The 72089-nt window shown below is 39.1% G+C and overlaps 2 protein-coding genes across 3 annotated transcripts in view; one reads left to right on the top strand and one right to left on the bottom strand.

Annotated features, from left to right (window-relative positions):
* Window positions 1-2958, top strand: part of LOC121441932 (protein-lysine 6-oxidase) — a 14093-nt gene extending 11135 nt beyond the window's left edge. Inside the window, exon 7 of the mRNA XM_041643332.1 lies at window positions 1-2958. This exon is cut by the window's left edge and continues 239 nt beyond it. The gene's annotated coding sequence lies outside the window, so the exon portion shown is untranslated.
* Window positions 2959-27763: 24805 nt separating this feature from the next.
* On the bottom strand, window positions 27764-51658 carry LOC121441950 (serum response factor-binding protein 1-like). 2 transcript variants are annotated; one of them, XM_041643372.1, is made up of 9 exons: window positions 51580-51640; window positions 50593-50679; window positions 43800-43888; window positions 42902-42974; window positions 34806-34877; window positions 31100-31181; window positions 29737-30460; window positions 28590-28627; window positions 27764-28053 (listed from the first exon to the last, which is right to left on the bottom strand). In XM_041643372.1, exons 4-9 carry the CDS (start codon window positions 42905-42907, stop codon window positions 27869-27871), a joined length of 1107 nt encoding a protein of 368 aa, XP_041499306.1. In that variant the 5' UTR covers window positions 42908-42974; window positions 43800-43888; window positions 50593-50679; window positions 51580-51640; the 3' UTR covers window positions 27764-27868. The 2 variants fall into 2 exon arrangements, with proteins under 2 accessions (XP_041499306.1, XP_041499305.1); XM_041643371.1 differs by lacking the exon at window positions 50593-50679 and having other exon boundaries at window positions 51580-51658.
* Window positions 51659-72089: the final 20431 nt, after the last annotated feature.

The raw sequence follows: 72089 nt of genomic DNA, 5'->3' as shown, positions 1-72089 counted from the left end.
ATCTTTTTAGGTGCCTATGTGGCTCTTTCAAAGAACCCCAGATTTCATATTATAATGCAAAGGGAAAATGGCATTTTAATAAATGAGCCATAATTTGAAGTGACCAGTGAAGCGAAAATGATGGGGTTATATTTGACTCAATGTAGATTGATTTAAAGATGATATTCCTACTGTGTAAGCAGGAATGGATACATTTGGTGCTGAAGAAAGGTCAAATACATAATGGTCGTCATGAGAAATTAGTCTTTAGCAGAGAGATGGCAATATATGTGTATTCAGTTACATCCCTATATAAATTTATGTTTACATTTTCAGATTTACTAGATAATTTCCCTTCTGTTAAGTGCTTAATTTTACTCCGACTTGAGTCAGCTTCTGTTTTGGAATGAAGTAGATAATTCCAAATTCCTGGCTGGTATTTGCTAATATTCCCCTCTACCCTTAATCTTTCTGTGGGCGGAAATGTCTAATGTGGCCACCTTCATATGACCATTGTGGGGGTTAGCGACATAGGGAAATCATTTCGATGACGTGGGATCAATATAGAGCTGATATACCCTGCAGCATATCTTACTGTTGGCAAAATTAAGTCACTGCTGACATAGAGATTACACAGTGAGTCTCTAACACCACAACCGCCTTTAAAATTCTGTAAAAAAAATACTGGAAAACCTTTTTTGGATGTTTTTTAAACTCTAGTATTCTTCTAAAATGTTCAGTTATTAAGGGGAAGGCTAAAAAATGAAATCGTTTCTAATAGATGACCTAGTGTGTGAAACACAGGACTATAATCCTAGGTTCTTTAGGCATTGGCCGTACATGTTTCTGTGTATTTACAAAAGACACTCCGAATTAGCGAAGCACATAGCATTGCATACTTGAGAGGCTGGCGGAAAGAAAGAAACAGGTACTCTCTGCGAACCACGGACTGTGTGTCACCATGAGACTGCTATGACCTTACTTCAAACTGTGAAACTGTGCAGCAGTTGAATTTGGAAACTTTTTCATTCAGAAGGTGCAGAAGAAAATCAAGTTAGACTTTGAAGTTCCTGGTGCTTAAGCTGAAGTTTTCCTTCATTAACCAGCATTAAAATCTCAAGTAAGGTAGCTCCTATGCCAGAATGTGTCAGGCAGACCTTTCTCAGCGAGCTGGAATCCTGTCTTATATGTCACAGAGTTGTAAGGGTAACCATTACTAATCACCATACTGTACTCACCGCTGCAGGAGCAGGTGAGAGGGGCCAGAGAGGGGCAGTTGCCAAGAGCAGATAACACGGTACACATGATTCTTACCTGCCTGAGTACACACTTACCCATAAGTATATAAAGACAGAACTTGGATTGAGCTGGTATCTGATCAATGGGATTGCTTCTTTGATGTACCTCTTTGCCTTAGATTGCCTTTCAGTTTTAATACTGTAGAAAGATCCTTTCAAATTATAATCATCTGATAGAGATATTTTAATATGCGTGCTTTTAAAAACAAAACAAAAACTACTGTCAGTATCAATACTGAACCAGGCTGGCATGCAGAGATTTAAGATCTCGTCTCACCAAGGTTCTTAACTCTATAAGAAAGTAGACTAATAATATGACTTTTAGATGTTTAGGACAATAATTTCCAGGAGAACTTTTCTCTTAGTCATCGTCAGGGGAGGGACAGGATAAGCCAAGCACTTACTTAATAGACATTGGAAAACAAAGACTGTCCCTAACCTTACTAAGTATGAAAATTAGGCTCAACTTATTTCATTTTTAACTGTTAAAAATATGTCTATAGAATTTAAAATTTAAACACTGCTATTTGTCATGGCCATACTTTATTTTTCAAAACATAAGTTAAAAATTACTAATTGTATACATGTATGTATTTCTAATAATTAAAATATGTTTAAACCCATGAAATGTCTGCCTTTTAAATGTAATTTGGAATTTTTGGTTGATTTTCTTTCAATTAAGAGGCTGTTTATTCCTACACATTTCTGTCCTTTCCTCAATTTTAAAATGCACCAGAATGCTTTGGAAGTACCAACACAACCCTTCATATATTTAACCCTTGGGTGTCTGTTCTCTAAATGACCACCAAGTTCAGAATTAGTTTGCTAAGAATAATGATAAAAACTACAAGCTAGTCTACTAAACTCTAAATTTACAAAGAGAAGAAATGAGAATGACAGAAGGAACACCAAGGACTGAAAAGAAACGTGTTTTTACATTAAAGAAAAATAAGAAACAACATAGTTAAGTCAACTCTTTGCCATCTAAGTAATATCATGATATTGAGATCACAGATCCCATCTCCAGTGGGGCCGTGGCATATGTTGCCTAGTTCCAGAAAATCTTTATGTTCAGAATTTAGAGGGTATGTAGTTCACTAAAAGTTTTCCACTTCTGATCATTAATCTTCACCAGATTGTATAAAAATACTACAGTCTTAGTCAGGAAATATTTTAGAAATCATTTTACTCATAGTACATTAAGTAATATAATGACCCCCTTTATGCATGCTTCCTATTTGAATTTACATACACAATTTTAAAAAATCAACCATTTATATTTCATTCTCAGATTTCCAAAGGTATAGGCCATTTTGAAAAGCTGAAATGGTGCTGAAGTATCTTAACTTGAATGTAAAATGCATTTAGTCTTAGACCATGGGATACAGACATTTAATATATAACTGCTTGCTGCACAGTAGGTCACATGTCATTTGGTTTTAGAATGTCGATAATGAAGGTTTAATTTCTCCCATTTTTTTTCCTGGAACTTTTGTTTGTAAAAACATTTGTAACTTGTCTGAGGAGCTTTTATTTTAAATGCCTAGATACAGGCTTTATACTGCATTCTCACCCCCTTTTTATTATGTGCTGTAATTGCATGATTACATAAAAATGCCTTGAGAAATGATTTCAATTGTCTAAAGTGGTCATTTGCTGTTACCTACAAATAAATATCTGAATTTAATTTTTGGTTAAAACATTAAAGCCATGTATATGGTTGATATGCTTGTTTGAGTGCCTTTGCTATTTTTGAAACTACAATGTCATTACATCATTTCCCCTTTCCACCCTCCAATCCCTTACCTCGCCCTCTCTCAAATCCATGGCCTCTTTTTCTTTAATTATTTTTAGTGCTACACACACACACACACACACACACACACACACACACACACGTGCACGCAGATTCCTAAATATATAAATACAATCCTCTCACTCCATATAATGTTACCTATATGTATATAATCTCAGAGCTGACCACCTGATATAGATAACAAGTTGGGGCTTTTCCCAGTGGAAGGTCATTTCTCCTACTCTCAGCAGTCCCCAGCTGTGCATAGTTCTTTTTCTAGAATTTGGACCCTGCAAGCTTCCCTCTTTCCATGCTAGCATGTCCATTGGTGTCGTCGTTGTTCTGGTCTTGTTTAGGTAGCCATGGTGATGAAACTTCACGGGTGTAGCATCTCTGAAATTTCTAGGAAATACAATCTTACAGAAAACTCCCTGTTTCTCTGGCTCTTACAGTCTTACCATCCCCTCTTCCACGATGATCCCTGAGACTTAGCTGCAGGAGCTGTGTTGTTGTTTTATCAATTGCAAATGAACACCACAGGATCTCTTGTTCTCTGCATTTTGGTCAGTTGTGTTTTTTTATTTTTATTTTTTGTAATGGTCTGCATCTAATGTAAAGAGAAGTTTCCTTGATGAGGGGTAAGACCTACACATAATTGTGGATAAAGGGATAAATATTCAGAATGTATCTAAGAATTGTGATGGTATCAGGGATGGTTTCTTTCTTGTGGTGGACTTAAGTTCAGTTAGGGAGCTAGTGGTTACTGCCAAGATATGCATGGCACTGTTGCATGATAGGGTTATTGTGCTATTCGGGTTGCTGAGGTTTATAGTAATCATATCTGGGCAACACTTACCTCCCTTGGAAGCTTGCATGGTGTCTTCTGGTTCCATAAACGCTAGTTTGCAGAGGGGGACCTTCAGGCCAAGTCCAAGTCTCAAAGAACTGAGGAAGCCACAGAAGGAAAGTTTGTAACTTCTAAGAGGTTGGTTTATGAGGCTTAAGAGTAGACAATCTCTCTATATCACTAAGAACAAGTCCAAGCAGAAGGTAATCCCGTGTAAGCTTCAGTAGCTTGAGTATACCACAAAGCTAACTGATTTAAGTGGCTACAGTAGCAACAGATTTTCCATACACACACACACACACACACACACACACACACACACACACAAATACAGAAAGATGCCATCAAGGACTTGAAGAGGCAGAGATGGGAGAAACTAAATGCTTGGCTTAGAAACTTCAGAACAGATAATACTTTTGTTATGGGGGTAATGGAGCTGCTGACTTAAGATTTTGAAACATTTTTCTGTGTTCATTTGCCATTCTGAAAATCCTAGAGCCCTATGGACCAACAGAATCTAGGTAACGCACATCTGTTTAAAATATGACTTCTTAATACTGTAAACACCCCATAGAGCAATTCCTGAGAAATAAAAAAACAATCACACAAAAACATCATTCCTCACTGGCAACACACCTGGTCCCTCAAGAGCTGTGATGATCATACACACTGAGATATACTGAGAGTGTTCCGTGCTTGTGAGCACATTACCCGTTTTGCAGTTCATGGATCAAGGAGGAATTTTAACTTTTAAGTCTCATTGTTTCAGCAACATTTCTAAATCTGTCACTGCGATAAACATGGAGTCATGAGATGGCCCTGTACAAAACAAAAATCTTCTGGAGAAATTCCACTATCCTATCCTGGATGTCAGTAAGGGCGTTTGTGAGAAGGATGTCAAAGTAACCCCAACTTAAGGATATGGGAGGTCAAAATAACCTCAGCGGGATTGTGGAAGGAGTTTATTGCACTCTTCACAGATGATTCCCAGAAGCTCCAGGCTTCAATGAAAGGACAATTGCAGATGTAGAAATATTGAGAAGCAGAATTAGAAGAGGAGCTTGTAGATGTGGCTGTATTGCCGCAATTATATTATGGGGCATTAACAGACGAGGAGGATGGATGATCAAGGATGGTAGGCTTGTTCTTGGGGTAATATTTACTGCTAGTTGAAGATGTCGTGAACATGGTTGAAATGGTCACAAAGAATAAACCAGTTGACAAAGTGCAGGAACTACATATAATTCCAGTTTTGTGAATGGTCCCAGAGCGGCTGAGATGCTATGAACCAGCATTGCCTGTTACAGAGAAATCACTCATGAACCAGAGTAAAGCAATATGGAAAATGTCACTGTTGTCTTATTTGAAGAAATTTCTACAATCAGTTTCATCTTCAACAATCTCCACCATGATCAATTAGCAACTATCAGTAAGGACCTCCCACTAGGACAATTATTTCCAACCCACTAACGGTTAAAATAATTGTTAGAATTTTCTGCAATAAAGTATTTTACAGTTATGTGTACTTTAGATATAATGCATATTTCATAGACTACGGTTTATATAAGATAGCTCTTACATGCATGGGGAAGCTAAGGGACGTGACTCACTTTATTGCGGGATATTCTATTGTAGTGGTCTGGAACAAAGCACATCTCCGCTCAGGCATGCCCCCTAGCACATAATACAGTGCGAATGCTGTGTCAATAGCAGCTACCAGGCACTAGTTAGAGAATCACGACGAGAAAACTAAGTCATCCAGATTCAGTACAGACTCTTATTTTCCAAATATTTTCCATCTGAATTTGGTTGAGTGGGGGAATGTAGAACATGTAAGTAAGGGAATTCCAGTTTCACAAGATACCAAAATGAAAAAGAATTTCTTAACAAACCAAGTCTGGCAAATGTTATCTCTCCAGTGGAGGTTTCAGCATGTATTTCTGTCTGGGAAATTCTGCAAAGCTCTGCAGTAAGACACCACCATCTCATTCCTTCCATCTTTTCTCAGATTTGATTTTTTTTTATGTTTTGTATTTTGTGGCACTTACCCCACCAGACTGTTTTTGTTTAGAAGATGGTGGGAAGTGTTCGGGTTAAATAATTGTAATTGCACATATAAAATCTTTTCGAAACAAATGTATGGGGTGTCAGCATCTGAGCTGTGGGTATGGGTTTCTGAAGCTTATCAATTTGCAATTTGTTTTGTATTCTTAAATTGTATAGATAAAGTAGGGCCCCTTGAATGGGAAGGACTACAAAGCTTGCTTTCTTCTTAAGAAATATGAATTAGGACAGGCGGTGGTGGCTCATGCCCTTAATCCCAGCACTCGGGAGGCAGAGGTAGGCAGATGTCTGGGAGTTCGAGGCCAGCCTGGTCTACAAGAGCTAGTTCCAGGACAGGCACCAAAACTACAGAGAAACCCTGTCTCGAAAAACCAAAAAAAAAAAAAAAGAAATATGAATTATACCTATTTATCAGATGATTTGACTACTTTGGTACCCCTCATTAAATGTTTTCCTCTTCAGATCTTAGCTGTGGGTAGCATACATAGGGAACCAATCATTTTCTTCATGGTCCTTTCATTTTGTATACATTCACTATTTTACACTGTGCCCAATTGTGCAATTTTAAGTGAACTTCAACTAAATGTTAGTAATCATTACAGGAGGCAGGGAAAAGGAAGGTTCGAGTGAATAACTGGGAAGGAAGGGTGTGTATTATATCCACAACTTTACTTTCTGTGGCTTCAGTTACTTGTGGTCATTCATAGTCCAAAAATATTAAATGGGAAATTCCATAGATAAACAATTCGTATGTTTTAAATTATACACCATTCTAAGTAGCATGGTGAAATGTCACGCATTCCTGCTTCTTCCTGCCCAAGACACGAATCATGAGTTTTTTTTCCAGCACACTCACACTGTATGCTATTTGCTCCTTCATTGCTTGAAAAGAGTCTTGGTTGCAGTGTCTATGTTCAAGGAACACTTATTTTAATGCTGGAAGGTGTTATGAAAGCTTCCCATGGAGAGAAGCCAACAAGTTCTACCCAACTGTGAGCCCATGAACCACAATGACTAGCATGGCAAGATATCCCCAAAGGTACAAGAGTGCCACTCATATCTTGGTGGTACCCAACAGCTATCCAATTGGACTTGAGGCTCACTCAATAGGAGGCATTTCATGCCTGGTACTAGAAACAGCCAACCACGCAAGACGAGTGCGGTCATGGGTTGTAGAAGAGAATCTACAACTGTCAAGTTACTAAGCATACTCAGACATGAGAGTAGTTCTTATCTCTTATCAAAGAAATTTTTCTTTGCAACAGGAGACCCTTATAGAAAACCACATCCAATCAAGATGGAGAGAATAAGTGATCGTGTGTTATCAAGCCCTTGCTGGAAGCTTCATTTATGATACTTCAATAATATGGCTGCTTACACATGATCTGGACAAATATAATATCATTAGACATGCTAACATGGAAAAGGGAGCAATCTCATGGAGTTCTGATCCTAGTCAAAGAGCTATCTGCAACCAATGAATGCTGAGAATGGGAGAAATAGTCTTCCTCAGGAGTAAATTCCCTGATTGGTTATCTAATACCAATTAGTCAGCCATAAAATCATATTCATACAAGTAACACTAAATAAACTAAACACATTGCATTTGTGTATATATATAAACATATATATATAACAATTTTTTTAAAAAGAAAAAATAGAGCCACATAATCTTGGTGCCTGAAGGACTTGGTCTTCACCACCCGATTTGTGAGCCAGAAAGAAAATCCAACCATTTGTGGCTTCAGCTCAAAAAGTCCAGGGAAGGCAGTTAGTAGATTTGGTCTGTTTCGTGGAAACTGCTGACACAATGTTTTTTGAGTTTGTGACTGGCCTGTAAGGAGTCAAGTAATTGAGCTTTTGTAACCACCAAAGCAAATGAGGTGGGGTGCAGTAGCAGAGTGATGATTTTCCCCCCAAATTGCATCTCACATGACTGTAAGAGAAAGTTGGGGAGAAGGCAACGACCACCCAGAAGGGGGTAAATAAGAAGATTATTGGATGACAGCAAACCACGTTTAGTGAAAAGATCAATATAACCCACAGTTTAGAACCCACCTCCAAATGTTCTCTAATCTGCTCAATTAGATGGGACTTTATTAAGAGATAACTCATGTTCTCTGATCTGTATCTATATACTTCTTTTCCTCTTCTCTCTTAAGTTCTCTTGCTGGCAGGTCTAAATAGTGGGATATTCCCATCTCATCCTTCATGATTCCCTGAAGCTCACTAGAGCATCTTGGGAAGGAAGCCCATCTCACACATTAGAGAGCATCTCAGTTCCTTCTCAGGCAACCACTCACACTAGAGCTCCAAAAATGAGGGTCAATCTAAAGAGAAAAGAAAGAATACAGAGGAAAAAGAGATTCTTTTACGCTCTTTTGTTCTTCTGATAGTTCACTATCCCCACTGACCCTCGCTATCACCTCTTTCTCATGGTTTCTCTAAAGGGATGCGTTCATCTATGCCTTACTGCTACTAATTACAATGGGCTCAACCTAGTCCTAGATCCTGTGGAGGGGCTGTAGTCCAATTGTACCATAAGGAAGGAAAAGTATACTTGGAGACAACCAAAGAAAGATGGCAAAGTTTTGATGAAACTACAGGGTAACAGTAAGCTTGAGAGAAGCAGGCAATCAGCTATATCTGCTGGACCCCCCCACTCCTCCACTGACATTGCTCCCTGTGGTATTCTTACCACCTTTTAATTCTAGGTGCAGGGAAGCTCACTCATGGCTGATTTTGAGGTGAGGCAAGCAGTACACAAGGTTTGCCCATGCGCCCTGAGTGCTTCTGAAACTGAGGCTAAGAGCATTAGTATCTGCATTAAGCATGCCTTGCAGTCCACAGTTTGGTGGTGGTGGGGGATGGAGGCCATAAGGATAAAATGCATGGTACATACAGTGTGACTTCTTAGCCAGTTTATGCAGTTTGCTGTCCAAAGGAATACAAATGAGCTAAGGTGTATCAAGGGCCCAACCTAGCCAGAGATGCCCTTTAGTCCACAGGGAGTTACTGTTACTCTTTTGGATTTTGAGAAGTCTTACCAGTAGCTAGACCCACACACCCTTATTCCCTCCAACTCCTTCATGATTTTCTCAGAGGAATACTTCTAAGGGAGGCATGGAAAAAGTACAAATTCTCTTTTTCTCTCTCCTCATACGGAGTTGCACAACACAGCTCCAGGAAATCCCGTGGGACCTTCTTTCTCAATGTTCTGGCAGCTACTGTCCAGTGAGAGTTCTTTAACCTCAAGCACTCCTGTCATTTGAATTCACTTTTAAAAAATATCCAAGGCTTAGATTTGTCCCATGAGAATATTCTGTATCTTCACTCAAAATCAATACTTTCACCTTTGCTCTACTGAAATCACTTTAGATGGCTATGGTCATCAGGTAATTCTTGCTGCACTAGGGTAGCTGTTCTGCTGAAGAGCCTCATGATCTCCTCACTGAATTTGGGATTGTGCTTTGGGATTGCGGTGATATTTTGTTTGCGATCTAACAAATAAAACTTGCTTGAGGATCAGAGCACAGAGCTAGCCACAGAGGCTGGGCAGTGGTATCACACACCTTTAATCTCAGCACTCAGGAGACAGAGGCAGAAGAATCTTTGCTCATTCAAGGCCACCCTACACTACGGGAATTTGTTCTGTTCTAAAAGAGAAACAGAGCTCACCCAAAGGTGATCCCAGTACTTGGGATTACATGCCTTTAATCCCAGCACTAGAGAGGTAAAGTCAGGAGTGATATGGCTGGGCAGAGAGAGGAATGTAAGGTGGGAAGAGACAGGAGCTCAGTGTGACTGAAGCAGTCTGAGAACATGATCGGCCCTCTAGTCTGAGCATTGGTAGAGGCAAGAACTCTAGTCGTTGGCTGCTCTTCTGCTCTTCTCTGATCCTTCAGTTTTCACCCCCTTATAGCTAACTCTGAATTTTTATTATTAATACCATTTAGACTCTACATGAGGTAATTCCAAAAATACTTCTAATATAAGAAGCCTGCTTTTGTCAAATGAAATCATACATAAGATAACAAAGCCAGTATGTTGAATAGCTAGTTAAAGGGAAGTGTAGTACCACCATGATGGATCAGATGTACACTAAATATTAACTATCTAACTGTCTTTACCATGGTCTATATAGAGATTTACTCACCATATTACTGTCTTCTTACAACTATGCAGAAGAAATTAATCAGGAAATTCCTAATTACTGAAAAGTTCCAAGAGGTTAAGTCATTACTCAGCTTCAAAGACAACACAGATAAATATGTTAACAGTTAATATACATCTAATGGGTTAACTAGACACAAGATACAATTTATAAACCTGTTGGGAATCATAACTAGTCTTTGCAGAAGATCATAAAAGATCATATATATATATATATATATATGTGTGTGTGTGTGTGTGTGTACATGTATATATATCTAAATAAATCTTCATTTGAAGAAATCTTAAATTATTTGCTGAATAAATAAGCATACTAGTTCATTTATATTAAGACTGAGCACGACACATAGCTATTTCAATAACATTACCTTTTAATGTAACCAAGGAAGTGAGAGTACCATGATAAAACATTTCAAGAAACTTAAATGCTCTTGTGCATTAATTAATTAAAGTTGAGTGACAGGGGTCTCTGTGACCACCAAAGCCAGCAAATATTGACCTGTGAGAGAAAGAATGCAATTCTGTTCAGCACAATTCAGCAGCCAGTGCTGGTTCAAACTCTAAGAGTCTGATATTGGGCTGTTTATTTTAGACATATTTAAACACAGAAAATTTTAGAAAAAAGAAAAAATCTTTCTGGTGATAATTAGCTCAATCCATGTGCACATCAAAACTCTTAAGTACAATTGACATCTTCCATAAAGATAGGCTCTCTAAATTAACTCTGCAAACAGAGTCAAGATAACCAAGCTCATGATAAGGCTCTGGAGGAGGATGACTCTATAGATTGACCGAGACAAACAAGTTCAAGATAAGGATCTGGGAGAGCTGGGTGGCCTGGCTGCATATGTAGTGCAAAGGTCACCAGGCTATTAGCCACATCCCTTCCCAGGCATCTGGGTGGAAAATAGCATATACATCTCTCCCTCTGAAGAGACAATCCAGTGTGCTTAACATTCCTGGTTCCCCTAATGCCAATCTGTGAGCACAAGAACCTGTGTGTCTTCTGCACTTGAGGAGTGCATATAATAATCAAATTTAAAAGCAAATATACATATGAAGTGTTGGCAGAGAAATTTAACCATTAGAGTTGTGTATATAAGTGTTAATGTCTATTGTTACTATAACACAAATGATGGGGCTTCCTCTATAGATTGGACTTTAAATCTGATCTACTCAGAACACGAGCCTTGATGATTTAAAGAGAACCAAACCCTAAAGGTTCATACCTTGAGAATGCTGGATGATTCATTGAATGAGACTCCACTACAATGCAATAAATGTTCAGTAGTGCTTTACTCTGATTTATTGGAAAAATAGAAGTTGTGTTTTCCTCTTTAAAGCTTTCTCCCATATTCTAGGTTGACCCCAGCAATAGCTCGCACCACTTTCTGAGTATTTCAAACGTAAAAGAAACTAGAAGGAGCAATGTGATAAGTCTCAATTAGCACCCAAGTCACCATTAGCAGTGATTGGGTCAGTCACGAAGTTCCTAAGATTCCTTATTTCTCAAATCTCTTGCTCACTCTATTATTTTAAAATAAATATAGGATACTGCACGATTTTTATCAAATTCTTCAGTGCATTGTTTTTCATGGTTAGGAGGCTTTAAAAACACCACATTATCATTTTACCTAAAAAAAATTAATACCTTGAGTTAGAGGCTAGCCTGGTCTACATAGTGCATTCTAGAACAACCAGGACTGTTGTACAGAGAAACCCTATCTCGAAAAAACAAAATAAAACAAAAACCCACTTAATACTATCACTTTCTTGTTACTTAATTAACACTTACCCAATACTATCAAATAGTATTATATATATTTATATACCTATACATACTAGATATTTGATAGTATGTATATATATTTCCTTCCATTATCTTTTAAAACTATTACTTTAACACATAAAGTCATTTTGCTTGAATCAGAATTAAACAATGTTCAGACATCAAAATTGTTTATTACATGTTTTATGTAGATTTTCCATTTATTATTTTCATGCTGATGGTACCTGGGGGAAATGGATAATTTTGTCCTATAGAATTCTCTGCCATGTATTTTGCTAATCACAACTTGTGGTGCTCTTGAACACAGCCTTTCATTCTTTATAGTTGCTATGAAAGAGCATATCTAGAGGTTTCACCAGATGAAAAGTTTAAACTAAGAGCAGGAAGTCCTGGTTAGAGACACCCTTCTCTTCAGAACTGTACCATGCACAGATGCCCGATGTATCTGGGGTTAGGACTATTGGGCCCACTGAAGTAGTCTGATATTTCCATTATAAAATTCCACATCAGATTTTCACCTACTCATTTTGTTAGTTATTAATGACCACTGTTATATTTGTTGTCATAATTAGTGTTGCTTTAAAGTGCTAAAAGTATTTCATAGCAGCATCTTTGCTTTTCTAATGTGAATGGAAGTATTCTTTGATTGGTGTAATTTATTAAGTTAACTAAATTTAAAATGTAACCCTGATGATAGACTATGTCCTCCTTTCAGTAACTTGAGAGCATTCTGGAAGCTCATGAAAGACCTTCAAGGTGCTGTGTTCCTTCCTAAGAAAAGCAAAAACATTGTTTTTGGAGCCGTTTTTGTCCTGTGTGAGTGTGTATTTTTCCCCCATGATAGTCAAGTGTAATTTTAACCTTCCACAAATGATCTGCTGATTTGAAATATCATGGGAAAAATTTGACCTAGAACATCTTAAGAAACGTTGGTTACTGGAAAGACAGGCTAAGGACACTTGGCAAGATGGCTCTTATATTCTTTCCTCTTCCTCAAGTCTTTTATTTTTAATTTGGTTCTGTTTCTTGTGAACTAATTTTCAGGCACCTTGAATACCATCCAAGGTCTTTCTTCTAGCTACACCGGCCCACTTCACAGGCTTTTACTCATGAGCTCCATCAGCCAAAGCACACAGGTGATTACTTCCCTTGGACCTGCTACCTCCCCGGGAGTAAATACCTGCCTCTTGGAGGAGCTCCCCGCCATTTTCCCTCTCTCTCTCTGCTTGTTTCTTTTATACACAACTCCATTACATAACTTTTCTTAAACTTACTTACTTATCTAATACCTTATCTATTTAGTTTTAAAAATAAATGTCCTTTGAGAAATATATAAATACATCCCCACATAGAATTTAAAATATTTATTTTACTAAATATTTTCAGCACTATATTTTGACCCTACTCTAACCTCTCATTTCTAAGAATACAGATTCAGAGGCTGGAGAGATGGCTCAGGGTGTGCCTGCTCTTCCACAGAGTTCTACTCCTGGCACCCTTATCAGGTGGCTCACAACTGCCAGTACTTCAGTTCAAGGAGTTGTGATCTCTCTTATGGCTCCATAGGCATCCACACATGTGTCATATTGTCATATATATAATGCATGTGACATATAGTACACATAAATCTAACCAAAATCAAAGTAAATTTAAAAAACACTAAATAAAAGAAGAAGATCAGAAAACAAGTCCTTATTCATATGTGGCCACACAAGTTCTTGAAATCATACTTAAGGCCTTTTCTTTTTCCCTTATTACCTTCAAAAGGACAAATAGAATTAGTTCTTGGAGAAAGGCAAGAGAGAAACAATGGAGAACATGAGAAGAGAGAAAGAAGAAAAAACAAGAGAAAGAGGTAGGTAGGAAGAGGAAGGGAGGGAAAGAGGGAAGGAAAGGGAGAGAGAGAGAGAGGGAGAGAGAGAGAGAGAGAGAGAGAGAGAGAGAGAGAGAGAGACTAGAAGCAGAGCTGAAGTTTCTCCCATCTTCATCTGTGGGGAGCCTGTCAATCAACGGGCTGAGGTGGGTTAAAGGAACAAGGGCAGCTTCTGTGATGACAAGGACATAAATCAAAACCTTAACTAAAGTAGAACAAAACCAGTGCAAATCCCACAACCAGTAAGAAGTGGACTGTGGTAGATTATATATTAATTTTATTTCCTTCCGTTTAGCTTTCTATAACTACCGTATTTCTTCTATCTAACAGCACTGGCTTGAACTTTCTGGATGCTAAAGTAAAGCGAAAATGGTAACGATGGCTAGCCTAGGTTTATATAAATCTTCCCCCCCTCAGCTTACTTTAAGTAATAGTGTTTCATCATAGCAATAGTAACCTTACCTAAGACACCAATGTACTGGTACTTGGATTGATCAATATCAAGACAAAAAGGAGAATAGTGCCAATTGACATTGGTTGGGATTGAAGAGGAAGAAAAACTATATTAATTTCATCATTATTAGCAAAGGCATTAAGGAAGCAAAGGCACTAGGGAAAACCTTGAAAAACACGAGTTAAAGAAAAAACCAGGCCCTCCCCTGCTTCTGTCCAGGTTCTGGGAACTCAGCACACTCACACCTCTGCATTCTGTCTCCAGCCACACTGGTGCTGAGATGCAGTAATGAGGAGCTGCCGCAGAGGCCTTCTGTCGTGAAATGGCCAGAACGCTTACAGTCTCATCTCTCACTGAACGTCTGATGATCTTTCTTCTAAAGCAATTGAGTATTATTAGATATGTAAAAATCACAATTATAAGTGGCAAAATTAATATTATGAGAGAATCACTTACAGATGCAAAAGCTCCTCACAGAAAGAAAGACAACGTGGTTGGTTCAATATTTCTCTACGGAAAGACAGAAAATCAGGAAAAAAGGCATTTTCCTAGTGATCGATAATAGTATTGTGTTTAAGCAGCACTAAAATAGAGGCGATTCTCTGAGAGGTCAAAATGAAAGGATTTAACACTGTTTGTCATTGCTTAAAGTCATAAAGCAATGATGCTGAAGCCTAATTTGCAACTAAAAGTTTATAAATATGAACACATGCACGCGGAAGAAAATGTAGTGGAGAGATTCCTGAGGCAAATGCATTGATTGGTTGGCATGTAGAGTTATTCAGTTGAATTTGGATTTTAAAACAAAACATTTTAAAACTTAAAGACTGATTTCCTAAAGCAATTTTGATGTAGAGGCAAGGGAAGATAGAAAGACATTTAAAAAATAATTATAAAAAGGGCATGAAATGAAAGAACTACTAGCTTAGAAATCATGATGACCCACAACTTCCGAGGGGTTAAAAGGGTCTACAAAGACAAGAAGTAGTATCCCACTTAAGAAAACTAATGAATAATTAATCTAGGAAAAAATGTAAGGAATAAATATGAAAAACAATGTTTGAGTACACTGCTAAAGTGGCCAAGACCTTGAGACAAGATGGGCCATTGGCATAGAGGAAAAGAGATTATTAATTTTACTAAATATTAATATTATTAAGTTTGCTAAAGGGAAACAGCGAGAAAGTGGTCCCTAATGACACACTGTGTACCCATAGATCAGAGCGTCACTAAGCCCTCACCTGAGAAGTTATTTCTTACAGTAAATGAAAAATGTCCAATGACTAATTACTGAAAAATGTCCAAAGATCAAGAGACCTTGGGTCACTTAGCCCTAAGTTGGATGTTTTCATCATATCCCTCTCTTCAAATCTCTTCTACTCGGACGAGAAGGCTGAGAAATGGTAAGAGCCAGAGATGATGGATGACTTACAGGAAACAGCATCTTCCAGACACAACATTGCAATGCACATATGAATACACTGAGATTGCTGACAGCATGCACAAGACCTACACAGGCTCAAGTCAAACGGAATCCCAGCACTGAGAAGGGGAGGTGCACGTGAAGCTGCGCCCCTAGCCAAGAAGCTATCTGAAATTCATATTTGCTGGGAAAGGGAAATCAGTTTTCTCCAATGGACTGTCACTGAGTATATCAATGGCACTGCAGAGCCGGCCGCAGGTCTGAGAGTAGTTGGCCTCTGTAAAGTGAACTCTGTGTATTTTGTGTGTCTTTTATTTGGGTGTTTTTTGTTTTGTTCTGTTGCTTATCTGTTGGTTTATTTTGAGGTTTTTTTTTTTTTTGAGAGAGAAAGAACATGCAGTTGAGCAGGTAGGAAAATGGGGAGGGACTCAGGGAGTTGAGATAGGGAAAAGATTATGATGAAAATATATTCTATGAAAAATATTTTTAAAGCCAACCAGTACAAAAAATTGTGTTTGAAAACAAATAAGTTAAAAATTGCATACATAACTTAAAAGTTTCATTGCTTACATTTAGATAAGTAAATAAAATACACACAATTGATGAAGTGGTTATATCTTAAAAAATTGATTTTATATAAAAATCTAAACATAATAGAGAAAAATATAAAAAGTGGTCTACATGTAAAGAAAATTAGATATTTCTTTCGTCTTTCTACAAAATCTTTTGTTTTTTTTCGTGAGTCAGGGTTTCTCTGCAGCTTTGGAGCCTGTCCTGGAACTAGCTCTTGTAGCCCAGGTTGGTCTCGAACTCACAAAGATCTGCCTGTCTCTGCCTCCCGAGTGCTGGGATTAAAGGCATGTGCCACCACTGCCTGGCTTTCTACAAAATCTTAAAATTTATGTATTTATAATTATATATTTAACAAAACTTGGATCAGGCAATGGAAAGAAATTTTAACATTAGAAAGAATCTTGTAAGATCATTAATATTTTAGATAACATAATTCTTAATTTTAAAAAATAACAGTAATAGCTGAGTAAGTAAAAAATCTGAGTGTTGTGTAAGGTGGGTGAGAAAACCATCCATCTACAGAAGTTCATAGCTTTTATGTACATCAACAACAACCAGTTCAAAACTAAAAAATAAATTCATTTACAACATAAAAAAATCATTTTTTAAAAGAAACCCAAACAAACCAAGAGAATTAATACTGATTCATGGCAAACAAAAGGTTAATTCTTTCATCATAAAAACTCCTATGGACTAACAACAGAAAAAATCAAGAACACGAAGTAAATAACTAAAGCCACACAGCTTACAGAAACGCAAATAAATGATCATCTTGACATCTTTCATCTTATCAATAGCAAACTACAAATGGGTTCTGAATACGGGTCAGTCACCATGCTACCTTCTCTTCTTTTTGTTATTCTGCTGAGTGCTCCCTACAGGACTAACTTTCCCCTGTAATCCTCCATGCCATCACTTTCTCTCTTATTTTTATTTCCCACTGTTGTTATCTATAGATCTAGATCCAACCCACTTTCTCTCTCAGTAGGTTATTTTAATAGCTTCTAATTCATAGTTACTGCTATTCGATCCCATCTGATAGGATGAAAACACACACGTGTGTGTCTGAGTACCTATCACATACTGTACTGTGTTCAAAGGTGGGAGATAGCAAAAAGAAAACATGTTCCTGTTCTCACAAAGTTTCTGCTGTGGAGGAAGGTGTTGGAAATCTCATCAAATTACACAAGGGTGGTAACTGGCACAGGAATAATCAATTAACCATTGAACAGAAGCCTGCAAGACTGAGGGGACCATAGCTGTCAAATGCAGAACGTAACTCCACCACTGAAGAAATTAAATTCTAGGCATACTGATCATGAGGTGTCACTGCTTAGGATTTTAAAAGTTAACAGATTTGTGCTAGCTAGTTTTTTTTTTTTTTTTTTTTTTTTTGTCATTTTGACAGCAACTAGAGTCTTTTGGGAAAGGGAACCTCAAATGAGAAAATAACCCCACCAGACTGGCCTGAGGGCAAGCCTGTAGTGTGTTTTCCTGATTGGCGATTGATGTTGGGAGCCCAGCTCACCCCTGAACAGGTGGTCCAGGAAGCTATGAAAAAGTTAGGGGGTACAAGCCATCAAACAGCATTCCTCAAAGGCCTCTGCTTCATTTCCTGGTTCCAGGTTCTTGCTTTGAATTCCTTCCCTGACTTTTCTGGATGATGACCTGCAGGCTTTAAGATGAAAAACATCACACCCCAACTTATTTGTGTTCATGGTATTATATCAAAACAATAGAAACCCCAAGACCTTTCCTTTATTATAGATGGCACCTATGGCAAAATAAAGACACAAGAAAAAACTCACTGTTACCTGCTTTACCTCACACTTTGGAGATGACCTAAGCTGGTTGCTTGCTAGCATGTGTGAGGACTGTGAACTTCCGTCCATGACAGAGGGAGCTAAATTCACTCTGAAATATTCATACCATGTTTGGTTTAAAAATAAACACTAATAACCCGCATCCCTTCATTGACCCTCTAAGTCTTGGCTGTCTTCACTGAAAAACATCCTTTTAATTTAATTCTGAAAACAACATGGAGAACGACTTTCTTTCAAAACAAGTTTACTCATGAAGAGAAACACATGTTCCAAGGACAAAACAACATTCCAGTGTCCAGTTTAAGGCTACTTGATTTCTGCAGGATGACATCATACTTCAGCTACTGAACGTGTCTTCACATATATTATTTGTTCTTCAACTCCATAGTTTTTCAAAGGCTTAGTTTTTATGCAATTAATTAGAGAACATGCTTGAGGGCAGTTCCTCCCCCACATTATTAATAATATGTAAGAATAACTAAGAGTTATATACTAGCATAATTTTTTTTTAAATTTTTTTTTATTTTTTATTTTTTTTAAATTTATTTATTTATTAAGGATTTCTGCCTCGTCCCCACAACCGCTTCCCATTTCCCTCCCCCTCCCCCGACCAAGTCCCCCCCCCTCATCTGCTCGAAGAGCAATCAGGGTTCCCTGACCTGTGGGAAGCCCAAGGACTAGCATAATTTTTTAAATAAAACTTGAGAAGTAGATTTTAAAAATTTACTCATAAAAGGTATACAACTAGTAAGAAATGTGTAAAAATATTTATGGGTATGGTTGTTCAATTTCCATTGCAAACTTGAAAGGATTTAGAACCCCTATGAGAACACACATGGGTGTGTACAGGGGGTTATTTCTACAGTGGTGTAAATGAGGAGGGGAGACCCACCCTGGATATGGGCAACTCTGCCCACGGCTGCAACTGTTGATGAAATAAAGAGAAGAGCCAAGGGAGAGCTGTGGGCCACTCTCTTCCATCTGCAGACTGCCAAGCCATCAGCACCTCACACTCCCGTTTCCATGGTTCCCCCTCCATGACGGATTGTACATTCAGCCCATGTGCCACAATAAACACTTCACCCTTTAAAGTGGCCTTGGCAGACACTGCATAGCATTGATGAGTAATTAATAAGAGTTAAGTCTGGATACTGGCTTTCAGAGTAAAACATAAAACTGTGATGACCTCAGTGTAATTTCATGGGATAAAGAGATAAGGGTATGTGTGTGTGCATGCACACACAGACACACACACAGACACACACACACACACACACACACACACAGAGGGACAGACAGACAGAGCGATTCAGACACAGAGACCAACTAGGATTATATTGCTACATATATGATGATACTTCAAATTAGTAATGAAAGAATGACCCAGTTACCCAACAATAACATTAAAATAACAATCACATTTGAAAAAACACAAAATGAACATGTGTTAGATCATAACTACAGTGACTTACCAGATATTTCCAATGACTTACCAGGCACTTCTTGCTTGCTTGCTTATGTGACTGAAGTTCAACAGGCAGCTGGATATGGCTGGATACGGTCTTGAGTACCTTTTCCATTTCACCATTGAGAGACCTTGGCAAACAGAACTTCACTGCCTTTAAACACTGTCTCTCAAAGCTGCCCAAGACAGTAATATCTAATGGCTACAGGGAAGAGTTTCTCTAATGTTCTGTGAGACAGGCAAAAGTGACATAACCATTTTTACCCATATTCCATTGGAATTCCGTGTTCTTTCCAGGAAGCTGGGAGGGAAATGCAATTCAAGCAGGTGCCAAAATGGGGCGAAAAGATTCAATGAACATTTAATCAATGGAATTTATTTTCTACCATATTATCATTTGTTATTAAATATCCTACCACACTTAGAATATAATGAATCCTTCCTTCCTCATGGGAGCCAATTCAAAATCCCACACTGTTACGGCATTGGCTCTGCATGGGAGATCTGTGAGTCTTGAGTCTTCCTATCAGCTCTGGAGATGGTTCCTTGAGGTCCAGTGACCCTTGCACAAATAACACACATATGAAAACCTCTCTACTGCCACTAGCCCCAACATACCACAGTGTCCGCAGAGAGATGTTAAACAAGAACTACTAGTTAGCCAAGGTAATAAGGGAGAAGGAGGGCTGAGATCTGAGGTAATCGTACCCCTTGAGTGGGCATTCTGAAGTCCTCTGCTCTGAAATGAGGATATTTCTTGGACTTTAATTTGCTTTTAGAAAGAACTACCTCTTTGCTGCTCTTTATAATCCTCTTGGGCTACTTTCCATCCTCTTGGAGGTTCTTCTTTGTTTATTACTATAATAGAGCACACTCAAAATCTATGATGAGGACTGTACCCTTCCTTGGGGACTATACAATCTTTGTCATATATGTCCTCTTAAAAAAAAAAACTACAGTGGTACAGACACATTTTTTATAACAGGCAATTCAAAATCAGCTGAAGTTGACCCTTACAATGTTTCTGACATTACAAATAATTTAGTATAAAGATATGTGGTTGATTATCTATGCAAGTAGTACCCTCCCAAGGTTCTTTCCTATGGTATCTCTCAAGTCTTCTGTTTTCACCTTTGCCTTCATATTTCAAGGCTGACATATTTAGGAGGTAATACTATACATTTCCTTATGCCTATGCTGGACCCAGAAGTCTCAATTTAACTTATTGTTTGGAACTAAAACCATTGAATTTTCCTTCCTTTTTGTGCCTATTTTATCTGCAAACTGTTTATCTTTTGCCTTTTAAAATCCATTCCTTAGACAAAAACAAACAAAAATAACAGTCACTAAACAGTATAAGTTCTTCCCTTCACCCTGAGAAAAGGGGTCAGTAGGCATGAAGTCCAATGTCCAAATAATCACAAATGACCTCTTTAATAATTGTCATATAACACAAATATCCCATTCTTCACACCTGAATAGTAAATCTCATCCTGGCTGTGCTATTTGTTTTGAAGTCTGCCCATCCTCCTTCCAGCACCAAATTCTGCACCAGAATAGGCTACCTGCACTATCTTTTAATCCAACTTCTCTTTAGCTTAACACAATAGTATTTGAACACTCAAGTCTGAATGACTTACAAAGAGAAAAGTCCCTCACAGTTCTTTCAGACGACAGGTGCTCCTTCATCTTAAAGATGGTGAGGAAACACCCAACTATGGGATCAAACAAAATAAAGAATTCCTGTGGGCAACAACTAAAGGTGATTGACATGATTTTCTTCCTCATTCTGTTTATGACTTACATAATCCTAAAGTTACATGACTTAAACCTAATTCAAGAGAGGTTATTTCACAGTAAGGAGGCTGAGGCAGACAATTTGTTAGGCTTTTGAGGATAGCTTGGGCTGATGAGACCCAGTCTCAAAAAACCAAACCAAACCAAACTAAACCAAGCAAAACTGAACCTTGCCAAACTGACACAAACAAAAAACAATAAGACATGTGAAATCTCACTGTCTCTGTCTCTCTCTCTCACACACAGAGAATGAACTAAGAAATGTAGATTAGTTGAGTACTATAATAATTAGTTTGATTAAGTAGTTTGCTAATCTGCCAGAATGCAGAGGGATAAATTCCAGATGGATTAGGAATACACATTTCAACATGAGCTATTAAAGTTCTAGAAGACTAGCAGGGTTATTTGGGGATATCATAAACTTTACAGGGCATGAGAACTTTCATGGCTGAGTGGAGGAATGAGATGCTGGATCAGAACCAAGCAATTTTTATTACTCACAGTAAAAACAAGACACACAGCATGGATATGATGCCTATGCCAGCCCCAAGCCTTAATATTTCACCAGAAAGACTCAAAGGACTCAGAAAAAGCTGTTGTACCTGTTGAATGCTTTGTGCTTCTTCATCATCATCACCACCACCACCACCACCATCATCATGATAGGATACAGATTAATTGTGCTTCTTCATCACCACCACCACCACCACCACCACCACCACCACCACCACCATCATCATCATGATAGGATACAGATTAATTGTGCTTCTTCATCATCATCATCATCACCACCACTACCACCATCATCATCATGATAGGATACAGATTAAAATTAGCACAGGGAAAAGGGACATGACTTGTCTCTCAAGAGACAGCAGGTGTCTAGGCGTCCTCTCAGTGGAGTCAAGAACACATTCCATGTAATGACATCACAACTATGAAATGTCAGGCTGAGAAGTTCACCTGAATCCTAGCCATGAGGGCTTTTTTTCTTTCTTCTTTTAAAATGAGGAATCTGTCACAAAGGTGCAAACTGTCAACCTGACTAATTTTAGCACTTCATGCTTCAGTCTCCTAGAGCAAAGAAATGCTGAACATAAATCCCTTTTCTAACAGTTACTCATTGATCACATTGTCAACCTCGTTAATCTCCTAGGAAGCAGACAAGAGTGAGGTCCTAATTAAAGGATTTTTCCAGATTGTGCTTACTTCTTGTAATGATATATTACCATCCTTTGGATGTGTTTCCAAGCAAGCATGCTCACCTGAACCTTGGTGTCTTAGGTTTATATTGGGTCAATTTACACACACACACACACACACACACACACACACACACACACACACACACACTTTCATGATTGATCTTTGCTACTTAGCCTCTGTTTCCCCAGGGTACACAATACTCATAAATCACTTTGCTAAACACACTATCTGATCAAGCAAGTATTTGATTGGCCCAAGTTCTTACACATACAAACAATTCTTTTCAGTCAGGAATGTTAGTTCAGAGCTTGTTTCCCCAAAGGACCAGTCTAGAAGACAGGCAAATCTTGGGAATGTGCAAAGTTTGAGTAACCCGAGCCATATGGTGACCTTTCCTACATGCCTATATTGTTCAAAGTCCTGCAGAGGAAACACAGTGAACCACTGTAGACTCTTGTAGATGTAGTGGGTTGTACTGGGGGAGGGGAACATTTTGTGCTAGGAAGGTAGTACCCATCCTTCGTGATTGGTCAGCATAAATACAGCCTGAGAAGTGAACGTGGTGAAAAGTCAACAGGTCCTGGAATTCTTGGCATGTCGAACAAGATAGCAGGGATGCTCAAGGCTTTCTTAAGCAAGACATAAAGCACAGAGGGAAGGTTGTAATGACTTATGAACTTGGCTATGTAGCAAGTTATGCCTATAGCATAAATGATGTGGCAGCAATGGAACTGGGACATAGAATACAGGAAGCTGAGGAGATTGTTAGAAAAATATGAACTGGATAAATTAGAAAATGAACCTTTCTTGACTCCATCAGAGAATTGAGGTAGGTGGTGAGAAAAAGTCAGATCGAGTACAGCCATCTTCCAGAAGCCACAGGCTATGGTCTGGCTGACTTTTAATAGAGAACAGAAAATGCGGTTGCTCTAGAGCGGTAATCCTCAACCTATGGGTCATGATCCCCTAGCAAAGTAGGAAAATTACAGTTATGAAGAAGCAACGAAAATAATTTTATGGCGTGGGGCCACCACAACATGAGGAACTGTATTAAAGAGCAGCAGCATCAGGAAGGTTGGGAACCAGAGCTCGAGTATTCAGTTCAACTTCTGAATTGTTACAGCTGAATGTGGACTAACTCTAGAGCATTTAGACAATGTTCCATCAGAATAAGGGAGCTCAAATACACCTCTGGACTTGTAGAGATGAGCCTACACTGGACATACACGAGAAGACACACATACATGACAAGAGACAATCTTCAGATTGAATTTCCATTGAACAAATTTCAATCTGTTCATGGGCTCTTATGCAACAAAGCATCGTATTGGTTGACAACACGGGAAATGAAATCAACCTGCTAATATTGTTTTCCAAATTACACAAAACTTTGTCTAGATGAAGAGCCCTACATATGACAAACTCCTTTCATGTTCTTGCACTTGGTCTTATGACCTGGTGTTTTGACTAAGCAGGCCAAGAAGTGACACAAAATGGAAAACATATGATTTTGTGGCTAACCTGAGCCATGTTGAAAACCAAGGAGGCTGGAAGAATTGTGCTTTTCAAAACTGGTACCAAATGTTGGTTAGACTGGCTGCCCATAATTTCCAAAGAGCCAAGAGCTGTTTGGTGGGCATTGTCTACTACACCAAAGCAGACTGTGACAGAGGGACAGATAACCGACCCAAGGTTTCTTTCAATTAGTGTGTTCTCATGGCTCACCCATACTATAAAAACAAAACCTCATTTTTCTTTATGGATGAATATATCACTGCATATGAGGATCACCTTTTGTTTAGGTATTTTGGTTGTGTAGCTATTACTTGTACTATGAATATTCATGTTGAAGTTTTGATGTGAATGATTTCCTAGTCTTTGAAAAATACAGCCAACTATGAACTCTGGTTACATAAAAAAATCCAATTGTTTGGTTTGCTTTTTAATGTATGATACATGAATGTATGTACACGACTGTGTGTGCCCATGCAGAGACCAGAAGCATCAGACTCCTTGGAGCTAGAGTTACAGGTCTTTTGCAGGACACCACCCTTCTCTTGGGTGCTGAGATTTTTGTCCCTCATAAAAACCACACAGCAAATGCTACCATCGTTGAGCTATCTTTCCAGCCCCTTAATCTTTTATTTCCTGTTCTTCAAAGCGCATAATCTCAATGAACACAGGAGCCCTTCTCAACTTTTCAGTTTGGAAACTGCACTTTCTAACTTGAAAATTTTCTTGAGTTAGCTTAATCTCATTTTCAATCTGCCCACTTCAGTCTTGAGTGCTACAATACAATGTGGACCATACCTTTCTTTTTAATTTCTAATTCATTATTTTATTTTTAGCTGCAACACATGCCCTTCCTCAAGTTCTGCTTATGGCTGCTTCCTTGTGCATATCTCATTTTGTTGAAAATATGATACATTAAATACTTGTAAAATCAGTCCGCTATGCCTGTTTAAGGCTGGTGATGGTTTCTGAGTTATTTTTGAGTTCTTTTGATGTGTAAGGCCACAGCAGTCTGTTGTTAGCAGTTAGTGTTGTGCTAACTCAACAGATTCCCTTAAATGCTGGAAGCAGTACTGTTGAGTGTCTGCACAGACATCTTATCCATTGGGGTGTGATCTCCCTGCCTGGGGAGAGTTGAGGGATGCTCCAGTTTGGTCCTGAGTAGGCACTCACAGCCTGTGCTTGTGCATGATAACTCCTAGAAAACGTCAGAAACTTCCAAAGCCCTATGAACAAACATTAACTTCTTCAGATTTCCCTCTAGGCTTTTTGGTTAAAGTACTGCTTATCTCAACAGATTTCTTCTTCCTATGGCAGCCATAATGTCAAACTATCTGTATTTTTGAAGCTAAGAAAGCTCTTACTCCCACCAAATACACACGTGGGTGACTTCCAGTGAGCAACCATCCAGTCAGGCAATTCTTAGGAATGTCCCTGTAGATGTAAATATGTGAGGTTGTTTATTTCCTGCGGGTGCCAGGCTACTCTTTGCTGTGATAATGCACTGCTGGTTTTCAAGGCTACCATGGGTCTATAGTAGGGGATGGGCAAATTAAGTTGTGACAACCATCATTGTTTTATCAAGAAACTGGCAGTTTCTGACACAAACCCTCCTTGAATTACTGCAAGACTGACTAACTCCTGAGTTCAGAGAACTCAGTTGGTTCCAGGAGTTTTGAGACCACATATCATCAGCTTAGAGAGAAACAAGAAACAAGTACTAAGTGGCTGACTCTGCTGTCTGCAAAGGTGTCAGCTACCACAGACCACTCTTGGGCTGCAGTATTGCAGAATAGAGGCATGCCTCCCCACTCAACAGTGAGTGTGATGATGTCGGCAGAACTTGTGAGGCTAAGTATCGAAGAGGAAGGACAGAGGTCTGCAGATGGGGGTCCCTCCTATGCAATGTGTATGAGCTCACACAGGCCCAGGCAGTTTGTGGTACTAGAACAATATTCAAGTATGACAATCAGAGCCATAAACCTGGGGGTTTCAATCTTTGAATCATAACATTTTAGGCTTAAAACCCAGACATGTTTACACTAGAGTTCAGCAGTGCACCTACACTATCTGTTAGCTGTAGTACCTCTCATGTAACTCAAGCATCTCCAGACATTAGGGCAAAGTCACCAGACACTGAGCAGCCCTACGCTACACTAGCAGCTGTTCCACCTGGAGTCACTGCTGCAAAGCAGAAGCAAGCCAGGTGCTAAGAGAAGTCCACGCACTGGAAAGCCTCCATCGTACAACTGCAGCAGGAGCTGAGATTGCTGGCTTCCAACTCTTCGGTGGGCATCTGACTCCCAGCTGGAGTTAATATTCTCAGGCAGACTTGCAAAGTTTTTAAGAGCACTCCCAACTTTAGTTTGGGTTTTCCTTACACTTTGTGTATGTGTGCGCATGTGTGCATACGTGCATGGAATGATGCACAGATTGAAGAAAAAAACCTCACATCTATACCACAATCTGAATTCCATTGTTCTAGCTACTGACATTCCTAAGTTCGTAAAACATAACCTGGACTTGGTAGCTCATGCTTGCGGGCTGAGTGGAAGGCCTAACCTTCTTCTAAGAGCACTAAATTTTTTTTTTTTTTGGTTTTTCGAGACAGGGTTTCTCTGTAGCTTTGGTGCCGGTCCCAGAACTAGCTCTTGTAGACCAGGCTGGCCTCGAACTCACAGAGATCCGCCTGCCTCTGCCTCCTGAGTGCTGGGATTAAAGGTGTGCGCCACCACCGCCCGGCTAAGAGCACTAAATTTGCAGGCAACATGGAATTCAGTCAGCATCCCTTAACTAACCAATGATCTTTCATATCTTATTCACCAGTAAAATAAAGACCTTTCAAAAAATTTTTGCCCCCAGTTACCCATAAAGTAGGTGGCTCTTTAGGGGTCCCATCTCCTCTACTAAGAACTTGTACTTAGGTTAACCCTTGAGGCCTCTTCTACAAACATTTCAATGCAAGGTATGGTGGAACATACCTGCTTCCCAGCACTGGGAAAGTAAAAAACTAGGCTAACCTGAGCCACACAGCAAGCTCCTCAGTGATAACACATGAAGAAGACCTAGTATGTCTAAGGTCCTAGTTCAATTCCCAGTACTGTGCCCTCAAAACTAATATATAGCTAGAATAACTAGACACCATGTTCTTCTTTCCTGTATCACGAACATTTCTTATCCAGTACTTGCTCTACTGTTAACATATACAAGGTGGACAGAAGAAATTAGGATTTCTAGATATACGTTCTTCTTCATTAAGTGGAGATACTTATTGCAGGGGTATAAAGAACTCAGTTTTTGATTACTATACATAAGCAAGCTGCTTAAACACTACATTTTTATCATATCTTAACATTTTTATGATATCACTGTGTGTGAGTGTATTCAAAGCATGTGCCACACTGTATACATGCAGAGAACAACTTTTGCGAGTTGGCTCTGTCCTTACACTATGAGAACTTCAGGGGTCATGAGCTTTGCAGGAGTGAACCACCTCATCAGCCCCGTTTTGCCTTATTTTTTAAGACAATAGGTAAAGTTTAACTAGTGAAATATATTTCATAATCATGGATGATAAGACCTAAAATTTTGTAACTTCTAAATTATATAAGAAATAATTTGGGGCAAACACTCTTATAAATAAAATTTAGAGATCTGTAAAAGATTATATAAACACTCCCCAAATTCACACATAAAAGGAAAGACAAGCAATATATTTTTTAACTTTCAAAAGGACTTATTTAAATAGGCTAGTTAAAAATAAAAACAAAAATTTTGGCAGAAAAGGCATCAATCAATCAATCATCAAATGTGATTTTTTTCCCCTGAAACACGGCAATTCTGGACTGCTGCTCTTTCCGTCTCCTGCTCGCTTCCCAAGAAGGGTGCAGAGGAGCCTGCACCTGCTGCCTCACACGCTCAAACCCTCTGCGTGCACTCTTTGCAAACTCATTCTTGACTGGAAGTTCATCTTCTGGAAAATCTGGGAAGAAAAAGAAAAATTGCAACTAAATATACCTGAAAAGGACAGACTTCATCTCTTCACACCAATTACTAAAGAAGAATTTCATTTTACTTAGACAAAATATCTCACAATTTAAAGCGGACACCCAGGCCGGGCGATGGTGGTGCACGCCTTTAATCCCAGCACTCGGGAGGCAGAGGCAGGCGGATCTCTGTGAGTTCGAGACCAGCCTGGTCTACAGAGCTAGTTCCAGGACAGGCTCCAAAGCCACAAAGAAACCCCGTCTCGAAAAAAAAAAAAAACAAAACAAAACAATAAAGCGGACACACAGCAGAAATCCTTACTTAGTGAGTCTATTCTTAGAGTAGCATCAAGAGAGCATGCAGTTTTGCTACAGCCAAAAGGAGCCAATACAAAATGATATTGCTAATGCTAAGACACCCCATCTCCACTTGTGTGGGTACACAATTCAATAACTATTAGGAGACGACAACTTTCATCCTTTCCCTGTGGCACAGTACTGCTTATCGGCTTGAGCAGTCATGAATACACACCTGAAGCTTTACTCTTCGGGGCCTGTTCTCTGGGATCCCTAAAAAAAGAAAAAGAAAACAAAAAACAAAAACAAAACACAACATTAGGAGCTAAAAGACAAAACAAATCCTCTGATGACAGAATGAATGATAAAATTCACCCTCAGCATTCACTTGCTCACTCCACCATCAGCCAATAAAATAAAATACCTACACACACACACACACACACACACACACACACCCTTTCCTTTACATAGGAACTTTACATAGGAACTTCTGTTCAATGGAAAACAATCCATTTCGTCTATCTTGCTCTTGAATACTGTCTATATAAAGAACTTCAAAAATTTTTTAAAGAGGAGAATGATTGATAATGAAAATTAGCATCTACATTTTTAGTGCAGAACCAAGAAAAATCTAGAAATCTTTTGGGCACAATTGAGTTAGATAGGTAAATATTTTATTTACTCTCAAGGCTTTAACATTGTTTGAAGTTCTTTTCTATGCTAGGTTTAGAAAAAGTATTTACATTGTATTATTTTATTAAAGAGTATCTCTGGCCAATAAATATACAGAAAAAGGGTCATTACTGATGATATCAGCTAGTCACAGCCTCTAGTTAAAAATTGGCCAGTATTCTCTATCAGTGAAGAGTGATAAATGAAACTCTCTAGGGGACAGCTGTGAAAGTGGCTGTCAGCAGAGATGAAAGGCAATATCCCAATATAAATTGGGTGGAGGAAGGCAGTCGCATGTACTAAAACATGGGAAGGAGCCATGTTTGGAATGGCAGCAGCTTATCACACATTTATCAGAAAATTCTGTTTATCAAGACAGACATAAATATTTTTAAAGCTTTACATTAAAAAAATAATCCCAAATTTTGAAAGTCTGATACATAGAAAGAACAAAACCACAACTACGCAGGCATGTCTCTGGGATTGATGGACCCTTTCTCATGATGCTGGGCAGTGTACCACTGCTGTATGTGTATCTCTACATGCTCCCAATTATGACGACGAAGAAAGAGTACCAGCCCAAAACCCAGCAAGGCTAACACAAAGCAGGTTCATGAGGAGTTTTTCTCCCAGGCTGTGAGGATACGCAGCCACTCCATATAGTAAACAAATGAATTACATCAGTTCAGAACAAAAAATGCCCTTACCTTCTGGAGCTCTTAGGTCCAGATAAAGAGTGGAAAAACACGGATTCTAACTTCCGGGCTTCTGGGATCAGCTTATGTTTATCATTTCGTGTATCCCAATGGGTTTCAAGGGTATTAGCTTTGGGCGAGACCTTTGGGAGGGGTTTCTGTTCCTTAGCTGAGGACCGGACACTATTTTCCTTCTTTCGTGTCCGTCGGACTTTTCCAATGAAGAAGTCATCACCACTGTCACTGTCCTCGGACGCAGAGGACTGTTTGTAGAACCTTTCTTCAGTGCTGTCGTCGAAGTACTCCTTCTCACTCTCACTCACCTCTTCCTCGCTGCCACTATTCTCACCAAGGGTGCCTTCACTCTCTGTCTTTGTGGTTTTGGTTGAGGCTTGCCGTTTTGAGTCAGTGGATGACACCTTCTGGTGTGCAGAAGTAGCCACGGCATCCTTTCCCGAAGGCATCCCTGGAGAACATGGAGTGGCCACTGCTTTGGGTCCATGCTCTATCATGGCTGTTTTTTCTTTTGAATCACTTTCTGCTTTCTTTGTTACTGTTTTAGCTTCTTTTGCTTTTGCTCTCTGTTCCCTGCCAACAGTTCTCTCATGATGCTGTGACTCGCCTGCATCATCCTTTGAACACCGAGTGTCCTTACACTGGCTTTCTTCTGAAGTATTCTTTGATGACTGAGCTTCAGGAGCATTCTGCCTTGCATCTTTGAAGGCTTGCACAGCAGCTGCAAGAATATAGTACATGACTCTGTTTCAGCATTGGCACAAAGTGTCACTGTCCCCACACAGTACTGCTTTAGCTATGTGGAAATATTTGAGAACTGGAATCTACAGTATGTATGGAACAGGAGTTTGAGGTCACAAAGAAATCTTTTCATTACTTAAATACCAAATTCATAAAAGGAACACTAGAAAATATCCATCTTGAATTGAAAAATGAAAAAATTACTTTCTTCATGGCTTTGAATTATCAAGTAAAAATATCACTGAAAGCAATAAAATGACAACATTAATTTATGTTAATGCCACTGAATTAGTTTCAGGCCTAAAAATAAGTGGCATTTAATCTTTGACAAAGCACTTAATTTCATAAACATATTTTATAAAAGATGCATAAAAATTATGTGACATAATATGACTATCAATATTTAAAACTATTCAACATGCCTGTATATATATTTTCTATAATTTTTACATATAACACATATTAAAATTTGGGAAAATACAGATTTAATCTTTTTTATATCAAAATCTTTTATACTTATAGACGCATATCCATAGCTTTATACATTAAAGATATTTATCATCTATCCAAAGTCATATATCGAAATGCATTAGGCACACTATTATAATTTAACTCCTACCTTTTAGCACATCTACTTTTTTCTTTAGAAGAGGGTGAACTGCTAATCTGGCAATTGCTCTTTCAGTTGCAGTAGAATCTGGCTGAAAATTGAAAGCAATAAATATACAGCATCAAAATTAACCTGTCACTATTGGAAATAACTGAATTGATATCTATCAATCTTTGTATGTCTTAGGTCACAGACTTTGCAAATATTCTCTCTAGATAAGTTACCCATGGAATCTACTCTAAAGACAAAGATCACATTGATAAAAACATAACTCATCTTTAATAATTAAAATGTTATAATTTAAGTCTATAAAAACTAAAAACTGTGCCAGACATCATGGGTTCTGAAAAAAAAAATCATAGCTTTTACTTTCAAAGAGTTTAAATGTCTAAGAAAATGAAGTTAATAAGAAAAGATTCAATTACTGTATTAGTGCTAAGTCATGAGGACAATAAGTAAGTCTCACTTAATGGAACCTAGAATAATATGGTGTTCTCTCTTCCTGTTTTGAATGTCTTCTTTCTTTAATGTATGCCCAGAACACAACCTGGTACATTACTAACACTTCACAAATATTTGATTACTGGATAGGAACATAGAAGCATGTAGGATTTATTGTGTTCACAAATTAAGACATTCATGACACATGTCACTTTTTTACATGGCCACTGGGACCGACCTCATCCACATTCCTAGCTCTAGCTCCATCCCGGGATCAGGCTGATCTCCATTGGCATGATCTAAACAGAGATCTTTAAAGTTCCTCCTAAGGTCCTCCTACAATGCTTTCCATTTCCCGAATATATTTTCCCTTCTAGGTGCTCAGATAAAGATTCTGCCATCAGTTTTCCTTCCTTCACATAGCACAGGACACCTTAAAGTTTAATCTGGATTCCTAAGAAGGCAAAATTTAATATTTTAAGCATTTCTTTAATTTTATTCCCAAGAAAGCAAACTTAACATCTCAAACTTTTATTAAGACTTTACTTTGACAATATTTATTTCAATTTTAGAATTCAAATATTAACAAAAGACTATAGGCCAAGGGCTTTTATTTTTTCTCAACAAAACAAACCAACAATCTTGACTTCAAGATCATTTAATTTAGCTATGTAGAAACAAACTGGATCTCAAATTCAGGTTTGTGTATTTGGTCTAATATGCCCCATAAGTTTCCTCTAATTCACAAATCATTAGTGACAACTACAAATTATTGTTTAAAGTCCACTAAAGTCTTCTTAGAAAAAAAAAAAGGAATAAAAACATTAGTGAAAAAAACCAAAACCAACCTAAAGGCTTGCAAGTAGTAGTGGGCACAGGCCCATCTCTTGGCTGCTCTGCCGTCTGCACTTGCATGTGTGCAGTGCAGAAACTAAGGGGCAAGGAACCCTGAAGACCCACCCTCCTTGCTCGAGTCCCTCTATCCATTTACAGACTAACTGTTGTGATTCTAGTTTAAAAGGCTAAAACTTCTCCACAAATGATTAATCCAAATCACAAGGTGATAAACTTCATCCGAGAGGCAATGCCACAGGGACACATAAAAGGAGCAGACCCCGTGCAGTAATTCAGGGCTGCATGAAGCCTTCACAGGGTTAGGCTGGATGAAGGAAACCACAGCTTTTCCTTATTTAAAACTGACACAATGTTTGCCATGGAAAATTCTCAGGAAACTGTGGTTTTTCACACACCTCCAGTTTCTTTCATTTCAAATAAATTAAACAAAAAAGTGGAAAACACCCTCATCTTTTAATGGAAAAATTTTATTTTGGCAATTGGGTATTTATTATCAACACAAAGGCATTTGTTATTCAATTTTGAAAAGAATTCTTCAAATATCCTCTGGATGAAAACAAGTGTCTAAGAGAGAAAGTTCACTTATGCGCTGCACTAATTTCGGAAAGGTCACCTAAATAAGCTGGAAGAGTATGAATATTAATGCTTGTAATAATAAACTGGGACTAAGTTCCACTCCACTTTATCTAAAGAAATAAATCAACAAGTTATATTGTCAATGCACAGCTCTCACCGTAGAGAGTGTAAGAGGCAGTTTACTCTGGAGCCATGGCCCAAGTACACAGACTTAGGGAACCCCAGCATGAAAGCAGTTTCATGCCATTCTATAGTTTCAAAGAACAAAGACATTCGTGAATCAGGGTGCGTAAAAACACACTGGGGCACATCAAAAAGGCAGTCACAGTTAGGAGCTGTTTTAGGGGGTTAAGGACCCTTTGAGAAGCAAGGCCTACTGACTGGCACCACTAGTGAGCCTGGATGTACAATGCTGCCTGTATCCATATTGTTTGTTTCTGGACCCATCAAAATGTAACCATGCCTCACAGGAAGCCACTGTCATGGATGGAGAAACCTTAGCTACCATGCCTTCTACATCATGATGGACAGATGTAATGTTAGAGTTATCCTTTCAGACATATAAGTGCTACTGAGGCACTGACTGTGAGACCCTGGCTAACAGACTGCTCTCTGACAGATGCTGTACCAGACAAATACCTATCAAAGGAGGTGTTAGAGACCAGATATCCAGCTCCTCACACCTACCCTGACTCTGGGAAACACTTGAGCACCTGGCTCTCAGATGCCAATCACTCTCATCCTCAGAAAGTGTAAGAGACTCCTACTCCTGACCTCAAGGGCTCTCAATTCTTCTAAGAGACCCTGCAAGTTGTCCTCTCTGATGCTAGGTTCTGCATTCTCCCCGGAGACTCCATCACGCTGTTGCTGTGCATCTGCCTATCTATGCTACTGATACTCTAGTAATAAACTCTATACCTCCAACAATCCATCTCAGTGAACAATAGCTCCTTAATTTTTTGAGCCAAAATATATTCTGTTTCTGTAGTACTTTATAGAGATGAGAAAAGAAATGGATACATTCCAAACACAGAATGTTTTTATGTCTTTGTTAAACATACAATATAGCATATGAAAAACAATGATAAAAAAAATGGAGGGACTGGAGAGATGGCTCAGCAGTTAAGAGCACTGGCTATGCTTGCAGAGGATCCCAGTTCAATTCCTAGAACCCACATGGCAACTCACAACTGTCTGTGGTTCCAATTCCAGGGACATGCAGGCAGAAACAACAATGCACATAAAATAAGAGTAAGTACAATAAGTCTCTTAAAAATAAATAAATGGGCTGGGTGTTGGTGGTGCATGCCTTTAATCCCAGTATTTGGGAAGCAGAGGCAGGTGAATCTCTGTGAGTTCAAGGCTAGCCTGGTCTATAAGAGCTAATTCCAGGACAGGCTCCAAGGCTACAGAGAAACCATGTCTCAAAAACCAAAAATAAACAAAAACAAAATAAAACAATAAAAATAAATGGAAAAATAAGAAGTAGAAATTGATGTTTAACATTGCATAGTTGACATATAGTTTAAGTAGGCAGAGGGCAAGATGAATCTTTCAACAAAACAACAACACACTCCTTTAACACTGCCAAGCCACTGGACATTAATGACAGGAAAAGATGAATTCTGGGGGAAAGACCTGAGTATCAAGAACTAGGAGAAAAGATACTTTAACTTTTGGTAGTGGTTTAAGTTAGTTTCTTATAATACTTTCCACTACTTCATTTAGCTATGAAAATTTGGTAATGGAGATGAGAAAGAGGCGAATCCGGAAGACAATGAGAGAACACTAAGCAGCAGATGAGGCGCTCCACACAGGTACTGTGTCTCTACCACACACATACCTTTTTGCAAGTTTTTTCAAAGTTGATATCATCACCAAGAGCAGATTTAGTTATGACATCAGGTTTTAATTCCTGTGAAAGAAACCAATTTTAGTAAATCTATGATCATTGTGATTAAAATTCCTTTTGTATCTTGATTTAAGAAACCTGGTATTTAAAATGTTAACTTCTAGAAAAGGAGTATAATATCTATCACAGTTAAGAAATTACCACACACTAGAAAAGCTATGACAAATGCCTTTAAGTGTTGTGTCGATTCTGATCTGATCACATCAAGACACAAGTTCAGTACATTTTCAAGGACTATAGGTAACCCAAAGATTCATATGCAGTCAGAAAGTCTTTAAATGTCAAGCCTACAAAAACAAATACAATAAATAAACAGTTTTGAACTTGTAGAAACGCAAGGAATACTATATACATAATCCTCTGTAGAAGGGTACTCTAAAAGATGAACATCAGCCTGGGAGAAGTAACTTTATTAGCAATACTTGTAGTGAGTATGGATTTGCAGGTTAGGAGTAACTGTACTGATACAGAAGAAAAGCACAACAGATGAACCCATTACTTTGACTACAAAGAAAAATTGCAACTGGAAAAACAGCAGAGGAACAGAAGGAGGTTGTAGAGGTCATTACTTTATACATATGGAAAAGTGGCAGGAGCCAAAGGAGGCCATTAAAATGGACAGACTATAAAGAGAGATTACCCAGAGTACCTGGGTTCAAGTCCCAGCATCCGCATTGCCTCCCACAACTGTTCCAGCAATATAGTACCCTCTTCCATCCTCTACGGGTACCAGGACAGAATGTATCCATAACACTCATACTCATCAGAGAACGCTTAGAGGTTAAGAGCACATTCTCCTCTCCCTGAAGAACAGAATTTGATTCTTAACAACCCATAACACGGCTCACAACTGTCTGTACCTCCAGCTGCAGGGGATCTGACTGATACCTCTGGCCAGTTCAGGAAACTACACTCACATGCACATGCCACCATGATTAGAACTAATAAACCATGAAGCAGGGCCAGAGTTCCCGAAAAGAGACCAGGAGAGGCTACTGGTCAAAGTGCAGCCCACTTGCAGCAGAAGAAAGACCCCAGCAGTTTAGAGACGCCAGTACCATGGGGTAACAGCCATACAGCAGCAGCAGCTGTGGAGTGGAGCCTGTCTGAGCCTAGGAGACAAGTTGTGTGTGCGGCAGAGAAAGGAGCTGGGGAAGTAACCCAAGACCTTTGAAGTAGTCAAAACGATTCCAGACATTAGACTGCAGGTTATTTTCACTGTTGGGAGTTTGATTTTGCTTTGTTAAGAGAAAAATGTGTACCCTAGCTTCCTCCCTCTTGAAATAAGAAAGCATTTTTGATTTTACAGAAGCCCAGAGACTGAAATTTTAAAGAAACTTGGGTGTTTTAAAGAGACTTTTGAAGGCTACGGGGCTTTTAAAGTTATTTGAGTTGCCTATTAATTTGACATTTTAGAGATAAATGAAAAAGAAAGGTTTCTATTTAAATAGTGATGTATTTGCATGTGAAACTGGCAAGGCTAGTTTCACATCAAGTCGACACAAGCTAGCACTATTTTGAAGGAAATCTCAATAGAGAAAATGCTCCCACTAGATTGGTCTGTGGGCAGTACCATACTTGGGCTGATAGTCCTAGGTGCTATAAGAAGGTGGGCTGAGCAATCCATAGGGACCATGCCAGTAAGCAATGGCCCTCTATGCCCTTTTCATTAGCTCCTGTCTCCAGGTTCCTGCCCTGACTTCCTTTGATGACAGACTGGGATGTGGAAGAGGAAGTGAAATAAACCTTTCTTCCAAAGTTGTTTTTGGTCATGGTGTTTTTATCACAGCAACAGAAACCGTAACTAAGTTAGTAGATAACTGAAGCGGTCATGAAACATACGTGCAAAAACAAAGGCTTAAAAGATATCGGTTTTACATAGGTACGATAATCTATAAACCACTGTCTCTTATACACAATTATTAATCCAACTTACTCTCTTTTAGCCAGTTACTCCTCTATTCTCCTTTCAGTTTCATCATTTGAGAAAACACAATTGCTCAAAAAAACTTTCAAAAGTCTTTGAAATGGAATGATTCCTGCAATTTAAGCACCTGCTAGACCTTTACATCTCCACTCATTCCGTAACCAGTAATGCTGGCTACTTTACTAGAGACATACACTAACCATCTGTGTGATGCTGCAGCCAGGGAACTGAGATGGAAACTAAACAATGAGACATAATAACATCCATTCTGAAAAAACCAAGTTAAGTAAAAAAATAAAAATGATGCTCAAACACTGCAAGCACAGTTCAGTGTACCAGAGCTAGAGAGAGCTGAGAAGACTGATCTGCGTGCTGTCTGCAGTGCATTCTCCTTACCAGAGTACCGAGTTCTAGGTACCTCATATTTATGCTTTTAGTTCTAAGTGTCTCTAGTGTCTTCACTCTGTGGCATCTCCCTAAAATCATGTTAGACACTAAACTAATCAATCATTCCCCTAGATGTGAACACCTTTTAACTTATGTCTGTTCCCAACAGAACAGCACACCTGCAGAGACATCAGAAATCTACAGCACACACAGTTTCAAACTAAGATGTATAAAACCTGCACATACAACATGGAATTCTAACAACTTTTTTAGAAACATCCTTTACATTTTAAAGTTTCTTTAAAGTTTATGACAATTTTATGACTAATCAGACATACGATCCTTAAAAACTAAGATGCTTTCTTAGACCATGATGAATAGAAGAACCAATGTTCCCCAAACCTGCAACTTCTATTATAATGTACTTCAACAATTATGAGGGTTTAAAAAAGCAAATTTCACTCCCTAATTCCCCCCACATAAAAATGATAGATTAAAGGCGTGGCTGCTCTAGAGAGGAAAGGGGAGCAGGTAAAGGGGAGGTCTACGACTTTACTAGAAATTGCCAGAATTAAAAATTGGAGCAATTTTCCTTGCTTGAAATAATTTTTATTTTATTCTTAAAGATTAATTTATTTTATATATGTATGAGTGTTTTGGCTGGATGCAAAATTTTTACATTAACAATTGACGTGCTTTGGATGCTTTCATGGTTATTAGGATACAGGGAAAAGTTCAGATTTCCAGAATTACAGAACTTGAAATCATGTGCATGCAGTGCCCACTGAGACCAGTAGAGGGTGCTGGAGCCCCTAGAACTGGAGTTAGATTCAAAGCTGCCACATTGGTGCTGGGATTTGAACCAATGTCTTGTGAAGAGCGGCCAGTGTTCTTAAATGTGAAGCCATCTCTCCAAACTCTATTAATTTTTATATTCAAGAAAAACACACATTAATGAGCTTCTCTTGCTATCACAACATATTAACTTCATGTGCATAGTACTGGTGTGCTATAACATACAGAAAAACCCGAAGTACATGATTTTCATCATAAAAATTATTGTTATATGTTCAAGTTGATATGTATAAATATTTGAAACTAATCTGTCTCAGTGTTGCATGCTTTTTCTTACTTGTGAATCCTAAAATTTATAGATACATAAAATCACATATGTACTGATGTGGGATTTCCTTCTGTATGCTGTGATTACCATTAATGAATATAGAAACTACTTTGGACCTAGGGCAGAACTTAGCTAGGCGGGGAAAACTAAACTGGATCCTGGGAGAAAGAAGGGCGGAGCAAGGAGAAGCCATGTAGTCCTGCCAGAGATAGACACAGGAACTTTACTGGGTAAGCCACTGCCACGTGGTTTTATACAGATTAATGGAGATGGGTTAAATTTATATGTAAGAGTTAGCCAAAAAGAAGTTAGAGCTAATGGGCCAAGCAGTTTTATATAATATAGTCTCTATGTGATTATTTTATATAATATAGTCTATGTGATTATTTTATATAATATAGTCTCTATGTGATTATTTTATATAATATAGTCTCTATGTGATTATTTTGGGGCTGAGCAGCCGGGAACCAACAAGCAGCCTCCACCACCAATGTACTGATGACTTTAGGGCAGAAGCAGAATTGTCCTGGAACCATGGGGAAAGCTGACAAGAGGGATTTTAAGCGACTCACAGGGAATAATACGCACTAAGTACATTGTGTACTTGCATGGAGAAAGTCTTATGTTACAATATATAATTTTAAAAGATCAATTTAGGGGAATGGAGAGAGGGTTCAGTGGTCAGCAACAGTTATTGCTCTTGAGGAGGACATGAGGTTGGTTCCCACCACACATCTGATCGCTCACAACTCAGCTTCTGGGCTCTGCTGCCATCTCCTAGCGTTGAGTACCAGGCACACAGACATGCAGGCGAAACACCCACAGACAGGAAAAACATGAGTAAACAAATCTTTAAAAAAACAAAACAAAAAACCCTAAGCTTAAAGTGTTAAACCTTAAGCAGAAACAATTAAAAATCTGTTTCCAATTCACCCCCAAACTGAGTTCATACCCATTTATAGGAACTGAATTTACTGCTGCTTTTTTTTATTGCTATTTCCTACAAAATATGCTGGTAATAGTTTCTTCTTTTCGAGTACCCATTATATCCTACTGGAGTTACAATAGCATTGCTTGTTCAAATTTTTTTACATTAATGGTGGAAAGTGCTTTGGATACTTTCATGGTTATTAGGAAACATCCTGACAAGGTGAAAAGTTCATGTTTCCAGAATTACAAAACTTGAAAAATCAAAATCAAATAAAAACAAAACCCTTCCCCCCATTCCGCACAGAGCACTTTCTACTTCTAAATCTTTTATACCTACTCAGATGAGAAGGTTTATTTGGATGTATCAATTCCAGAATCAGTTCTTTACTCAAAATCTTGGTGTGTACTGTAACCTCATCTGAGCATTTCATGTTTACTAACTCATCCTGCAGCCTGGCCTGCTTCCCCCAGGGACAGGAAGTTTCAGAGGACAGACACCACTTACATTTGAAACATCTGCTTGTATTTAGAAGAGTAAGGTGAGGCCACCATATGCTTGACATAATGTCCTCATTACAGGACCTACAATGAAACAATATTAAGGGGTCAGGAATATGGCCTATTCAAAGCTCAGACTTCTAGTTGAAGAAACTGCATTCCAGGAAGCAAAGTGGGATTTCCATTTAAAAACTACTTTTTAAATGGTGTTTCCGGAGTATGAGTGGGGCAGTATATATTAATCTCTGTAACACCGCCAACATTTCCTGTTGATCATTTCAAAAGTCACAAGACTTTAGGGTCTTGTCCACTTTAAGAAGAAAAGTTCTATGTTTTAACAAATGAAATAGTCCCGGGATGGTGAGATGAGTCAGTGGGTAAAGACACCAAGTGCAGAGACTCTAGTTCGATCCCCTTGACCTACATCACAGAGAAACATGAGATCCAACAACTTTAAGTTGTCTCTGACCTCTATGCATCTGCCGCGTACTCACACATGCAAAAACAAACAAATAACACTGCAAAAACACAAAGTTATATGGCCTTAGGACACTGACTAAGGTGACTTTTATATAATGAAAAACTAGCTTTTTTTAATCTTTATATTTCTGACACTTAACTTTATTACTTACTAATAAGTAATAAAAACCCTCAATTTCATATCCTTTTAGTAATAATAGTTTAGCATCAAAAAATGCTGTATCAAAAGCCACTTAACCATCCATATGCCAAGCACATCACTACCTGTTAGGAGAATTAACTGAGGAAGCCGACTCACTAGTTTAAGACACCTTCCCTGAGTAGGAATGCTGTGAAAACAGACCACAGCAGAAATGTAATAAGCTATACTTAAGGGGGTCAATAGTTCTGGAATCAACGGTAGTGCTGGGAAAGGTTTCTTAGGACTGGTAACATGAAGAGTAAGGTGTTAGGGACCAGGGAGTAAGGTGTTTAGTAGACAATGTTGCTGCCATGTAAGTAGGAAGATTTGAGTTAATCCCCAGCACTCACACAAAAAGCCAACTAAGTTTGTTGTACTACCTTGCTTCAGTTTCACCTTTTGGTCTCCAGAGTAGTAACATGGGGATCTTTAAGTTGATAAGCTGCCTCTCAGTGAGAAAAAACTTGTTTTAGAAGCCAGTGTGTACATTAACATCTTAAGAGTATGAATACTATCAGAAACAACATCAGAGAAGCATCCTTAACACTATATAAAATTAGAACCTATCATTTTACAGAATCATAAAGATCTGGTCCCTGTATCCTACACTGTGGCCAAAAAGAAACTACTCCCACTTCTAAAGATAGATGGGGTTTTCTCCATGAGGATGACATCTTGCACCAAAATACCGTATTATCATACCAAGCAAGTATAGAACTATGTCGTGAGCACAACTATTAAAGTCTAGTGGTATGTGAGCTAAAGAAACAACTCCTCCAGAAAAATAGTAAGTAGAGGTTCTCCTCCAAATTTAATTGTGTGACCATGAATCTATTGTTTTGTGGTTATTTCTCTGATACTCCCATATGTATGAAAAACACTTCCTTACAAAATTATGAAAGACCTTTCAACTGAAAAAAAATGATAAGTATATTTACCCCTTTCAGAAAAGATATGTTCTGTAAAAGTACCACAAATCAGAAATGAAATTAAACACTTTAGCTAAGTAAACAAATAGTTGATCTAGTATTCCTAGTCTGGATTTTTATATTTAATTCAATTACTGCCATATTTAAATCAATATAAAAAGAGATTAAAAACAAAAGAAACAAGATAAAAGTCAGACTGGCCAACCCAGAATAGCCTAATCCCCACCAGGAATTCAAATACGTATACTTATTATAAAGTATATGAATTCAATACACAGCCAGTAAACTGTGGCTCTATGTGGTAACGGCAAGTGTTCTCACATAGCGGGAAAGACATATGTAGTAACGTTGCAAACATCTCTAGGGTCTGACTTCCCTGTTGATGAAACTAAAGAACAGAAAACAAGCTTCATATACAGATCAGATACGACAACTCGCTAACTAACAAAAGCATATTATTGAGAGTTACAAAATGCAGGTGTTCTAAAGATTCTAAAGACCTAAAGGAGTCACTTGTCACCAAACTCCTTACAGACTGCAAGTCTGTTATGTGTACTGAATTCTTCTTTCAGAGAAATCAGCAATTATCTAGTGGTTCAAAATCTGTGAACAACTAAAATTACAAAGACTAATACTTAGAAGAAATCACAGGAAAGGATCTACCAAAAGGATTTTATATCTGACAATCCTATAGGAGTGACAACTACTAATAAATATGGGGCTCTTTATCCCCAAGAGTCACTGCCCACCCCCGTAGTAACAGGGATAACTGCATCCTACTCAACACTTTCACATTCCTTAAAAAGGGCAGTGAATAGCACTGATAATTCAACTCAATTAAAATATTGTTAAAGAATTCTTTTGTTCTTTTATCTAAACCAAACTTGAAAGTTACACTAAATTATAAAAGTCAAAACTTACACAGAAAATTACCCTGCAATTAAGATAATTGCTGGTACCAAATGTTGTTTTTAAGTTCAGCAATAAAAAAAAGTCTTCCAGACATTTAATGGTATGTCATTTTGTAAATGAAAGTTTCCACAAAAAAAGGGCAGCAAGAAGACCTAAAAATTATGCTAGTGAAGAGTCTTACTGAAAAGACGACAATATGAACCATGTTGGTTCAACACTACATTTATTTTAAGTTCTACAGAACCTCATAAAACGCTGACACCACTACACAGAAATTTATTGAGTTGGCAACAGGAGAAGCATGATGTCAGCAACCAGCATCACTATCCCTGTTTCCAAATAGCACAAACCCTTTAACTACTGACCTTAGTTTAGAATACACGCCTCAGTAACAGTAAAAATAAAAGCCTTAGACATGAGGCATCATAAAACACAAATGAGTTTAGTTTGGCAGTTTCAACTCAAGTTAGTCTAGTACTTAAACAACAGGGAACGATGCAAGCTTCCACATATCACAGTTTTGCAAACGTGCCACTCGTCACCAAGTTCAGCCACACAAATAAGCCTTGAGCAACCCAGGAGTCCTTAAAGAGGCACCATGCACACAAGACACGGGCTGCCAGGAGAAACAGCACACAACACCCACTCGCATGCCCTTACCTTCATGGCGTGAATTTCTTCAAGCAACCTTTGGGCTCGTCTCTGATTTTTCAACAGTGCATCTTCAGTGCCCCTGCAAAGAGACAATTATTACCAAGGAAAACATGAGCTTTAGAGACATGTCATAAACAGTGTTTTAAGTTTTTGAGAAAGCTATGTGACAAGCATGCACCCTTTACTGCTGTTTTCAACCCCCTGCCACACACACCTGCTGTCACTGTGTTGGAAATGGGAGGAGACACACGCTATACTGGAATCATTTCACTGGCTGGTCGATTTCTCTAGTCTTTTAATGACAATGTCAGTTACAAAAACTCTGTTTAAAGTAATAAAAGCCTCCTAAGACACAACTAAAGGCAGGACAAACAGAAAACCACAAACCACACGTTTAATGGCTATCTAAATTCTTGTGCTTAAATCCTAAGAACTGCAAACAGCTTTTCATTGACACTACTGATGCTGGAAATAAAAAATATTCTGTTATTCAAAAACATCACAGCATATAATAAACTGATAAATATTTCCACAAGATACCAAAAAATTTCAAAATACTATGACAAAGAAAGGTGAATGAAATAAAGTCATAACTGATACATAACTGATACATCTTAGACTTACTAACACTCAGAAATAACTTCTAGTTACATAAAGCACATAAGGAACCCTGCAAGCAATTTCAATTTGGAAGGAGGAAAGGGAGAACTTTCTTAAAAATGGAAGATATTATTCTGTATCTTAAGCAAGAAAGGTTCAATACATACATACAAGGTCACGCTGAACAGCTCACTCCACCCTAGATCATATCATAGAAAACTTCAGAGCTGAGTGTATACTCATTTTCCTCTAAAATACTTTTGACATTTTATTAGTTACAGGATTATTACTTCACACAACTAACTTTTTGGACTTCAGTCTGCCAACACTCCTGACAAGTTTTCGGATAACCAAAACTCGAACTCGCTTCACTTCCTTTCTCAGCTTCACAACCTTAGAGGAAAAAAAGACAAAATTAATGGGAAAAAAGACATTTTGAATATTATTACACAGAATCCTACAAGCTCTGCTTGACATTCTCAGACTGATGCAAACTTCTTCCATAAACAGTCTAGGACACAAAGGTAAAAAACTGTACATTCCAGGGATCGAAGGAGAACCACTAGGATTCTATTTTTAAAGACACAACATTTCCAGCAATTAGCATTTTACTGTTATACTCAGTTAGGATTGGACCATACTAAATTACGATTTTTCTATGAGAAATACCTTTCACCTCTGAGATCAAAGACTCATCTTTATCACCTTTCTTCAACAGTTTCATGGAACTGTTTGGATGTTCAGGGCTGTCTCTTAGTCTCTGGCCTCTGTGCTCGTACCGACCATCACAGCTGTTACCCCAGTCTTCTTGAGATAGGAAAGTCTTCCCATGAGCCTGTTACCATCTATTCTTCCTGACTGGCTCAACATCATTTATGAAGGTCACAAATTTCCTCTTATTGCAATTAAGGGCACCTCTACAACTTACTACAAGAACATTAATGTCTTACTTTTAATCTAATTATGTTTAATGTGTCTCCCCCCCAGATACTTCCATGAAAGTTAAAAATCTTATTTTACTCAACATTATTTCTAAACATTTAAAATAGTACACGGCATATAGACCATGTTCAACAAAACTTGCTGAAAACCAGAATAGAGCACACCTTTTGTTCATTTTCTGCTTCAGATGTCTGCTATATTAAAAGAACATAATCACAATCTTTCCCACTAGAATACAGCAACATCTTTGAAATTTTCTTTTTGTTTTTACTATAAATTTTCTTCAAGGAATTAAAGAACCCCACAAAAACCATTAACCATGAACGCCGAGTCTTTTACTGCCCTTTCTCACAAGCAGAAGATAGGCATTGGGGCTACATCGGCAATCCCATTGCTTGGGATGAAGTGAATGAAAATACCACAAACCTGAGGACAGCCTGTACTGCATGCCTGGTCTGAAATAAGCCAGGACTACAGAATGAGATTATTTCAAAAAACAAAACAACAAACTAAAAGTTGAGAAACAGAATCATAATAGGTTATGATACATTGCAAAATTAAGTCATTTATGAAAAAAAAGTACTATCACATGTCAATTTAAAACATTAAAACATATTCTTCAGTGCTTAACCTTGCAGGTTTATGAAATGATAATATAACACTTACTATTAATAGCAAACTTAACTAATATATCTCAGCAGAGCTGGTCCCTAGTTACATTCCAATCACAGGAAAGCTAGTCTCCAACTTCAAAACTCTGATTTCAAAAAGGGTATGCTCGATATTACTTGGTAAGAAATTCTGGAACAAAGAGAATGCTTTTTTCCATAGTCGCATTTCACACCAAACCAAACATGTTTTTCTTGTTTAACTTTCTCAGTATCCATGTACAGGCAACAGACAAATTTAAGTATAGCACATAATAAGCATTCACTATATATAAAAAAAGAAATTTTTGATTTTCTCCCTACTTATTACTCTAAAAACTTAGCTTTACTTTTGTAAAACATTACCAGTGCCATTTTTGTGAGGCCATTAAAGGCTATCAATTCATTTGTCATCCAGGAATTATAGGGCAGAAGGCCTGTGTGTGGCAGAAGGCCGTCACAGTTCAGCAAATTCTCTAACCAAAAGCAAGCAGAACTAGCTGGTATCTATAGTGAACATACCTATGACTCTGGCACTCAGAGGCCAGGGCTGCAGAGTTTGGACTTTGAGGGCTAGACCGGACTACCTAGCAAGGTCTTTCTCAAAAACTAAAGAATGAACACGTATGTGCACACACACGCACACACATGGAAGGAGGGAGGGAGAGAGGGAGAGGGAGAGGGAGGGAGAGAGAGAGAGAGAGAGAGAGAGAGAGAGAGAGAGAATGAATATGCTCTGCTCCTCCCAGTTCCAGAGACAGTCACATCTGATGCAGTGTGTGAGACTTGAGTCACAAGGGTGAAGGTTTGAGTGAACAGATTTGGCCCTACTGGGGGCTTCCTTCTTGTTTAGCAAAGTGGATACTGTTGCCATAAATGTACTAACTCTTCACTGAACTCAACTACATGGTCTGCATGTTCCAGCATAACTCTAGCCATAGCAAGCTCAACGGCAAAGTCAAGGCTGAGAAGAGGAAGCTTGTCATCAACAGAATGGCCATGGCCATCATCTTTCAGGAGCGAGATTCCACCCACACATCAAATGGGATGATGCTGGTACTGAGTATGTTGTGAAGTCTATTGGTTTCTTCACCACCATGTAGATGGCCAGGGCCCACTTGAGGGGGGGCCCAGAGGGTCATAATCTCTGCCCCTTCTACTAACACTCCCACGGTTGTCATGCGTGTGAACCATGAGAAGTATGACAGTTCACTTAAGATTGCCAGCAATGCTTCTTGCACCACCAACAGCTTAACCCCCTTGGCCAAGGTTATTCATACCAAGTTTAGCATTGTGGAAGAAATCATGACCACAGTCCATGCCATCACTGCGACCCAGAAGTTGTGGATGGTCCCTCTGGGAAGCTATGGCATGATGGCTATGGGCTGCCCAGAACATCATCCCTGTATCCAATGTACCAAGATTGTAGGGAAAGTCATCCTACAGCTGAATGGGAAGCTCATTGGTATGGCCTTCTGTGTTCCTACCCACAACGTGTCCGCCTTGGATCTGACATACCACTTGGAGAAAGCTACTAAGTATGATGACATGGAGAAGGCAGGCATACTAGGGCCCACTAAAGGGCATCCTGGGCGACAGTGAGGACCAGGTTGTCTCCTGTGACCTCAATAGTGACGCCCACTCTTCCATCTTTGATGCTGGGGCTGGCATTTTTCTCAATGACAGCTTTGCAAAGCTCATTTCCTGGAATGATAATAAGTACATATAGCAAAAGACCTCATGGCCTCCAAGGAGTAAGGAACATTAGCCCACCCACCCTAGCAAGAACATAAGAGCAACATAGTTGCTGCAAAGTCCCTGTCCCAACTCAGGCCCTGCAGTATCTTCCTCACAGTTTCCATCTCAGAGCCCCAGAAGAAGGGGAGAAGCTTAGAGAGCCTCACTTTCTTGAATACCATCAATAAAGTTTACTGTACCCACAAGAGAGAGACAGAAAGACAAAGAGAGTAAGAATGAACAAACTACTCCAACCAACCCCCAACTGAGATAGTTAGACTATAATGCTGTTTAGGTGTGAGAAAGAAGAAATTAGGTAAAATAGGTAAGGAGATAATAGTGGAAACAAGATGAATAACAAGTATGAAGAGTTCGAAGAGAGAAACTGAAGTAAAACTCTATTAACTCATCTTTACTCAGGCTGATGTTCCAAGCAGCAAAAGAAAGCATTTAAAATAACCCATTAAAAGATTGAAAATTCACAGTGAGAGTGTTTCTGTGCTGGCAGTGAGATATGACTAGAACTGAAGTAATCTACATCACTTCTTGGATAAATAACAAAATACAATAAAGTCAAAACCTAGCATTCTTATTAAAAAAGGAACAAATGGGACTGGAGAGATGGCTCAGAGGTTAAGAGCATTGCCTGCTCTTCCAAAGGTCCTGAGTTCAATTCCCAGCAACCACATGGTGGCTCATAACCATCTGTAATGGGGTCTGGTGCCCTCTTCTGGCCTGCAGGCATACACACAGACAGAATATTGTATACATAATAAATAAATAAATATTAAAAAAAAAAGAGGAACAAATGGAAAGTCAACTCAAAGAAGAGAAGGAACCACAAACAAGCAAAAGCTATCATGAAAGGAAGGACGTTCTGTCCAAAGAGTTCTCTAGCTATGCACTAAATTCTTTCTGCAGTCCAACATTCCACTGCTGGTAATGATCACAGACAAGGAGCAGTGTTTTGCAATGTGAACATCCTCTCTACATTCCAAACATTCCTTAATGAACCATTTACCCATGTTTACTTATATAAGCTATGCATCTCTTATAAGCTAATGATTAGTGATAATCCACTTGTGAGAAAAAGAGTTATATTCCAGGATTCATGGTGACAAATTTTTAATACTACGGACCATAGACAAAATTCAGCAGTTTGAACTGACTCTTGCTGACTATCTGCTATCTAGTGAATTAGCTAATTCCCAAGTAATGCATTACTTTGTCATGTTCTTGGATTCGAGCAATCTTTAACAAAACTGATAGTTATTAGGAAAAGCTGAGCACATCTGTGGTACTTTAGAATACATTGTAACGTCTGCTTATTCACTCTTGGATATACAGAAATCATAAACCTTAGATCACAGGGCTAGGGGAAAACAGGCATGCTCAGAAACTGCTGGAAGAAAAGGCAACTTCTATAGTCTTTATGGAGGAAATTTTTGCCATCTTTAATAAAAATTCTACATCTGAGAGTCTATTAGAAGCCATGTTTCAACAGTAAAGAATCGCACAATATTTTCCATGCTCCACTTATTAGAAAATGTTTCTGAGGATACAATATATATAAAGAGTACACAAAAAGGACATACATATTTCTACAGTATAGTATCACAAATGCAAAGTTTAAAAATATTTATCAATACTATACACTAGCTATAGAAATAGTACAAAAGAATGAGACATATAGGTGAGAAACTACACCAGAAGAGTAATAATTACCTCCAACGTAGAAAAGAGAAGCTGGTGTTTTAAGTATGATGCAGAAAAATCTGAGAAATCTTAAATAAAAGTAGGTTACAAAGATATATGTTCTATCACTTTCACAGTTATGAACCTTATTATGCCTTTATAAGGAAACTTTAAGTTAGTCATCTAGATTATAACTTACTGTTGAATTATTTTTTGATCAACAAGAATTAAAAAAAAATCTAAAATGATGCATGATTGCCTATAATTTAGCCACTACCGAGCTTATGCTGCCATCTAGCAAAACTCATGGGAACAGTTAACAAGCAAATAAGATGGTGTGTTTTTAAGATGAGCATGTTTACCACTTTAATAATTTTCAAATACTAAGCACCTATAATATAAATATTTTGTAATGTCATATATACATGCAAAGGATAAAAGCTAGCAACAGGTTTCTTGAGAAAGTTGTAAGTGGGACTGGTGAGAGGAAATTCTAGATCCTGGAGTACCATGTGTCAAGGACCTAGAGCAGGGCTAGAAGGAGCCAATGCAGCTGAGAACATGGGTTAACAGGGACAGGAGAAAACAAGGCGGACAGGTGTCCTTATGTTGTTCAATTTTATCCATAAGCAAGCCAGTGGGTTTAAAACACAGAAATGACCTCTTAAATCCGAGCTGAAGAAAAAACTGAGCAGCAGGTAAGACGATCAACAGCGCCAACCCCAGTAGCTAGGAGGAGAGCAGAACAGCTCTGTCGGGGAATATTCTGGATGGCCACAGCAGCAGAGTGTGACACACTGAGTCTCAACTTTTCACATCTGCTTCCTTTTGAGAGTAAGCCCTTGCCAAATTTCTATGACAAAAATGTCAGGCCTGACAAGCGTTTTCTAGGCAGTCACGTCAGGCCTGACAAGCGTTTTCTAGGCAGTCACGTCAGGCCTGACAAGCGTTTTCTAGGCAGTCACGTCAGGCCTGACAAGCGTTTTCTAGGCAGTCACGTCAGGCCTGACAAGCTTTTTCTAGGCAGTCATCTTTGCTCTTGCTTTCGTCATGTTTCTCAGCCTTTAGGTAGGTCAAGCGATAGTCATGCGCACAAAAATTCTGAAGCTGTGACATACACAGGACAGTGGTCCCATAATAATTTATCACCAAGTGACAGTGATGTCACAATCATTAAGGGTTTTGTGGCTCAACGACATAATTACCCAGTGCCATGTATTTTCGAACCTGTTTCCACTAAGTGACTCACGACTCCATTTGTATTCTTATTTTGATCTGAATGATGACATCAACATTTCCACTATTTTCTGTCATTCTTTATTCGGTATCTGTGAGGACATATTTAATTTAAATTTGGGCTATGTATGATTTCTCATTTGGTAACTTCATCCAATCACCCAGGAAACATTTTTAGAGCATGTATGTGTCAGGGGAACATCCTTACATGCACACATGACAGAAACAGGTGGTCACATCACTGAAAGCAATCTAGTTAAAATCAATTAGTGAATTCTTTCTAATGATCTTACTTAGTTATTCTGAAAAAGCCTACAAGTTGCAGAAGTGGAAAGGAACCTTGCTGGACTGATTACCTGACATCGTGACCCTTGAAATCAAAACCCGACCTAAATGGTACTATCCCTTTCCCTGAACTTCCAAGGACAATTAAGATCTTTCACAGTTCATACATAACTTAATGAGAAACACCCACCAACAATTTTCTTGCACAAAATACAAGTTTAAATGGGTGAAAAACATCAGGAAATTCTAAACATCTAAACACCTTGTTTCTCCCTCTTTGATACTTTGTAACCCATTACCTACTGAAATGAAGACTCAATATGGGGAGGCAGAGACAGACGGATCTCTGTGAGTTCGAGGCCAGCCTGGTCTAAAGAGCTAGTTCCAGGACAGGCTCCAAAAAGCTACAGAGAAACCCTGTCTCTAAAAACAAAAAACAATAACCAAAAAAAAAAAAAAAAAGACTCAATCGGGCATAATACGGTGACATATTTGTTAATTCTCACCAGTGAATGCTTTCTAGCTGTTTATTATTCAGAGTTTCCTACCACCAACCTTTTTCTGCTTAGAAGAGTCCCCGTGCCTGCAATGTCTTCCAAGACATCACTCAATTATTGTCTGCAATTCCTGTAGAGGGCTCCCCTAGAAGATTAAGGACTCTATCACACACCTGACTTTGCTTCTGCAAAAACTTCTGCACAATTATTTGGGGGGGGGGGTAGAATCCTCCTTTATTCTCTATCACAGGTTACTGGAAAACGAAAAACAACAACAAAGAAATCCTACACAGCTCTGTAATTGGGACAGTGACCCGCATAGAAACGACAAGCAGGGTAAGGCACTCTTTCACGATACGCAGCTGTGAGGTGTCTGTTCGATTCTCGTTCCTCCAAGCTTACGGTGTTTGGGATGCCATGTGAACGTTGGTAAAAGCATGTACTGAAAACTCTTGGTGGGCCTGTAAAGACTAGCACTCCAGTGGAGGTGGGTGTGAGACGAGAGAGAATTAAGCGCGAAACCAGGAAGAGATATACAGGGGATAAGCGAGTGCAAATGGCTCTTAAGAGTTCAGCTGGAAAGGAAACATCAATGGGACCGACACTATCAGGAAAAAAAAAAAAGAGGTGTCCGGAGTGCGTACAGGGTCATTCAAGATCTGTAACTTGTAACACAAACCGTGCTGCAGTTTGAATTCTCTTCCCTTCAATTCTGACAATCAAGAAAACGCAGGTTTACTGAGAGCTTACTCAGGGCCAGGCACTGAGCTCAGCAAATTTAAACCTTACCCGCTTATGAGCAAGGGGCAATCGTGGAGCTACATTCTACAGAGAACAATTAAAAGTGACCGTACACCGAGTGACCTCCCCTTCGTCGCAGGGACGGAAGTGTGCGGAGCCTGAGACCAGGGAGGGGACCAGCGGCGCGTGGCTGCCGTCTCCCGACCCGACGGGTCCTCGGAGGCCGCGCTCCCCACCCACGCGGCGGGACTCCGGAGGCAGAGAGGGGGCCCTACACCCCACAGTCCCGGCCCGCGACGCTCACCTCGTTATTCAGGTTCAGAGTTCCCGGCTGAGGCTTTGCAGCCGGAGGAAGAGGATCGGCCGCCATCTCCGCACGTGAACTCCGGAGGTTACACCGCGGCTGCGCAGGCACGCCCACCGATGGCGGCCTCTTCCGCCCAAAACTCACAGTCCTGCGCGCAAACGCCTAAAAAAAAAAAGAGTCGGGACTTTCCGGCGGTACCGGAAATGGGAAGGGCCGGAATGGAGCGTTTCCGTGGAAACCAGGCAAGCGAGCGCTCCAGTGGGCGTGGTATTAGCTGATGTTTGCAGAGAAGGGAAATTTTCCCGGGGATTGTTCCACTGTGTTCCCTTATAGCTGGAGGGTACTGAGGAGGAGCGGAGAACGTTTTCCTGAACAGATCAAGTTGCTTGAGTTGCAGATTTTGCTCAGTTCTAAAATCTAGCGCTTGTGAAGATTTTTGCTCTATCAAGGACATCTTTTTAAGAGCCTTCCTCTGTGTCTTTTGCTTCTTACCGGCCGAAGCGCGAATATGTGGAAAGGCTGAGTTTTGGTAAAACGGATATCTGAAATAGAAGAGGAACATTTGTTACTCTCTGTGAGAACTGTGTTTGAAGAGCTGGATCTGTGGGCATAAGAAATATAAAACGAGACTCTGAACTAGATCAACTACTAGTTAGTTACACATTCTAGTAGTGACCATTATAAAGGAGGATGTCCTGGGTCAAACTCTTTACACGAATTAACTCCAGAATCTTATCTTCATAAAAACAAAAAAAAAAAAACAAAACCTGACATCGAAATTAATTGCCTTGTTCAAAGTTGCTAGCTGGGGCTGACCACACACACGACTTCAGGTACCACTGCATAGAATATGGGGTCCACTGCAAAACGGAAATGCAAGACCCCCCTCATTTAAAAAGCAGTAAAATATTTATTGCATTGTGTCTCCACTAATAATAATAATAATAATAATAATAATAATAATAATAATAATAATAACAACAATACCCCATGAAACTGCTGTGGTGCCTTGTCAGTTTTCTCAACTACAATACAAAGTTACAGAAATACCAGTATGGATTCCTAAAGGTGGCGATTTCTGCTTAAGACTCAAGAATATGCGTTCGAACAAGATGGTAACAGTTGCTGAGTGGGAGTGTTGGGTCAGATTGGATTAAAGACTAGTGGAGGGAGACCCGGCGCATAGGCCCCGGTGGCAGATGCGGGATAGTCCAAGCATGAAACAGTGAAGACCACACTGAGAGCAGATCGCCCCACTACTATTAAATCAAGTAGGTTTTTTAAGGCCTGGCCGGCAGAGTGGTAGACCTTTTATTGGCGAGGTCCTCAGGGGAACGGGGAGCCTGGTCCTGCCCTGAAGACCCCCCTGAGTGGGGAGAGTGTTCTGGGCCCGAGGTGGGACACAGGAGACAGAGCAGGGGCATTCCCTGACCCCTTGACTCCCCCCCCCTCCGTTAATCTGCGAGGGCAGGTACCCTCTGCTGGGGCTGCTCCTCCTCTGTGGCAACCTCTCTCTCCTTGACCCATCCCAGCTTGCGCCCAGGGGCCTACTTCACTCCCCTACCATTACCTAGCGCTGCGGGATCACCCAGTTTAGCCTCTTTGGGCTCTGGGTCGGGAGCTCAGGGCAGAGGGCAGCGGGAGTTTCTCTGTTTTGGTGGCTGGCCTGCAGAGTAGTAGCCCTTTTGTTGGCGAGGTCCCTGGTGAACTGGGTCCTGTTCCTGAAGACCCTTCTGAGGGGTGAGAGGGATCTTGGCCCCCGGCAGGAGCCAGGAAACAGAGAAAGGGCATTTTGTAAGAGGAGCCCCTGGCCAGCATGGAAACCTGATCCAGTGTTAAAAGACCCATTAGATAGCATCGATAGGAGAAGATGGGCAGGCGCCAAGGCAAAAATTCACCCAATAATCTGAAAAACAACATGAAAACACCAGAACCCAATGATCTTACAACAGAAAGACTTGACCCTAACACAGAAGAAGTGGAAAAAATTGACTTTATGAGAGCAATAGAGTCCCTTAAACAACATGTGAAAAACGCCCTTATAGAAATGGATGAGAAGTATTAACAAAACATTTGAAGAAATGAGTAAATATGTACATGATACCCTGGGAAACCAAGAAAAAAATGATCCAACAGGTAATGGATACAGTTAAAGAATTGAAAACTGAAATGGAAGCAAGGAAGAAAACACAAACTGAGGACCAGCGGGATATGGAAAATCTAGGTCAACGAGCAGAGCCTACAGAAACAAGCATAATCAATAGAATAGAAGAGATAGAAGAAAGAATCTCAGATTCTGAGGACACCATAGAGAAAATAAACGCACTGATCAAAGAAAACAGCAAAGCCAACAAATTCTCATCACAAAACATTCAGGAAATATGGGACACAATAAAAAGACCAAACCTAAGAATAATAGGAATAGAAGAAGGAGAAGAGTCACAGCTCAAAACCCAGAAAATATTTTTAACAAAATTATGGATGAAAACTTTCCCAACATAAAGAAAGATATTCCTTTAAATATTCAAGAAGTATACAGAACACCAAACAGACTGGATCAAAGAAAAACTTCTCCTCACCATATAATAATCAAAACACAAAATATACAGGTTAAAGAAAGAATACTAAGAGCTGCAAAGGAAAAAGGCCAAGTAACTTATAAAGGTAAACCGATCAGACTTACACCTGACTTCTCTATAAAAACCATGAAAACCAGAAGGTCCTGGATAGAGGTACTGTAGAAACTAAGAGACCACGGATGCAAACCCAAACTACTATACCCAGCCAAGCTATTGATCACTATCAATGGAGAAAACAAGACATTCCAGGATAAGAACAAATTTAAACAATACGTAGCCACAAATCCAGCCCTACAGAAAGTAATAGAAGGAAAATTGCAACCCAAGGAATCCAACATTGCCAACACTGCCTACAATAACTCAAGCATCTAGCGACCCTTCAGCAGCACAACTCAAAGAAGGGAGACACACAAACTCTACTACCAAAAACAATAAGAATAACCAGAGTAAAAAACGACTGGTCATTGATATCACTTAATATTAATGGTCTCAATTCACCTGTAAAAAGGCACAGGCTAAGAGATTGGATATGAAAACAGGATCCAACATTCTGCTGTTTACAAGAAACACACCTCAACCACAAAGACAGGCATCTACTCAGAGTAAAGGTTTGGGAAAAGGTGTTTCAAGCAAATGGTCCTAAGAAAAAAGCAGTTGTGGCCATACTAATTTCTAACAAAACTAACTTCAAACTAAAATCAATCAGAAGAGATCCATATGGACACGTTATACTCATAACAGGAACAATTCATCAGGATGACGTCTCAATCCTGAATATCTACGCCCCTAATATAAAAGCACCCACGTATGTAAAAGAAATATTAATAGAACTCAAGGCAGACATCAAACCAAACACACAAATAGTAGGAGACTTCAATACACCTCTCTCTCCAATGAACAGGTCAATCAGATAGAAACCTAATAGAGAATTAAGAGAATTATTGGCGGTAATGAAGCAAATGGACTTAACAGATATCTATAGAAGACTCCACCCAAATAGGAAAGAATATACCTTCTTCTCTGCAGCTCATGGAACCTTCTCGAAAATTAACCACATACGCGGAAACAAAGGAAACCTCCACAGATACAAAAAAATATCAGTGTCCACCTGTGTTTTATCAGATCACCACGGATTAAAGTTAGAAGGCAACAACAATGCTACCCCCAGAAAGCCAAGAAACTCATGGAAACTGAACAGTCAACTACTGAACCACACCTGGGTCAAAGAAGAAATTAAGAAAGAAATTGAAGTCTTCCTTGAATTTAATGATAAAGAGACAACATACTCAAACCCATGGGACACGATGAAAGCAGTGCTAAGAGGAAAGTTCATAGCACTAAGTGCCCACTTAAAGAAAACAGAGAAAGCATACATCGGGGACTTAACAGCACACCTGAAAGATTTAGAAAAAAAAGAATCAGACGCGCCCAGGAGGAGTAGAAGACAGGAAATAATCAAACTGAGGGCGGAAATCAACAAAATAGAAACACAGAAAACAGTTCAAAGAATCAATGAAACAAAAAGTTGGTTGTTGGAGAAAATCAACAAGATTGATAAACCCCTATCCAAACTAATTAAACAACAGAGAGAGAACACGCAAATAAATAAGATCAGAAATGAAAAGGGGGATATAACCACAGACACAGAGGAAATTCAGAGAATCATTAGATCTTACTACAAAAGTCGGTATGTCACAAAACTGGAAAAAGCAAAAGAAATGGACATTTTTTTAAATAAGTACCATATACCAAAGCTAAACCAAGACCAGGTGAACGATCTAAATAGACCTGTTAGTCGCGAAGAACTAGAAACTGTTATCAAAAATCTCCTTTCCAAAAAAAGCCCAGGACCAGATGGTTTCAATGCAGAATTCTACCAGAACTTCCAAGAAGAGCTAATACCTATACTCCTTAATGTATTTCACAATATAGAAACAGAAGAGTCATTACCAAATTCCTTTTATGAAGCTACAGTTACCCTGATACCAAAACCACACAAAGACCCAACCAAGAAAGAGACTTACAGGCCTATCTCACTCATGCATATCGACGCAAAAATCCTCAATAAAATACTGGCAAACCGAATCTAAGAACAAATTAGAAAAATTATCCATTATGATCAAGTAGGCTTCATCCCAGAGATGCAGGGCTGGTTCAACATATGCAAATCTATCAATGTAATCCACCATATAAATAAACTGAAAGAAAAAAACTATATGATCATTTCATTAGATGCCAAAAAAGCATTCGACAAAATTCAACACCCCCTTATGATAAAGGTCTTGGAGAGATTAGGGATACAAGGGTCAAACCTAAATATAATAAAAGCTATTTACAGCAAGTCGACAGCTAACATATAATTAAACAGAGAAAAACTCAAAGCCATCCCACTAAACTCAGGAACACGATAAGGCTGTCCACTCTCTCCATACCTATTCAATATAGTGCTTGAAGTTCTAGCAATAGCAATAAGACAACATAAGGGGATCAAGGGGATTCGTATTGGAAAGGAAGAAGTTAAGCTTTCATTATTTGCAGATGATATGATAGTATACATAAGCGACCCCAAAAACTCTACCAAAGAACTCCTACAGCTGATAAACACCTTTAGTAATGTGGCAGGATACAAGGTCAATTCCAAAAAAATCAGTGGCCTTCCTATATACTAAGGATAAGGAAACAGAGAGGGAAATCAGAGAAGCATCACCTTTCACGATAGACTGAAATAGCATAAAATATCTTGGGGTAACTCTGACCAAGGAAGTGAAAGATCTATTTGACAAGAACTTTAAGTCTTTGAAGAAAGAAATTGAAGAGGACACCAGAAAATGGTAGGACCTCCCTTGCTCTTGGATTGGGAGGATCAACATAGTAAAAATGGCAATTCTACCAAAAGCAATCTATAGATTCAATGCAATCCCTATCAAAATTCTTCACAGATCTGGAGAAGACAATAATCAACTTTATAAGGAAAAACAAAAAACCCAGGATAGCCAAAACAATCTTATACAATAAAGGATCATCTGGAGGCATTACCATCCCTGACTTCAAACTCTATTACAGAGCTACAGTATTGAAAACAGCTTGGTATTGGCATAAAAACAGAGAAGTCGACCAATGGATTCGAATAGAAGACCCTGACATTAACCCACACACCTATGAACACCTGATTTTTGATAAAGGAGCTAAAAGTATACAATGGAAAAAAAAGAGCATCTTCAACAAATTGTGCTGGCAAAACTGGATGTCAACGTGTAGAAGAATGAAAATAGATCCATATCTATCACCATGCACATAACTCAAGTCCAAATGGATTAAAGACCTCAATATCAGTCTGAACACACTGAACCTGATAGAAGAGAAAGTGGGAAGTACTCTACAACACATGGGCACAGGAGACCACTTCCTATGTATAACCCTAGCAGCACAGACATTAAGGGCAACATTGAATAAATGGGACCTCCTGAGACTGAGAAGCTTCTGTAAAGCAAAGGACACTGTCACTAAGACAGAAAGGCAACCCACTGACTGGGAGAAGATCTTTACCAACCCCGCAACTGACAAAGGTCTGATTTCCAAAATATATAAAGAACTCAAGAAACTAGACCGTAAAAGACTAATCAACCCAATTATAAAATGGGGCACTGAGCTGAACAGAGAATTCTCAACAGAAGAAGTTCAAATGGCCAAAAGACAAGGTCATGCTAAACTTCCTTAGCGATTAGGGAAATGCAAATCAAGACAACTTTAAGATATCATCTTACACCTGTCAGAATGGCTAAAATCAAAAACACCAAGGATAGCCTTTGCTGGAGAGGCTGTGGAGAAAGGGGTACACTCATCCATTGCTGGTGGGAATGCAAACTTGTGCAACCAATTTGGAAAGCAGTGTTGTGGTTTCTCAGGAAATTCAGGATCAACCTACCCCTGGACCCAGCAATACCACTCTTCGGAATATACCCAAGAGAGGCCTTATCATACAACAAAAGTATATGCTCAACTATGTTCATAGCAGCATTGTTTGTAATAGCCAGAACCTGGAAACAACCTAGATGCCCTTCAATGGAAGAATGGATCAAGAAAGTATGGAATATATACGTATTAGAGTACTACTCAGCAGTAAAAAACAAGGACTTTGTGAATTTTGCATACAAATGGATGGAAATAGAAAACACTATCCTGAGTATGGTAAGCAAGATCCAAAAAGAGGAACATGGGATGTACTCACACATATTTGGTTCCTAGCCATAAACAAAGGACATTGAGCCTATAATTCGCGATCCTAGAGAAGCTAAATAAGGAGAACCCAAAGACAAACATATAGGCATCCTCCTGAATATTAACCTTCATCAGGCATTGAAAGGAGACAGAGACAGAGACCCACATCGGAGCACCAGACAGAAATCTCATGGTCCAAATCAGGAGCAGAAGGAGACGGAGCACGAGCAAGGAACTCAGGACCACGAGGGGTGCACCCACACACACTGAGAGAATGGGGATGTTCTAACGGGAATTCACCAAGGCCAGCTGGCCTGGGTCTGAAAAAGCCTGGGATAAAACCGGACTCGCTGAACATAGAGGACAATGAGGACTACTGAGAACTCAAGAACAATGGCAATGGGTTTTTGATCCCACTGCACGTACTGGCTTTGTGGGAGCCTAGGCAGTTTGGATGCTCACCTTACTATACCTGGATGGAGGTGGGTGGTCCTTGGACTTCCCACAGGGTAGGGAACCCTGATTGCTCTTTGGGCTGACGAGGGAGGGGGACTTGATTGGGGGAGGGGGAGGAAAATGGGAGGCGGTGGCGGGAAAGAGAAATCTTTAATAAATAAATAAATTAATAAATAAAGACTAGTGAAACTGAGGGTCCACAAACACGATCACCAGGGACTCAGTTTTCCCTGTCTTAGGTTCTTTTTTGGGGGGGTGGGGGTTCGAGACAGGGTTTCTCTGTAGCTTTGGAGCCCATCCTGGAACTAGCTCTGGTAGACCAGGCTGGCCTTTAACTCACAGAGATCCACCCACCTCTGCCTCCCACATGCTGGGATTAAAGTCGTGGCCACCACTGCCCAGCCCTGTCTTAGGTTCTTTAAAGGCCCTGAACTCCCGCGGTGTTACTGTGCTTGGGCTGATCTAACAAAATCCCACAGGCTGGGAAGATTACATGGCAGAGGTCTGTGTTCCCAAGCGTTGCCATTAGGGTTCATTTCCAGGCTCTCCAGTTGCAGACATCTAATTTTGGCCATATTCTCATATGACTTTTATTCTCTGCACATGTGGAGAACTCTCTTGTGTCTCTTTCAACGGCCACAACCCTCTTGGATTAAGATCTCACAGTAATGATCTTAAAAAGCCTTAGTTAGGACCTTGGGAGCTCAGTCTAGTGCTCCAGTGTGGGTCTCTGTCTCTATCTGCATCCATCACCAGATGAAGGTTCTATGGTGATATGCAAGATATTCGTCAGTATTGCTATAGGATACAGTCATTTCAGGTTCCCTATCCTCAGCTGCCCAAGGGACTAACTGGGGACATCACCATCGGCTCCTGGGAGCCGCTCTAGGGTCAAGTCTCTTGCCAACCCTAAGGTGGATCTCTTAACTAAGAATTGTGCTTCCGTGCTCCCCTGTCCGGGGAGAAGATGAGCAAGGAAGTCAGGACCACGAGGGGTGCACCCACCCACTGAGACAGTGGGGCTGATCTATTGGGAGCTCACCAAGGCCAGCTGGACAGTGACTGCAAAAGCATGGGATAAAACCGGACTCTCTGAACATGGCGAACAATGAGGACTGACGAGAAGCCAAGGACAATGGCCCAGGGTTTTGATCCTACTGCATGTTCTGGCTTTGTGGGAGCCTAGCCAGTTTGGATGTTCACCTTCCTAGACATGGACGGAGGGGGGCGGACCTTGGACTTTCCACAGGGCATGGAACCCTGACTGCTCTTTGGACTGGAGAGGGAGGGGGAGAGGAGTTTGGGGGAGGGGGAGAAGGGTGGGAAGAGGGGGAGGGAAATGGGAGGCTGGGAGGAGGCGGCTACTTTTTTTTCCTTTTCTCAATAAAAAAAAAGAGGGAAAAAAAGGAAAAAAAAGCCTTTGTTACTCCCACAAATGTTTTATCCCTAAATTACATCACACCAGGGATTAAGAATTGAATATCTGGATGAAGAGTCGGCAAAATCAATATCTAGTTCAGGGGGCACACTCTTAGATTGTTTCAAAGAGATCTTGACTTTAGGCCTTAGTATTGCCAATTCTATCTTTTTTCTCAATTTGTAAATAGGAGCCGTGTTTTAAAACACATCTAAACCTAGATGTTTAGCATCAGGAAAGAATAAAAAACTACATTTACATGTATGTGGACAGTTTTTTAAACAAAATTATGAAGGTAAATAAGTAGGCAGAATGACAGCCTTTTAAGCAACACGTGAGTGAATAATTGTTTATCTGTATGAAGCACTGTATCACACCACTCCAAAACTATAGAAGTTGCATATACCAAAACGAGGAACCTCAGACTTGCAGAAAATAACTTAGGTTATAAACCCTATGACTCTGTATTATGCAATGATTTCTTAAAAGCAAAACAACCCCCCCCAAAAAAAACCCACTTGGAAATATATTGATCTATTACACTGAATCAATGACACACCTTCTGCTTTCCAGGGCTCACATTAGAAGAAGGAAAGCACATGGGGGGAGAAGAATTTTGTAAATTACACAATGACTTCATGAGTCATTATCTTTCTTCTGCTGTAAGCACACGCCTTGTGGTTTGAACTCTTAGCCCCCAGGACTCTGGGGAGACATGATTTAGTCACTTTTTTTTAGATGGGGTTAGCACTGGTTGCTAGATGTTCTCATTGTTCTCTTCAATGCTGACCGACTTAGCCAAATTTTTCTATCTAGAATATTTTTCATATACTTTGGAACCCCAATGTAGCTGTTGGGAAGTTAATAGATTTTGCCAAGAAGAGAGTTATATCCGTACAACCGTGTTTTACTTTCTTCGAGGGTGAAAGCATAAGTTACCAAAAATTGCATCATTTTTCTCACACATGCCAATTACAGCCTTTAGTAGTTGGACTGTTTCAGTAATTCCTCAAGAATCAGGTCACAACACAACTGTTTCTGCCATCCAGAACCAAGTCACACGCTCCTTCTTTTGACTGTGCATTTCCACCTCTTATCCTCTTGGTGGCAGTATTGCTTTCTAAATTGGGCACCAAAGCTAAGTTGGAAAGCTGAGGAAAGTTACATGAATGGTGTGTGAGAACCTTTTCCAAATTAAAAAGAAACTTGATGGGTCTTCTGAATCTATTTATATTTAGCAAAAGATAAAATCTTGGATTTTTATTTTAAATGACTCACAAACTACAGTAAACCAGATTTATTGAAGAGTCAATTAATAAGTATACTAAAGAATACACTACTAGTAGGAGACAGGAAATATTCAAGTTACAATAACATCTTTACAAATTTAACATCTGTTTGGTTGGAAGTAAGACCCCAGCCCCCTGACACCCCTATACCCAAGGAGTCTGGGATGTTTGTTTGGAATTATTTGTGTCAGCGGAGAGGCTTTCTTAAGAAATATGCCTAACAACATTTTCTAAAAGTTTTTTTTTTTTTGCTTAGGTTTCATTTGAATTTTAATGGAATAATTTCATTAAATTTATGACTTTATACTTACTACTAATCTAAAAGTCTTATTGCTGAAATTATAGAACACACTGTTCTGAAAAGGCTAATTAACATTTTACAAAACTTCATTTTACCAAATATAAAGTGAGGGTGCCAACGCCTACTTAGCAACTCATAATTGTAGCTAAGGACTTGAGCTCTGGAGTCAGATTGCAAAAGACTAGTCTTCAGTTCTACCTATTAACAGCTGTAGTGTCTGCCCTTCTGAAATCGTGTATGCCAAGATTTTTACTTGCAAAAAATGGGAGTAATAACCTGGCAGGTTGTGAAGTTTAAGTGGAAACCCAACATACAGTTGAAGAATATTTGCTTCTCTATAGTTTAAATGGCTATTATTTTCATCATTGTGTTTGATATTAACATTGCATATGAATGATTTATGTCTCTTGAATGGCAAATAACCCAAATGGCATAGTGCTAACAGAGGCAGTTCAAGACTCATCATTGTGGAAAGAAGTTGGGAGCCAATTTGTTGTATGGAGGCCGCTTGTTTGTTTCCTGGTTGCCCGGCTAGCTTAGACCCAAAATAACCACACAGAAACTGTATTAATTAAACCACTGTTGGTCCATTAGCTCTAACTTTTTATTGGCTATCTCTTACATATTAATTTAACCCATCTCCATTAATTTGTGTATCACCACAAGGTCATGGCCTACATAGCAAATTTTAGCACGTCTAGATCCTGCAGCAGATCCTTGGCATCTCTCCAACTCTTTCTTCCTCCCAGCATTCCTTTTAGTTTTCTCCACCTAGCTCTGTTCCCCTATAACTCTGCTATAGGCCCAAAACAGTTCCTTTATTCATTAACCAATAAAAGCAACACATAGACAGAAGGACCTCCCATACCCTCTCATATGCAGTCATTGATATCTTAATAATTTCTGAGCCCCATGCTGTTCTTTCTCATCCAGCTATCTACCAATTACTCAACAATTAATGCTTTAATGCATTTAATAACTCTAAGTCCCTTCATACATGTGACATGCAGGATTTATTATTTACACATTCCCTCACTATAAAACTCAAGATTATTGAACCAAAACCTATAGTAATTGAAATTTATGCTTAGAAAACACTTAAGCCCAGTTACAATTCATTTTCAATACAGTAGTGGGCTTTGATTCAATTTAACAATCATTTTAATCATCTATTTGCAAAATGATTTGCTATGTTCAGTAGACTAAACATTAGTCAATATATTGTTTAAAAATTGTGGTAGAAAGATTTTTATCACATGAAAGAGTAGTATAAATGTCCAATAGAGTCCTAATAGCGTGAAGCTGCTTGTTTTGTGCCGAAACAAAGCCTTTGTGGCCGCCCAAAGGAGACATTGTAGAAACCAATCCTGTTAACATTCTCTCATCTGGAGGAAGGAGGCTCATGTGACTCAGAAGGCTCCTGATAGCTTCACAAGGCCCTTCTCCTTCCTGATATGATGTGACGTAAACAATTGATTGAAGTGATGCTCTTCACTAGTGCCATTGCCTTTGGTTCCTACATGCTTGGAGTGGGTCTATTTTAGTGATGTAGTTGCCTTCAAGTTTCTCATGCTTCAGTATGTAAACCAAACAAGCTAAGCTGGACCTGGATGGAAGGCTTTCTTTGGTTGTCTGTGCTGGTTCTGTTTGGAGTGAAGAGATATTTCTTTACATTGTCCCAGGAAGAGTCATGCAACAGACACTGTAGGAAAGCAAAGGTAGCATGAACAGAAGGTTTCTGGAGTTGGTTGTCTTTGAGTTCAGATTTGAAAAAAAGAATTAATATTTCTATAAAAAGCCCAAATAAAAAATTCAGAGAAAATTAGTTAAATAAAGCAAATAATAAAAGACACTGTCTAATCATTAGAACAGATTTTATAATTTTAATGAATTCTTAAAGGTTGCCTCAAACATTGTTAGATGGAGAAATTGAAAAAGTTAAAATTTCTTAAATATATTTCTTACATTCCTACTGAAATTAAGACTACTGTTGTTTTTAAAATTTTTAAATTCAAAACAAAGCATTTTTTTCAGAAAAAAAAACAATTTGTGAATCTTACTAAACTGGTAGAAGCATGTTTCAAGATATCTGTGAATATGGATGTGTAACATAAGAGCCAGTTTTTAGAACTTTTGCTGGATTCTATTCAATCATAAAGATGGAAATTTGGGAGAGACCAAACTGAATTATGTTAAATGCTATTCAGAGAAAATATTTTAAATTTAAATTTGTTATCATTTAAAAGAAAAGGATTTTGTTGCAGATATGTTGGATCACTTGTCTATCCAAACCAGGATAGACCCCCCCTAGCAGAATTTCTGTCATCTAGTAAGTAACAATAAATGTGGTGAGGCTGTTTTTGTAGAATATTATTTTAAGATGTGTTATGTTTGTTTATGATATGGAATATTTTTTTAAATGATGCAGTGGTGTGTTGTATTTGTTAAACGTTGTGAAACTGTGTTACTTTGCCTGTCTAAAACACCTGATTGATCTAATAAAGAACTGAATAGCCAACAGCTGACCAGGAGAAAGGATAGGAGGGGCTGACATGCAGAGAGAATAAATGGGAAGAGAAATCTGAGAAGAGAGATGGAGGAGCAAAAGAAGAAAGAGAAGAGTGGGGGGAGGGGGGAGGAGTGGGAGGCTGGGAGGAGGCAGAAATTTTTTTTTCTCAATAAAAAAAAAAGAAAGAGAAGGACACTGGGGGCCAGCCACACAGCAAGCCACGGAGTAAGAAGGAAAGAAAAGGTATACAGAAATAGAAAAAAGGAAAAGCCCAGAGGTAAAAGATAGATGGGATAATTTAAGTTAAGAAAAGCTGGCCATGGGGATAGAGAGATGGCTCAGTTGTCAAGAGCACTGGATGCTCTTCCAGAGGTCCTGAGTTGAATTCCCAGCAACCATATGGTAACACACAGCCATCTATAGTGGGATTTGATGCCCTCTTCTGGCACACAGACATACATGCAGATAGAACTTCATATATATAAAATAAATAATTTTTAAAAAAAAAATAAAAGAAAAGCTGCCAAGAAATAAGCCAAGCTAAGGCCGGGCATTAATAAGTAATAATAAGTCTTCATGTATTTATTTATTTGGGAGTTGGATGATAGAGCCCCCAAAGTCTAAGAGAAAAAGAAAACAAACTACAGATGTTGAATTTAGGAAAAGGAACACTTGAACAATTTTGATAGTGTCATATATTAATCTGGACACTATGGAATTAAGCGTAGAGGTTTAAAAATCCCCAAATCTAAACCTTAAAAATATGGTTAATATATAATTCCACTATTGTACTTCCTGTATATATATGTATGAAAATGTAAAAGCTTACTATTCTACATAGGCTTACTATGTTGACAATCTTACATGACATAAGCTTACAATTAATATGCATTCATTAAAGTAATTTTATTAAGAAATATAAAGCAACCTAAAAGCAAATTTTGGATAAAATGGATAGAATCATGATGACTAGCATAAGGAGCTAGTGCGCATGTCCTTTACTTTTCTCTGAGGGATGCTGTTTACCTACCAAGGGGTAGACTTGAAGAGAATTGATAGTTGTTGATCCATTTTGTGACGTCAAGTACTATTTCAATTTCATCTCGTTGGAAATAATTGCTGCATCAGTTGCTTCCTACTTTAATGCCATAACACCCTCTAGTCACAATTACCAGTTATCTGGACACTAAACTGTGCCACAGTGGTCTACATAAAGACTGTCAGTCCAGTAATTTGCCGATTAGGTCATTTGAAAGTGTGGGATGAGCTAATGGCTTCCTTTCTTGTCTCCCACATGTATTATTGTCTAATTTAGAATCATTGCTGAATAGTAAGATTTTTCATAACAGACTTTTCACATTCTTCCTTAACCACATGGTCACTATTAATTCCACAAAGAATTACATAGCCCAATTGTCAATAATGCTGATGTTGAAACCTACTCCTTGATCATGTCTGAAATAACAAACTGCATAGGGTAACCAAGGACTGGGTTATGCAGAGGCTAGCTCTGTGTGTGGGAACAAGGAAGGGGAAGACTTCTGTGGAGAGTACAAAATCAATAAATATACTAAATTAAACTTGATTTTATTATTACTATGTGCTATAAGCTTGTGACAAAGGCCATTGATGAAATTCTGCTTTCTTAAAAGTTATATTGATTGATAGATGTAATAGTTTGTAAAGCCAACAGGTACTTGGCTTTGTTCTAAACAGTTACTTCAGTTTTCTTGCTAAATTTTAGTAATATACTTGTATACTTTAAAAATGTCAGCGCTTGTCTTTGAAAAACGTACTTTGCATGAAAATCCATTTAGAAAAATGCTCCCAATCAGTTGGCTGCTTTCTCTCATGCATTTAGCTGCACCTGTTCGGTGGTAAGGTTGTCATGGCTGTGAATGAGTTCAGTTCGTTCCCAATGCCTGCGATGGGACAATCTGTCTTATGTTGACTGCCTTCAAAAGGCAGTGAAATGTCTTTCAAATCCATTCATTCTCTCTGTGTTATTATCTATACTCATCATATCTTGCCTGGGTTGGAAAAATTGCTAGAAAACTGATGATTCTTCCTAAGTCTAGTTTTATATGCTGCCAGGCCATTCCCTCAAGAGGAGACTATGTTGCTTATCCAATTTACAACCTTTAATCTCTCCATTTCTATTTTGTGTTGTATAAGGTCTGACGTGGTTTAGCCTGCCTTTCAAGCCCCCTGACCATTTAGTGTGTTTTAGTACTACCATATCATGGCTTTCCAATCCTATCAGTCCCCATGTGTGACCTATGCTCAGTTTTATGGAATGCTATCTATGTACTGAGAGATGTAGTTTGACAAATGCCAGTTTTGGTTATGAATTTAATAAGATTTTAATATTAAATGATTTTGTGTACTTTCAGTATATATTTCTGTATTTAAACAGAAATAAGAAAATGAACTCATAAAATTAGCTGAGTAATGAATTATTCATATAGCTATGCTTTAAACAATGAAAGTCAAAGCTTTTTGGCTTTATAAATATAACATTTTATATGTTGATATTACTTCATAGTTAAGATCATTGATGTCCTCTGCAACAGTGTGAAATTAAAGGTCTATCCATAGAAATGAACGTGACATTATTTTCTAATTTCCAGGCAGTATACCTTTTAATTTCCTTATTGCATTTAACATGAGAGAGCTTCATAAGGTTAATACCTTGAAATGCAGTGGTTGATGGCGGTGGTGTATCGCTGCACATCCTCAGCCTCTGTACAGAAACACTTAATGACATAAGAGTATTTGAATATTATACCAAATATAAAAGTCCACTATGAAACAGTAAAAGGGCTCCCCGCTCTTACCATGTGTGCATGAGAACAAACAGCTATGGCAGACCAGACAGCAACGGAACAAAGGGATAATTCCATCAAGTCTTGCTTTGTGAAACACTGCGTGTATTGGGATTACTCGCAGGAGAGTGACCCAGGCAGCTGCAGTACTACACAGCATGTTGACAACTAAGGAAAGCTGTACCACTGAAGTTCCCGCAACTTGCAGGCATTTTCACAAAAAACTCCTTCTCCCCCCGCCCCCTGCAGTGATTGTTCACTGCTTTTATAATCTTGGAGATAGGGATCCTTGTCAGTTTCATGAGCTTTTTGAGTGTCTTAATTCTCTCTGCTTCAGTGCTTCATTTAAAGAAAAAAGCTATGTAATGCATCACTATTTAACATATCTCCCAGGGTCTGAGTACCTGAATTCATCACTGACTTCATATTGTGGTTTTCAGGATGACATAGCTAACTGTTATCAAATAAAAAAAAATAGTATCAATGCCGAGCAGAAAAGAGGAGCGATGTGGGTCCTTGTTCCATGTGTTTTAAGGTATTGGGACAATTCAGAGTGATTTAACTCAACTTGTTGGCTATTTTAAGAATGTGAAGACTGCTTGCAGTTTGCTGATCATGTTTAAATGCACTTTTTATCCAAGCAAGAATATATACTCTTGTCAGAATCTTGTAAACTTCTTTTGATTTCCATTTTTTCTCCTGCTAATTTTTATTTTTAGATTCGAGTATTTAGTCTATCTATGACTGATGGGGAACTGAACATTGACACCTCAGTATTGAAAACTGTTAAGATTGATTGGTTCACACTGGTGTTCCTCCTGTGTCATAAAAAAGTTCACATTACTTTCCCTATACAAACCCTTCCATTACTTATATCATGACTAGCTTTGGTCCACAAGTCTAATATCATGAATTTTTCCCCTTTCAAGCTTTTGCATCAATGGCTGACGTGGTCCTTTCCCCTGTCTTCTTCTCTTCAGGCCTTTCCTCCCTCCTGTTACATCTCTGTCTGGGATACCAGTCATCTTTCACTTGCCCTTTACTGCCACACATCAGTATGGGGCATTAATCATCTCTCACTTGACCTTAGAATAGTACTCCTGGCTGGTTGTTTGCTGTAAATTCTATGTTGTGCCTAGAGGAGTAATCAGAAATAGAATGTGCAACCACACCACTTCTCTCCAAAAATTGGACAGTATTTCCTCACTGATCACAAGATAAAATCCAAATATTTTTTACCATAAAATGAGCATGCTCTCTGCAGCTCCATATATTCCCAATTTGGCATTTTTAATGTGTTTTAAACCGATGCATAAAACATAGCAATAAACATTAATAGAACACCACATGATGTTTGTGTCCTAGTTAGGGTTGCTTTTGTTGTGATGAAACACCATGACCAAAAGCAATTTGGGGAGGAAAGGGTTTGTTTCCCTCACACTTCCATATAAAAGTTCATCATCAAAAGCAGTGAGGACAGGAACTCAAACACGGTGGGTACCTGGAGGCAGGAACTAAGGCAGAAGCTGTGTACTGGTTTGCTTTCCACAGCATGCTCAGCCTACTTTATTGTAGAGTCCAGAAACACCATCAGCCCTGAAATGGCTTCACCCACAGTGAGCTGAGCCCTTCCATATAAATCACTGGTTAAGAAATTGCCCTACAGGCTTGCCTATAGCCTGACCTTGTGGGATTACTTCTCTGTTGAGACTCCTTCATCTCTGATGACTCTAGCTCACTGGTTCTCAACTTTCCTAATTCTGCAACCCTTTAATACAGTTCCTCATGTTTGGTGACCCCAACCATAAAATTGTTTTCATTGCTACTTCATAGTTGTAATTTTGTTATTGTTATGAATTACAATGCATCTGTGTTTTCTATAGTCTTAGGTGGCACCTGTGAAAGGGTCATTTGACTCCCAAAAGGGTTATGACCTTCAGGCTGAGAACCACTGCCTTGTATCAACCTGACATAAAACTAGCCAGGACAGTTTGATATAGATGCATATGCATAGTGTTTAAATTGATTTGAATGAATTTACAGCCTCCCTCATCATTGCTATAAGCTAAGAATTTTCAATATCCCTTTTTGTTGTTGATGTTGTGTTATAGAGGGCCTACATAGGACTGAGAAAACCCCTGTTGCTGATTCTTTCCATTTTGACCCACTAAGTATGTCTGTAATAGCTTCTGTCCACTGCAAAAAGAGGAGCTTCTTTGGGGATGTGTGAGAGTTATACTTACTTGTGGGTATCAGGATCTGCACTTAGAAGATAGTTGGAAACTAGCAACTTAGCAAGATGGTAGTAGCTAATTCTCTTCATGAATGTGGAAGAATCCCATAGGGCATCAGCCCTTGATGTGGGATGTCCTTCTGTATATGTGTTGCTTTTACTGGTTGATGAATAAAGCTGTTCCCCAGTCAATGGCTGGATAGAATACACCTAGGCAGGAAATCTGAACACAGACAGACAGACAAGACAGATAGAGAATGAGGAAGAAGTGACACCACATAGCCACCAAAGAAGAGAGTTGCAGGTTAGAATTAACACCACGGCCATGTGGTGATACACAGGTCAATAAAAATGCATTAATTTATAGTTAGAGCTAGCCAGTACGAGACCTGAGCCATTGGCCAAACAATTATATTTAACATTTAGACTCTGAGCGATTATTTCATAAGTGACTACAGGTACCAGCGGACAGAGAGAAACTGGTCCACTGGGACCGGGCAAGACAGAGAAAAGTCTTCTTTTACAAGCCCTAAGTGAAAAACCTATAGGCAGTCAATGACTGGAAAGGGGGGGGGGTGAATGCTTCTCCACAGACAAGTTCTAAATACATGTAGATAGGGGTAGGTAGTGGAGACATATGGGGAGTTGGAGGTGGGAGGGGAAGGATGACTAAAATACATGTATTTGAGTGGGGAGGAAAAAATAGAGAAACACAAGAAAGTGGTCATCTGGAGAGTTGCTAAAAGGTAATATTTATCTAGTAAAGCTAAGTGTACAGACCATTTCTGGTATGGGTTAGTAAAAAGTGAGTTATATTGTAGTAGTGAAATCTCCAAGCCACAGATGCTAAGTTATCTGTAGAAAACTTGTAACCAACTTTGCTATTTTTGTGATAATATATAATTGCAGTTCTGCAGTGTGATGGGGATGGAGGGGTATGGGGCCTGAAGTCTGCGTTGTTGACTAGACTTTATGACGGGCTCAACTTTTGCATTGTCAAAAGGAATCATGATTGAAAAGGAAAGGATACTCTTGTCTACAAGCTATCAAATATTCTCTGTTGGCTCCCAACAAACAAACAACAACAACAAAAAACCCCCAAAACCTCTTTCTTCTGGCATATAAAAAATGTGCATTGCCTCATTACCAGGTGTAGTCATACACTGTAACAGCCTTAGAGCACCCCCCTCCTGTCTAACTGTAGCTAAGTAACTGACACCTAAGGGTCTTTTCTGACCCCTCCCTCTGCCTTCAACTGAGTATTCCAGTTCTCAGGAATGACCTGTAATTCCTATAAAGCCAAAGCTCTGAAACCTTGCGGAGGCTAGTCCCACTGCTTGGTTTTCCTACCTGATGAATGTGTAGTTTTAGGGCATGCTTCTGGAAGATACTTAATTCCTTCCATCACTCAAAGTGTTATATCACTCCAGCTGGTATTGGGAGAAACCCATAGGGCTGTTTCCTGTGAACTGTTAGTTTAATCTGGTGCACTGCTGTAATTTGTATATCTTACCTGACCTGATTTCATTTTCTATCCTTAAATGGTTGAATTTTCTAAACTCCTCCGGTATGCTTTCTGCAACTTACAATTTGTCTTCCATCACCTATATCTTCAGGCCCTTCATTTTTCAAAAAATGTTTTATTGATTTTTTTTGTGGATTTCATTTCATGCACCCTAATCCCATTCCTCTTCCCATCCCTTCTTATCTGCCCTCTGCCCTTGCAACCTCCGCCCGCAAATAAAATAAAATAAAATTTAAAAGAAAAAAACTCCGTTGTGGAAGCTGTAGCATGACACAGTGAGTCACACAGTTTACCCTTTATTCTATACATCTTTACTTGCTAGTGTTTGTCACAATGAGTCTTTGGTCTGGTTTGAGGCCTCTGGCTTCGGCTACACTACTGAGGATGGGCCCTCACTGGGACTCTCCTTGAATATTCTGTTGTTGCTCTGTTTCGTGAAGATACTGTAGCCTTGTGTCTGGAGGACCAACTCCTTCACATGCTCCCGCAGGTGATGTTGTGGCTGGGTGGAGGTTGTCCTGATGGGCCAACTCATAGGTCTGGGTCTTGGCCCGGTTAGTAGCTGGGTTGGTCAGCCTGCCAGCTCTACCTCATCTTCACCACCAGAGGGAGCGCCCCAGCACTTCCGCAGCTAGCTCACCTAATGCCACAGGTAGCAAGGGTTGCTGGTGCCAGTTCTGTTCTCATGCCCTCAGGGTTGGCTGACCCACAACCATACCACCAAGGCCACTTCTACTGTGCTGCCCAGGTGAGGTGAAGGGCCCACTCTCTGCAATGCTGCAGCTGGGGAGGGCCCGAGCCAGCTCACCTGCTCTTAGGTGCCTGAGGCCAACTATCCCACCTGCCACAGGCAGTGAGGGGATGGTTTAGGCATCTCTTCCTTGCTCACTCCGCTGAATGGCAAATGAGGGCGGGGACCAGCTCTCCCATGCTCCCATTCTGGTGGCCATTCAGGCCCTTCATTAAATTACATTTTAATATTTGTTTATAATAATGCAAATTCTCTCAATACATATAATCATGTGTGTAATTTTGTTTTATAGTATAGCATTACAACTTTGTAGCTATACATAATATTTATATACAAATATTATATATAATACACATAATATGTAATTCTCTCCAAGACTTACAATATAGATCTATATACACATA

Source organism: Microtus oregoni, unplaced genomic scaffold (genome assembly GCF_018167655.1).
Source record: "Microtus oregoni isolate MIOR12 unplaced genomic scaffold, Mior012 000085F_ref0000168, whole genome shotgun sequence".
NCBI lineage: Eukaryota > Metazoa > Chordata > Mammalia > Rodentia > Cricetidae > Microtus > Microtus oregoni.
Note: the sequence above shows the minus strand (reverse complement) of the source record. Positions and strands in the feature narration are given on the sequence as shown.

Coding starts and splice junctions, on each gene's coding strand:
- LOC121441950 (XM_041643371.1), bottom strand. CDS start 51,645: ATGGCGGCCGATCCTCTTCCTCCGGCTGCAAAGCCTCAGCCGGGAACT. Junction 34,878..42,901: donor AAGAAATTCACGCCATGAAG/GTAAGGGCATGC, acceptor TTTCTTTCACAG/GAATTAAAACCTGATGTCAT. Junction 30,461..31,099: donor AAAAGTAGATGTGCTAAAAG/GTAGGAGTTAAA, acceptor ATATTCTTGCAG/CTGCTGTGCAAGCCTTCAAA.